General features: G+C 39.8%; 1 protein-coding gene across 1 annotated transcript; it reads right to left on the bottom strand.

The window, feature by feature from the left end:
* Positions 1-26,911: 26,911 nt before the first annotated feature.
* SYT15 (synaptotagmin 15) lies at positions 26,912-60,726 on the bottom strand. The gene is made up of 8 exons (XM_075215246.1): positions 60,483-60,726; positions 56,874-57,078; positions 55,403-55,545; positions 54,863-55,158; positions 51,462-51,632; positions 46,659-46,779; positions 33,260-33,442; positions 26,912-28,986 (listed from the first exon to the last, which is right to left on the bottom strand). Exons 1-8 carry the CDS (start codon positions 60,487-60,489, stop codon positions 28,850-28,852), a joined length of 1,263 nt encoding a protein of 420 aa, XP_075071347.1. The 5' UTR covers positions 60,490-60,726; the 3' UTR covers positions 26,912-28,849.
* Positions 60,727-72,089: the final 11,363 nt, after the last annotated feature.

Genomic DNA, 72,089 nt, shown 5'->3' with positions numbered 1-72,089 from the left:
CTTGTTTTTACTCCACCCCATTTCTTGTATACCCTACTTAGTACATTGCCTTCACAAATATTCTTCTGATTTGTGGAATCTGAAAGGTAGAGGGCTTACAGAGAAGCAGGTGGGATTCATCTGAAAAGGGTTTGATGGGGATAAGAGTGAATTTTGGGTGAATTAGGAGTGCATTTTTCACAAATCGGATTTTGTCTGGCTAACATTGTGAAATATGCTTATGTCTTGTCTCTCTTTCTTTTGCTTGTCTGGAACCCCATGTTGTTTGCCTTCCCTTACTTGCCTTGTCTGTCCAATTTCTATTCTAAGTAAGTACCATCCTTATCTGCTTCTCACTGCTTGCCATCCCGCCTCATGTTTGCTAGCCCCACTCTCTTTTTGTGTTTGTGCTCCTCAAGTATTTTCCCTCCTGCAGACAGTGAGAGCCACTGGATTGATCCCCTAGGGTAGTAAAGAGATTCAGCAGGGTGCCTATTAATTAAGAAATAAATAGCTGCCAGGGTGCAGTGAGCATCCTATATGGTCTCCTAGATTGCCCATCAAAGGGTATAATTTCCCTTTATCACAATGCACATGTTATAATCAAGGTCAGAACTACAAGGGGTGCAGAGGGTGCGGTGGACCGGAGGTGAGGTGGGGGCCAGGTTGTTCCCCCTCTGAGGTACATGCTCCCCCCAAGGACCAATTCTGTTCTCAAAAGAGATCACTTCTGAGCCACATATGTTCAGAAGAGCTCCCCACTCTGCTCTTTTAACAGCAGAGTGATGTCAATGAAGGCTAGAGGGGCACTGTTCTTACCCTGAATATAGTACCCCATACTCTGTGGAATACAAACTTCACACATGTTCAGCCTGCTACCGCTATCACCCATGCATATAAGCTCAGGTAAAAGGCCATTGTTCCTGGTTAATCATAAAGTGTAAACATGCAGGAAAACTTTAGCAACTATTAATTAGATTGGACTTTCCTCTATCAAATGACCAACTTTGGCATATGTAACAGAACATTTTGAAAATATGCATATGTGAAACTATTAATAAATAATAATATTTGAGGGAAGAAATAACTTATAACACAATACAAAACAATAATATAGAAAAAAAGAAATGTGTATTATTTCTTGTCTGGACTGTAATGTGAAAAAGGCATGAAATTTCTTTGTGTACCCGCTGCCATGTGTATGGAGAAGAAATACTATAGGTTATATAGCTTTGAGCCATAATTAATTCAGGGCTCCACCTAGAGTCTCCAGTAAGAGTGACAGCAGTCAAAGGTTGTAATTATTGGCATAACATTCAGATAAATGTACAAAATAAGGAATAAAGTACACATTTCAATAAACCGCATTGGTTTTAATCACTTTCGATGTAAGCAAAAGTGTAATCCTAAATAACTGTGCCCCTTAATAAGATTTGAAGGGCAGAATAACTGCAAAGCAGGGACGAGCATCGCTGGGCAGCCCTCAATGCCGGGCCCCGTAGCTGATATATATATATATATATATATATATATATATATATATATATATATGATATTCAATGTTATATTTGATGTCAATTGGTGAGTGTTTGTGCTATGTGGGTGAGAGGCCTAACGTTGCCCAATTCTGTTTGACTTTAACCTGTCTTATATCAAATCAATGGAAAAAAGTGTATTGGTAAAATATTTAACATGGTTTCAAACTATCCCAATTTGTTTTATGTCACTTATCTAACAATGCTGATTTCTATTGTCTATTATCAATCATGAATAATATACTTGTATTCTAAACTGGCAGTTGTGACATTATCACTCCCTCTATCACATTCTCTTTACAGCTAGTAACATCCCTACTATTTCCAAGAAATACAATATATGTGATAAATGTGAAACATTCAGTCACTTGTCTTTTTGAGTCACTGAACTTTATTGTGTCTTGTCACAGATATGTGTAACCTGACTGTCTTTTCATGTAACACACAAATATCAACTTTAAATTTCAGTGTACAAATAAGCTATCAAGTATTTGTGTGCTGCATGAAAAAACAGCCAGTATTTAACTTATGTGCAAAATAGAATTCTAATTTGCACCCCTTGCATTGTAACATGGTTTTGTCCAGGAGACTTAAATTAGAAGTTTCTCAAGTTAAGATCCTTAATGAATCAGGCCCCAGATTCCCAGTGGGTTGACCTACATTGCAGTAATATTAGAAGCTCCGAGCGGTCTTTAATACAAGTCCAAAATTCCAATTGACGCCTTCTCTCTTTAGGGATGTATACATTTGCTTTGCATCCAAATACCCTAGGATTACTGACATTAGGTTTTTTTCCAGACCACACTTCAATTGGTGTCTTGCCTTTAACCGCAATAATGGGTGCACAGTATTTTAAATAAACCACTGTTCTGTTTTCCGACAAGTTCTTTTTCCGGTATTCTCCTCCATTATCATGTTAAAGTTGAATAATTGGATGAAGTCATTTCAATTATTAAATAACAATTGCAATGGTTTTTCCATGCGATTGTAACCGGTACATTTTGGTGTAAAATGGTTAATTATCAATCGCAATTACAAACAACACACACTTACATTTGTAAATAGTACACATTTATTAAGTTCCAATCCACATTTGTTTATTAGCAAATGTATTAGATATTATTTATATATGGATAATGCTACAGTAAAGGTAATTATGGTTCAGGTCCTCAGAAATGTGTGGAGTTTGGTCTCATATTAATCCATATTTTATCAGCAGAATTCCAGTGTCGATAGAATACGAATCAAACATAGAGATTGCAAGTTGTGAATGGTATGAGATTAATACTCAAAGGCACTTTGTTTTTGGGTCAGTTAAAACTTTTTTTTTCGGCAGAAAGACAAATATGCAACAGTTGAAGTAAGTTGCCCCCACCTTTGGAGAGAGATCAAATGAATTGACCCATGACCAGCAGTTTACTGGAATATCATAAACCCTGGACCAATGAAGAACTTTCTTAGTGTTATCTGTATATATTTGTGACATCATCACTGTTTATGTTAACTCAAACTGTGTAAAAGCAAGCCCCTAGCCCAGTATCAAAAATCTCCTTGACTGCAGACTTCAAGACTGAAGTTGTACCTGGATCCAAGGGGGCATGCGCAATGTATACAGTTATACTTTCTTGTATTTTGTTATACCTTTTTATACATCATCATGGTTTGCTGTAATTCTGCTATATTTTGTTATTAAATCTTTTTGTGCGTTGGAACCACATTAATCGTATCGAACAATATTTATTGGTAGTGGCAATACAAACATAACAATCAGATCTCAAGGCGTTTAGTTTATAACCCGTTTGAGTCTCCACCAGAGGTTTCTATTATTTTATCTTGAGTATGACTTCACTTTTCACTTTAAAAAAATATTCCATTAATGTCATGAAGTAACGGTAACCGATAATTGATTCAGTCTCCATAGGACCACATACATCCGTATGCACCAATGCTAATGGCCCCTCAGCTCTTGTTGCTTACTTTGTGAAGGGATGTCTGGTTTGTTTACCTTTGATGCAACTCTCACATATCAGTTTATCAGGATTATTTACAGCCTTTTTCGTGTTACCATTCCATTCAGAAAATTCTGCACATTATCGTACCCAATATTTCCTAAATACTTGTGCCACAGTCCCATAGTCGGCCTAGTTTCAGAAGTAGTCATCGCACAATACTCCTCAGTATCTAAGACATAAAGTCACTGTCAATGGGTTGCAGTCACTAATAAAATCCCTTTATTATTTTGCACAGTGCATCGGCCTTCTGTGAATGCTACTTTATAACCTTTGCTTTGTAAAATGGCAATCAGATTAGTTCCTTAATCTGGTACGAATATGTTATGAGCTGCGGCGGTGCCCAGCCGCCGCGACTCACTCACCTGCATCCCGGCCGTCGCTATGACGACTGGGATGTCACTTCCGGGTTCCGGGTAGTTGATAACGCCGCGTCCCGGCACTAGGTGCAGCCGGGCGCACGCGCTATTCCTCATGTGTTTTCAATTATGACAGCCCTTAGGGCTGATTAGTTCCTTGCCCCCATTGGCCAGTGCCTGTTTATAAGGCAGGGAGGGCTTATAGTTCTGTGTTTCAGGTTATAGCCTGCTCCTGTACCTTGCTGCCGTGTACCTTTGATTGGATTTTCCGTGTATGACCTATTTGCCTGTCCCTGGACCTGAACCTGTATGCTCGTGACCCTGATCTTCCTGCCTGAATCTGGACCTTGCTACCGTGCCTGTGACCCTTGACCTCGGCTTGTGTATTGGATTCCCTGTCTGCTGCCGGCCCTCGACCCTTGCCTGGACTTCACTCCGCTTTCCTGGGTTCTCCCTGGCCGGTACGCACTTCACGACCCTCTGCTAGTCTGCGGCCAAGTCTGTCCTCACCACTAGGGGCTCCAGTGAACACCTGACTGGCAGAGCAGACTCCGGGTTGTGCTGTACCGGCTAGAAGGGTTCCTAACAGAATAACACTTTTTCAATGTTTGTAATTACAGTTTTACCTTTTATTCTCAAGTGGACTGTAATTGTTTCAACGATCCCTCTGACTGTGATGGAATCACTTTCACTCAACAGAGTAACTCAGTGCTTATTACAACTGAAGAGTCTGGTGGTTTTTGAATCCATGTACCATCAGTCCTTTCTGTGATTGTCTGCCACATTCAAAGCTGACTCTTTGTTTTTGTCATGGAAGCTTTGTACGCCGCTCTGCATTTTCAGTCTGCACTACAAGGGCATATGTCCCATTATGTGACAAATAAAGCACTTGTACTTTGGTCTCTTAGGGCTAGATTTACTAAGCTACGGGTTTGAAAAAGTGGGGATGTTGCCTATAGTAACCAATCAGATTCTAGCTTTCATTTATTTAGTGCTTTCTCCAAAATGACAGCTAGAATCTGATTGGCTGCTATAGGCAACATCCCCAATTTTTCAAACCCGCAGTTTAGTAAATCTAGCCGTTAAACTTAGTGGGCCTGTTTCATCAATGCATGTATCTGCCGTTTTCGAACGTATCATGCGCAAAATCACTTTGCACATGCCCAGAACCAGACCATACATCAGAAAACGCAGCCCTGTCCGCTCTACCTTCGTACGTACAGGACACTAACTACAACCTATGTATTCGGGGAGGGAACGGGGCGGGGAAGGGGCGTTCAGTGGCAGTCAATTTAGAGAAGGGCGTGCCGAACTGAAATGCACGCAACCACGTAATAATCAAGCTCTGGTCATCGCAAAGTTATTTGTTTTTCTGACGTATCTCTTGCTTCAGCTGCAGGGCTAGTCTAAGTGCTGATCCGTAGTGATGACAGTCTCCTATGCATGCTCTAACATGTTTGCAATCAGGAGCAACTTTAAAAATTTATTTTATGTTTAGTAAACTTTAAAAACATCCTATTAAATCTATTAAATGGGGATTTTTTTTATTTACCATTTTATAATGCCTATATTATTAACAGGTGACATTAATTCAATATTTTTTTTTCTGTGGGTTCTTTTGCAAATGTATAATCCACATAGGTATTGGACGTATCCTGTAATGTCTTGTGTGGTAAAACACTGCAGACCTACACCGGAATTCATCGGTGCACGTATCTTCAGATCCGTTCCCTTTTGAATTCGGGAGTGTGCAGAGTCAATTTATGTGTATTTTAAAACAAATGCATATTGCTCTCAGAATGCATGCCTTGATGAATCAGGTTAGTGAACAAAGCAGTTTTTTCATCTTTAGTGTCCACAGATATCCACTCCTGGAACAGTTTCGTCCTTACGACATCTGTAAGTAAGTTGGTAGCACATGACTTCAATGCCGCTACAAGGAAATCAAATTCAGGGTTCAAGTTCTGTATTTGGGAAATGTATCCTACCACACCATCTTGAGGAGCACCCAAACAAGGGGAGACCATACATATCAGAGATGTGCCCTGAGCCACGTGTTTTGGTTTTGGGTGTGGTTTTGGTTCTAAACCATCTTAGTTTTCTGATTTTGTTCCAGGTTTTGCCCCAAAACCATAAAAGGTTTTAGTTGTGGATCTGGATTTAATTAAAAACTTATCTAATGATGTCTTCACAACTGTCTAAATCTTCAACGATTTTGGCGAAGGTATTGCTGCTGATCCTCTCCAATCTATTGCTGCGGACCCTCTCCAATGTGTCACACATGCTGCCAGCCATTACCTGCTGGGTGTATCTACCTTTTTTAAAATAAAAATGTAATTCATTTTGTAACTCTGCCTGTGCTGTTCTCTAAATCCATCCCTTAGCGTAAATCATCAGCCATCATATCTCCATCTATACATGTATTCTTTGCCAGGGCCAAATTTTGTCATCTTAATTTCTCAGAATATGGACTTTCAATTGCATTGTTTTGTCAAGACAGATATTTTTGGCAACCAAATCTGCATCATTGTCAGTTATACACACTTACTTGTGTGGGAAGGTCAATTATTGGCCTATCTAAGCGGTCTGTTTTACATATTTACACTCCACTAATATAGCATATATATTACACTGGCCAACAACTCATTTTATTGCCAATCATAATAGAGTGATTTTGGGCTAGCTTTGTGGTGCTGATTCCAAATATGACATCGGATTTGCTAGATTGGCTCTAACTTTTTAGATAATTGGTATCCCATTTAAAAACTTAAAAATGCCAAAAATTCAAATGTCAGACAGATCCTACAAAATTGCAATTGCCTCAAATCATACAAAAGTAAGCATATTAAATACATAATAGCATTTTATTCTGTTTAGTAACAAATAAACATAGTGGGCCTGATTCATTAAAGAAGCGAAAGTAAAAACAAAATTAGTTGCATTGAAGGGGAGGTACATTTAAAATGTGATGGCAGATTTATAGTTGGGGTACGGCAGGTCCTAGATAAACTTTAAATTTCAGTGTACAAATAAGTTCTCACGTATTTATGTGCTACATGAAAAAACAGCCAGTATTTAATGTATGTGCAAAATAATAAACTAATTTGCACTTCTTGCATTGTAACATGGTTTTGTCCAGGAGAAAACTGACTCATTTTTTTGCCTTACTTTCCTTAATGAATCAGGCCCAGTTGTTAGGAACTCCCAAGTCAGTACAGTGAAACTCGGGAACTACTCAGAAGGCCAGGTGTTCGCTGGAGCCCCTAGTGGTGGGGACAGACTGGGCTGCGGGCCGACTGAGGGTCGAGTAGCGTATACTGACTTAAAGGAGTTTCCCAAAGGTGGAGTGATTGGTGGACTGTAGTATAAGAGAAATCCAAGGTCAAAAGGTCACAGGCACAGAAGCAATATCCAAGGGCAAGCAATAGGGTCAAACTCACAGGCAGAGAAGCGAAATCCGAATTCCAGGCAAAAGGTCAAGGTCAGAAGAGAAGGGTCAAAGGTCCAATAACAAGCAGGGGTCAAACACGGGTGGTCAAATCTAAGGTAACAGGAACCTAAATGGATAGCACAAGCAGGCAGCAGGACTGAGGACAGAACGCTATAACCGGCAATGAGGCACCAACCCTCATTGCCTTAAATGCAGCCAAGAGCCAATCACAAACAGAGCCACAGTTGCAGACTAATTGCCAGATACTAAAAGGCCAATCAGGGCTAGCCCTGAATCTCACACCTGCAGGCTAAAGACTGCCCATTCAGCCACAGGCTGAATCTAACTATTAGCCCCTAATGCGCAGGCGCGCCTGGCTGCAGCGACGCTGCCCGGCCATTGCCTTGGCAACGGTCGGGAGCTGGAAGGAAGTGACGTCCCGGTCGTCATAGCGACGGCCGGGACGCTGGGACCGACAGGATGCGAGCCGCGGCGGCTGTGAGTACCGCCGCGGCTCGTGACAGTACCCCCCCCTTGAGGAGGGGTTAAGGAACCCCGACATCCAGGTTTCGTGCGAAACTTACTAAAAAACTCTTTGATGAGCCTCCCAGCGTGAAGGCGCCTCTGTGGTATCCAAGAACGCTCCTCAGGACCATAACCTTTCCAATGTACGAGGAATTGAACTTGGCCTTGAACCTTCCTTGAGTCAAGGATTTTTTCAATAACATATTCGTGGTCCCCGTTCACCATCAGGGGCCTGGGCCTGTTAGAGAGGGACCGATTAAACTTGCTGGGAGCAGCGACTTTCTTCAGAAGTGAACAATGAAAGGTCGCAGGTATTTTCAAGGAAGTGGGTAGTTTCAATCTAAATGCCACTGGATTAATTTTCCTCTCAATTGGAAACGGTCCGATGTATCGGGGCCCCAGCTTCCTACAAGGTTGCCGCAACTTGATGTTCCGTGTGGATAACCAAACATGATCCCCCACTTTCAATGAACAGGGTCTACGGTGACGGTCAGCGAAGATCTTGGATTTTCGGGAAGCTTGACCTAGTGCATCGTGCACCTTTTTCCAAATGGACCTTAGCCTGGCCGTAAAAGCGGGCGTTCCGGAATCTCCACAAGGAACAGTCGTAGAAAATTAATTGGATTTTGGGTGGAACCCGAAGTTGCAGAAAAACGGGGATGTGTGAATAGTAGAATGGCAAGAATTATTGTACGCAAATTCTGCCCAGGGCAGGAGAGGACCAATTGTCGTGAAATTTAGACACATAAATGCGCAAAAACTGTTCCAGAGCTTGGTTCGTCCTCTCTGTCTGTCCATTCGACTGAGGATGATATGCTGAAGACAGACTGATAGAGATCCCGATGGATTTACAAAAGGCTTTCCAAAACCGGGCAATAAACTGGGATCCTCGATCTGATACTATATCTTCAGGAATCCCATGAAGACGAAAAATATGCGTCAAAAACAAGGTGGCCAGGGTCCTGGCATCCGGTAACTTGGGCAAAGATATAAAATGTGCCATCTTACTGAACCGATCGACAACTACCAGGATGGTGTTATGTCCTGCGGATACTGGTAGGTCAACAATGAAATCCATCGACAGATGGGTCCAAGGTCTGCTCGGTGCCGGCAAAGGTAACAATAGCCCAGAAGGACGGTTCCTATCGGTCTTGTTTTTAGCACACTCAGGACAAGCCTGAACATAATTCTCCACATCGTTTGACAAGGTGGGCCACCACAACCAACGAGAAAGAACCTTAATAGTCCTACGGATTCCCGGATGGCCAGCAGAGCAGTTGTTGTGGCCTTCAATGAGAACAGATTTCCTTAAATGGACGGGGACAAATAATTTGTTGACCGGTGTCTGAGCTGGAGCGATTCTCTGGAAGCGCCGGATGGTTGCTCCTAGGTCCTGGGTGAGACCAAGATGAACAGCAGTTGTAGGAACAATAGACAATGGTTCCGGAGACTGAGGATGATGGGCCAAAAAACTTCGGGACAAGGAATCGGCCTTAGTATTTTTTGAACCTGGACGGTATGTAATAATGAATTTGAATCTGGTGAAAAATAGGGCCCAGCGGGCCTGCCTAGGATTCAGAGTTTTAGCGGTCTGAATGTATTGGAGGTTTTTATGGTCCGTGAAGATGGTGATGGTATGGGTAGCTCCCTCTAACCAATGCCGCCATTCCTCCAGTGCCAACTTAATGGCCAACAATTCACGATTGCCGACATCATAATTACATTCGGCCGCTAGAAAATTTTAGAAAAGAATGCACAAGGATGTAATGTTTTGCTCCTTGGGTCTTTTTGAGAAAGGATAGCGCCAGCACCGATGTCAGAAGCGTCCACCTCTACAATGAATGGAAGTTCCGGATCCGGATGTCTCAGCACTGGAGCAGAAATGAACGCGGCTTTGAGTGCCGAGAAACTCGCCAATGCCTCCGAAGGCCACTTCGCTGGGTTGGCTCCCTTCCGAGTGAGAGCAGTGATAGGAGCTACTAATGAGGAAAAAGAGTCAATAAACCTACGGTAATAATTCGCGAATCCGAGGAACCTCTGAATCGCCTTCAGATTAGTCGGGAGGACCCAATCCTGGATTGCTTGAACTTTGGCAGGGTCCATGGCGAATCCTGTAGAGGAGATGATATATCCCAGGAATGACACGGTGCCCACCTCAAATTCACATTTTTCCCTTTTTGCATAAAGGTGATGTTCCCGCAATTTCAGCAGAACTTGTCGAACATGCTGACGGTGCTGAAGTAAAGACTCCGAGTAGATTAAAATATCATCCAGATACACAACTACCGTTTTACCCAGGAACTCTCGTAAAACGTCGTTGATCAGGTCCTGGAAAACCGCCGGGGCGTTGCATAACCCGAATGGCATCACGAGATATTCATAATGTCCCGACTGGGTATTGAAGGCAGTCTTCCATTCATCCCCTTTCCTGATTCGAATAAGATTGTACGCCCCTCTGAGGTCAATCTTCCAGAATATAGTGGCAGATTTTAATTGATCAAACAACACCGAAATCAATGGTAACGGATACATATTCTTAATAGTGATGTTATTCAGTCCACGGAAATCGATGCACGGTCTAAGACTGCCGTCTTTTTTTGACACGAAGAAACAACCTGCGCCTACGGGAGATTTAGAAGGACGTATGAATCCTTTTTTCAGGTTTTCCTCCACATATAGCTCCATGGCCTGAGTCTCTGGAATGGACAAGGAGTATAACCGCCCTTTGGGCAACTTGGAACCCGGGACTAAATCAATGGCGCAGTCATACTCTCGATGAGGTGGAATGGACTCAGCTTTTCTTTTGCAGAACACATCAGAGAAGTCCTGGTAGGGTACCGGCAACAAGTCTGGACTAGGCTGTAAGATTCTAAGCGGCAGGGTCAAGCAAGACGTGGAACACTCGGGACTCCAACGAGTAATCTCTCCACTTTTACAGTTGATAAGGGGATTGTAACTGCGAAGCCAGGGATACCCCAATATCAAAGGAGCAGAGGGACAACTAATGAGATAGAAGGAGAGCTCCTCTGTATGGAGAACTCCTACAGTCAACCGAACCATTGGAGTCCTAGCGAGAATCCGTCCCCCAGGCAAGGGGTTACCATCCAAACCACACGTGGTGATGCTTGATCCTAACCTGATATGCGGAATATCAAGCGTCTGAGCCAAATGTATATCCAGGAAATTACCAGCCGCACCACTGTCAAGAAAAGCTTTCAGGTCCATGGATCTCCCACGGAAAGTTAAACGACCAGGGACTAATAAAGAATTTTCTGAAGAGGTCATCTGAAAACCCAAGCGCACCTCTTCACCTGCACTTAGGCTTTGGAGTTTCCCGGTTTATTGGGACATGAGCGAACTAAGTGGCCTGTCTGACCACAATACATACACAGGCCTAGTGAGCGTCTCCGGAGGCAGGCGGTAAGCGCCCAATTGCATGGGTTCAGAGGAATCGGGCAGAGTGTTGTTGGAGCTAGTGAAAATGTCCATTGGAACAGAGGACTCCCGTTCAGCCTTCCTCTCTCTGATCCGACGATCAATTTTTATGACAAGTTGCATCAAGTTCTCCAGCGTGTCGGATATCGGATACTGGACTAAGGAGTCCTTAATTTGCTCGGTAAGTCCTAAGCGGAATTGACTTCGCAATGCGTGGTCGTTCCAAGTGCTATCCGTGGACCATCGCCGAAACTCCGCACAATACTCTTCCGCTGAGCGACGTCCCTGCCTTAGCGTACAGAGATGAGCCTCAGCTGAGGCTACCCTGTCCGGGTCATCGTATAATAATCCCAACGCTTGAAAAAAGGCATCCACAGACTGTAACTGGACTTGTGGAAGGCAAGGAGAAGGCCCAAGACTGAGGGTCGCCCTGGAGTAATGAGATGATGATCCCTACCCTCTGTTGTTTGGAACCAGAGGAACGTGGTTTCAGACGAAAGTACAACTTGCAGCTCTCTTTGAAATTACGGAAAGCTGGCCTGCTTCCAGAGAATCGGTCAGGCAAATTCATCTTAGGCTCCGGTGTGTCACCAGCGGGAACTTGCTGGGGCTGCCGGCCTTTGGAAGCCTCTTCTTGGAGTGCCAGGCGCTGGGATAGAGCCTGCACCACTTGAGAAACCGCCTGTATCTGGTTAGCCAGAATCTGGGCTGGGGACAGATTCGACTCCTCTCCGTCCATGGCCGTACGATACCAATCTTCCTGGCCGGTTATAATGTTAGGAACTCCCAAGTCAGTACAGTGAAACTCGGGAACTACTCAGAAGGCCAGGTGTTCGCTGGAGCCCCTAGTGGTGGGGACAGACTGGGCTGCGGGCCGACTGAGGGTCGAGTAGCGTATACTGACTTAAAGGAGTTTTCCAAAGGTGGAGTGATTGGTGGACTGTAGTATAAGAGAAATCCAAGGTCAAAAGGTCACAGGCACAGAAGCAATATCCAAGGGCAAGCAAAAGGGTCAAACTCACAGGCAGAGAAGCGAAATCCGAATTCCAGGCAAAAGGTCAAGGTCAGAAGAGAAGGGTCAAAGGTCCAATAACAAGCAGGGGTCAAACACGGGTGGTCAAATCTAAGGTAACAGGAACCTAAATGGATAGCACAAGCAGGCAGCAGGACTGAGGACAGAACGCTATAACCGGCAATGAGGCACCAGCCCTCATTGCCTTAAATGCAGCCAAGAGCCAATCACAAACAGAGCCACAGTTGCAGACTAATTGCCAGATGCTAAAAGGCCAATCAGGGCTAGCCCTGAATCTCACACCTGCAGGCTAAAGACTGCCCATTCAGCCACAGGCTGAATCTAACTATTAGCCCCTAATGCGCAGGCGCGCCTGGCTGCAGCGACGCTGCCCGGCCGTTGCCTTGGCAATGGTCGGGAGCTGGAAGGAAGTGACGTCCCGGTCGTCATAGCGACGGCCGGGACGCTGGGACCGACAGGATGCGAGCCGCGGCGGCTGTGAGTACCGCCGCGGCTCGTGACACCAGTAAGTTGATTTGGATAATTACAATTAATGCATAGTAAAATGTTGTTTGTACGATTTTGTACCTTCCCTCCATCACCTTTATATCTTGATGAAACCTCTCCCTTTGTTCCTCAATAAAATCACCAAGATTATCTGGAAATCTGTGTAATTGGCTACGGAGAAAGTGTACCTTTATGCTCATATTTGTACCCACATTTTAAAAGCTTGTGAGCAATTTTTCCACCAGTTCTTCATAGTGGTCTGCTTTGTGGTTACCCAAGAAGCTCTTGACGACTGAGACATAATTGCACCAGGGAGAAGCTTCAACACCATACATACATTTTTTGAAATTTGAATCCTTGATAACTTAACGAATTTGAGAGCCATCAAAGATTCCAGCTTTTAGTTTTCCCACACTTAGTGCAGGGAACGATCTACAAATGTATTTGAAGCAATCGCTATCTTTGTCCAAGGCCTTAACAAATTGTTTTATTAGTTGATATGGAATTCTGGGAGAATGATATCTTCACTGACTGCTGGGTGATAGACCGATCACTTATATATGGAGGGGAAATGTTCTAGAATGATTGCAGAGTGAATACCTAGAATATTCGCATGTCTCAACTTCTAGAATGTTCTGGTAGATTCTCACATGCACATGGCTAAGTTCCCTATTAATTGAGGGTATCCATTATCTCAAAAACTAGAGCCAATTTGAAAAAACTACTTTCTTTTTTGAATTCAGCAACCACAAAATACCCTAAATTCGTTAAAATATCCTTAGCTACTAAACAATTTTTTTTTGTTGAGCTGTGTTATTTATACATTCCATATTAATATACATGGGTCTCAGGCAGTCCCCTTTGCCCCGAGGTTGTGCAAGGTGACGGTTCCAGTCCCACCACCACTGCATTCTCAGGTCACCTATGGGCCCTGTCTCCCGGAGGCACAGGCACCTCGGGCTCCAAACACCACAGGCCTTCTGGCATCAGACCAAGGAGAACCAGCCATTCAGGGCGTCCCGAACCAACAGCACTAGGTCAGATACTACACTTGAGCTTAGCCAAAAGGATGAATTGAGATTGACATTTTAAACTATACTGGACATTAGTATGTAGATACATGGTAACTGGATGTAGATATACATGGTAACTGGCATATATATCTCACAGTCCCCTTGCTTGATTCATAACGGCAGCATTACAGCCCACATCTACCGTAATCATAGCATAAACAAAACAAGGAATTTGAAAGCTCCACTCTTGGCTACAGATGAAAGCTCTGCCCATAGAGAAGGTATAGCACAGTGGCCTAGTGGTTAGCACTTCTGCCTCACAGCACTGGGGTCATGAGTTCGATTCCTGACCATGGCCTTATCTGTGTGGAGTTTGTATGTTCTCCCTGTGTTTGCGTGGGTTTCCTCCAGGTGCTCCGGTTTCCTCCCACACTCCAAAAACATACTGGTAGGTTAATTGGCTGCTATCAAAATTGACCCTAGTCTCTCCCTCTCTGTCTGTCTGTGTGTGAGTGTGTGTCTATATTAGGGAATTTAGACTGTATTGGGGCAGGGACTGATGTGAATGAGTTCTCTGTACAGCGCTGCAGAATTAGTGGCGCTATATAAATAAATGATGATGGTGATGATGATGATGATAGTCTTTGAAGTTTTTAGTATTAGTGCAGGCCATCTTTATCTATCATCATCAACATTGATTTATATAGCTACAGCAAATTACTTTGCGCTTTACAACTGGGTATCTACTTGTCTAAATATCTACTGATGCCTAAGTCCATATAATGACATCTGATTGTTACTCCCTCTTCACTCTCCATTATACATGCTGTCTAACATTCGAAATTTAGTGTTTGTGTAGCGTTTCAACATTTATTACTTCTTGTACCTTTACCCTCTATACACTAAAATTTTTTTGCTGTTTAATTTAGCTAATTAAATTAATTTCTTACCCTTACTTACCCCATATACTGCACCCCACCCTACAAGTCCCATTGTTAGATTCACAAGTGCAGCATTACAGCAGAGATCTATCTTACTTATAGTATATAAGTAAAACAAGGTATTTTAAAGTGCTGCTCTTGGCTACTGATGAAAGCTCTGCCCATTAAGAAGTGCATAGTACTAGTCTTTGAATTTCTTATTAGTATCGGTGTAGGCCATCTTCATCTACCATCATCAACATATATTTGTATAGCATCAGAAAATTACGTAGCGCTTTACAATTGGGTGTCTATTGATACCTCTGTCCATCTAATGACATCTGATTGTTACTGCCTCTTCATGATGCATGCTGCCAAACATTCCAAAGTTAGTGTGTGTGTGGTGTTTAAACATTGTTACCTCTTGTACCTTACACTAATTTTTTTGTTGGTTGTTATTTAATTTATCTAATGGGCAGATGACATTTTTTTTGTAGCCGCAGCAATGTTCTACATGCGGTCGCTGAATGTTGAAAATGCCCAGAAAAAACCCTCACCCTCTATTCCTTCTTAATACAGATGCCACTGCTCCACACAAGATTACTTTCATTAGAAAATCTTAACTTTTTAAAAGAAATAAATCTAATTTATTTTTAGGGGTTTGGTTGCAAATAGTCAAACAGCAAAAGCACACAGTTTTTCTCCACTAAAAATACTAGTTATTTCAGAATGATATCTAAGTCAGTCTATATACTAGTACTTTATATATGCATTAATAACAACCAATAGCCACTACTCCATCTAACCTCTCTGACAGAGTTGACCAATTGATCAGCAAAATATTGTAGCTGACTGATTCCTACAGAACTGCTTTACAATAATCAAAACTATTCTATTGTTTTTTATGTTCCTCTTTCAGGATGCAATTTTCAGAGCAGAGCACTGCAGCTATCATCCTCCCTACACACTGCCTGTTCTAAAATAACGAGTTTTGCATCAATATTTTCCCGGAAATTACATTTTACCTCGATTTGAGATTGGCACGAGAAACCGAGTCGTTACTCAGTTTCACTCAGAACCCCAAATCTCGGACCTATGGTATATCTCCAATTCAGAAATGCTCATCTCTAATACAAACACCATAAAAATAGTGCCCTGGTCAAATCAAACCCATGGCTCCAGTGCTGTGAGAGAGCTACTCCATCAAAGTCCTTTTAAACAGAACATGCCTATTCATGTAGCAGCAGTATTCTGTAAAATTAAACGTTCATGTTTAAATCAGGGAAAACAGTAGATACCCTAATCATACTTTATTTAATTATTTAAAAACAAGGTGAGAAAAAGGTTGTTAATGTGACAAAATATGCATTAAATAGCGAGACTTTTAGGTGTTTTATTTATTTAGTCTGCACACAGCCACAAATAACTGAAACGGTTCATTAGCATGATACAGATCCCTCACCTGTCAGGAAATTTGCCCAGTATAAACAAGGTCATTTTACTACATACACTTTTTACACAATTTACACCATGTTCATTAAAGTGTAATCACATTATGGAGGTAATTTAGAGTTGAAAGTAAAAGCTGCACAAATGCGTCTTCACAATTACATTTCTTAAGATGGATACAACCTTAAATCTAGCATATAGATACATCTGGAGCAAATAGCCGCTAATGATCATTTATAACTGCATCTGTATTGTGAAGACGCACAATTTCAAAGATTTGTGCAACCCAAAATAAGACGCATCAAAAAAAGGGGGCGTACTAAAATTGCGTACTGCACTTGCACGTGAGCGTCTGATAAGCACCTCTAAATGCATAACCAATACTGTTGTTTCTTTAAAGGGAATTATTGTTCCACATACTTGTGAACTTTCTGTTTTCATTTACTGATTGGCACTTAAATGAAGCTGAGGCACTTAACACATTTAGATATTGAATATACACTTTGTACTGCTATTGGTTTTATTTAAATTGAACACTATAGTGTGTTGTCATCTTCAGTTATTGATGCATGTATGCATTTTATTAAATTAATGTTTTTTTTCTCACGTACATGGGTTTGTATTATTTTTCATATAGAGATTGGTTACTCATTAGCACTGTCTAGTTATTTTTTTTAATTGTGCATTTTTTAGAGGGAGCAGTCTGTAGTGTTGACAGCTTCTTCTTTAAGCTTATAGTAACATTCTACTTATATTATCATTACATCGCTGTTCCTCGGAGTGCCTAAAGAAATTTGGTGACTTTTTGTGCACTCTCTAAACGCAAGTTTTAGATATGTACAGCTTAAAATACTAGTGCAAGCTGAGTACGTGAACAGTGTGGCAAATGTTATGTGATGCACAAAACTACGATGTGCAAATGCACTTGCATCCAACTCTAAATCAATAAATGCATATACATATGGCTGCAGTGACAAAGCTCATGCCTGCACATGTTGTGAAAGTTTTGAAAAGCATCATTGGGGTAATTTACAAAACATGATTGTTTTTGTATACACTTTCCATCTAAGCACTATGCACGAATAATCCTGCGTCTCAAAGTGCAATTTCAATGGACTGCCCCTTCATTAAATCGAATTTTCCTTTTCTTTCTCCCAATGTACTGTTTATTTGAAATTCATGTATGTATGTTATAACTGCAGAATATAAAATCCAACCCACAAAACAAAATCACACTTTACAGATTCCAATCAGGTGCATAATTGCCACATCAGCCAGAGCAGAAAGCAGCAAAAGGCGCCATCTTGTGGTGGAAATCCATGGGTGTTAATGTAGGAACAGGTGTGAAGTTCACAAAGGCAGCCTTCTGATGCCACCATTACCTTTTCAGGACTTTTCACTGCTTTTTCTGTTTGTAAATTACCTCCAATGATTTTGTCCTGCCTCCTGCCTCTGCTCAGTAGGTGTCAGTATTATAAAGCAGATGTAAGCTTTCTTAAGCAACAGTATTTAGTATACCTGCAAATATGTTTTAGTGTTTTCTGTTCCCCAATCCTTACATTACTGCAGCATTTGAATGTGATGTGTTAGTGTAATGGAAATTGTAGGACATCAGCAGGTTGAAATGTGTGTGCAATGCAGCACAAAAACAAACATTATGTAGTTTTACTAATTCCTTCCAATAAAGCAACAAGTCGATTGGTCCTCGGAGGTAGTAGACACCATGGGGTAAATGTATCAAGCTGAGAGTTTTCCGGCGGGTTTGAAAAACCAATCAGATTCTAGTTATCATTTATTTAGTACATTCCACAAAATGACAGCTAGAATCTGATTGGTTGCTATAGGCAACATCTCCACTTTTCAAACCTGCTGGAAAACTCTCAGCTTGATACATTTACCCCCAGGTCTTGGCTTATTTTGTCAATGGGACGACATTTGCACCACCTTTCAGGCTCACTTTTTAGGAGAATGTGCTTTTATTGGTTCATTTTGACCAATGTAAAATAAACAAAACACACAAAAGTGACAACTATCCTAATATCTCCTCACTCCCATTAATTGAAGCATACACCATGCTGTATTTTAGGGGGAAAAAACAGAAAAGTTTAAATAAATGACATCTTACTTCAGATGCAATTTCTGTAATTATTTCACCAATGATAGAAAGTCCCAATGAGCATGTCGATTCATGCGTACACACCTAGATAATGTACCTTCAGATCTGTGATCTTCATCACTTGTAGCCATCTGTTGAAAAGATCGTGACTCACATTTCCACATTTTCCCGACATTGTTACTTTGTTGATCGTGATTTTTAGAAAATTTAGAAAACTGAATAAACAGATGTGATGTGATGTGAGTTCGTACGATAAAACATGATCGTGGGAGTGTATACACACAGTATCTGAACAAATGGTTGTGAATCATGTGATCTGCACGGTAATGCCTTAGATGCTTTTAGTGAGCTCTGTGTGTAGCTGAGTGAAGAAGAGTATACACTAGCAAATATGTATGGGCTGATAGGGTGTCAAGACCGACACTGTCAGCTTGACTTGTCAAGAGAGTGTAGATGGTGTCTGAGTGTAGTGGCCAGAGCTTGGGTACCTGTGAACTGAGTTGAATACAGATGACAGAGAGATAGATATGAGACAGTGCAGGGGTCAAGAGTGTGTCAGAGGTCAATGGGTATATTTACTTAATTGCGGGTTTGAAAAAGTGGAGATGTTGCCTATAGCAACCATTCAGATTCTAGTTATCATTTATTTAGTACATTCTACAAAAAGACAGCTAGAATCTGATTGGTTGCTATAGGCAACATCTCTACTTTTTCAAACCCGCAGTTTAGTAAATATAACCATAAGAGTTAGTGTCAGTTCTGATATACATCTCAGTACCACTGTCTAATTTATTTATTGCATGTAACTATTAGTGAGGTGCTGAAGGAGTAAATAAAGGCGTGTAATTTCATCAAGGGATGGTCTGGCACTTATTCTTCTAACATCAATGTCTGTACTGTATGTTGTTACCTCAACTACTGAACTGATTATGAAACTTGCATGTGCAAAAGCCGTTTCACACCAAACCCCTTAGAGTCTGGGAAAGGGAAACAGGGCAGAGCTATGTAAAAAAAAAAACATCTGCACCACACCAGTGTTAAAGGGGCTACAAATGTTTATTGTTAGATGCAAATGTGTGTACTGTAAACTTTGTTCTTAAATAAAATGTGCAGGCGAGTTTGGTGCCAACTTCTGTCTGCTTTCTATTTAACCATTTCTTTAAGGCTATAAGCACAAGAGAGTACTGGGTGTCTAGGCTAAGAGCAGCTCCAGCTTACTGCAGGAAGACTGGTTTTCAGGAGTATAAGGATAATTATATATACTCTCTGATATGGCTTTCTATTAGATTGCAAACAAATTTGTTGAGGCTTGAAAATGACTGTGTGTAGATTCAACATGAAGAAAATTATTGGTCACAAGATAAAGTATACTTATCCACACAAGCAATGTCTTAAAAGGCACTCTATCTGGAACAGCCACTGGTGCCCAGGGCCTAATGTTTAACCAAATAAATTAATCTCGTCCCTATGGACAATAATACTTTAATAAGCTCTACACTTCTCTATTGACAACCCCTATGCTTTGTTTGTGTTCATTTAAACTTAAAGTTTAGTGACCATGGAACATTTAAAAAAAAATATTATGTAATAGTACTCTTTAACAAGGCAAAATCAAGATGTGGACACACATAAGGAATGTCTAATCTTATTCTGCTCATTTAACAAATAGATCTTTCTCAAGCGAGATAAGGAACCAAATAACCTAGTTCTATAAGCAAATGATTAACTAAAACATGTTTAGATAACCCTTCCATTAACTGGCTGCTGTATAACTGTAATTCATTCCCATTCCTCTGTGATGATAAGGGATGTGACCCAAATTGAGAGGAAACCAAATACCATTCATAACTCCTACTACCAAATGTCTTTAGATGGAAATATGTCACTTTACCTATACAGACCTGAGATGCATTTTTGCCAACAGTTCTTTCAAATATACATGAAAGAAGCAGATTTAGCCTAAATCTGTGTTTAATAAATACACATGAAGCCTGTGTGAATGTTTTGATGCACATATTTACAGCTATAGGCCCATTTTTTAAATCCAGAACGGTTGATGCCAAATTCCTACTTCTACAGAGAAGAATTTAAAAATAGCATTTTACATTACATTACACCGACAGATGCACATAAAACCTAAAGTGGGAATGTTTACGCTTTATAACAAATGCACATTTTACAATATGCAAATCTACAAATACACAATTTCCGCATGTGTGAAAGTGCTCATAGATGTCTATTTAAGTCAGCGACTAAAGAGGTGGGTTGGACTTTCAAAGAAATATATGCCAGAACACAGCAACTTCTGATTCATTTTCGGATTACCCAAAGGTAGAAGGAAAGTTAGGATGACACTCTCTATAACACATAATATATAGATTTTTTTTTTATTTGTCAACTTTAGTACAACTTTAAATGATAACCTATGAGATTTATCTCCCCCATAACTAGATACCGATATATATAAGGCTAACGCTGCTCCTCATCTTTATAAAGACACACACACAAAACACACAAATTTGGTAAAATGACTCTTTTGTGTACTTCATTTTCATGACTAGATTTTCCTAGTTTTTTGGGCTCATTTTGTTCTGTAGGCTTTTTGGGTGGCAGTTAGCATTTATAGCGACCTTTGCTATTCCAAATTGACTTGAATTTTTAGTCATTCGTTTTATTTGTACTTAGTGTTACATGAATAGGAATAATTTAAGCAACAAAGTGTAACAGCAAGGCAACCTAAAAGGCAGATGTCTGCTCTGGGAGTAACTGCACAGCAGGAAGCAGCAAAAAGACGAAGGGCAGAATGGGATAAAGCCCAACGACAAACTATAACTGATGACCAAAGAGAAGGTGAATGTGATCGTCATCACCATGCAAATCTGATTCCTCCACAAATTACCCGTCACAGAGAAAACAATCGAAGAGCGAACAGGACAGATGTAATATCACGTCAACGCCTACAAAGTCAGCGAACAAGAATCCACACCATTCTTGATGTTGGTAACTTTGATGAAACAAATATTAATGCTCATAACTGTGGTCCCATGAACAGTATTAGTGAATTTTGCCACGCTAAGCATTTGCGGCTGGGCAGTCATATCACAAACAATTCAATCAATGCTGCCACAACGGTAAAGTCGAATTAGATGCAGCATTATCTTACTTTTATTTTTTCCCACCATTATGATGGGCATATAACTAGTACTGATATAATAGGATATTGGTCTAACAATGGCTGGTAGAAGTGAATAGGGACCCACCAAAATTGGTCAGTCTGCAGGATCCTGCAAATACTTATGATTTTTTGGTAATAAATACAGAATGGGGACTAATGGATAATCATTAATCAAAAAATAATGTTGTGTCTTTGTATTAATCCCACCAAAATGGGCAGATTCAATGTATTCATCAACAACCTTTCATTATGTCTCAGTAGGATCCTGAGATAATTTACTATACCGTTTCTCAATACTGAGTTGTCTTTAAGCTCCCAAAAAAAAGGTATCCTTATCCATTGCTAGAGTGGCACTGTCCTTATCTGCAATGGTCAGACTTCAAGGGCTTAATGAGCATAAATGTAATATAAGAACATTTATTCCAGAAGAGAAAAAAAAAATTGATAGACATTTTATATGTTTAGACATAATGACAATGATAATCGCAATTACGTTGGCAGATACTAGAAGAATTGATTTTGCCACCCCGTTGAGGAAATTTAAAGACAACTTTGCTGAGAGGCTGTCTAGATAGATCACATTAGAAAGATGGTTGCGTTATACCCAAGGAGTTTATGATGACTTTAATCTTAGCTGGTTTTTCATAAGGATATGCCTATACAGTACATAATTTACGAAGCATATTTGCATCCCCTTGTGTATACATATGTTTTACTTATATTTTTGATACAGTTACTGTCCAATCTGTTGATTATATTTCCCCTTAAGGAAGTTGCTGAGCTGATACTTAGACCCTTAAACTCCTCCACCTGCGGAATTAGTGGCGCTATATAAATAGATGATGATGATGATGATGACCTGACACTTGTGGAGCTACTTGCGCCCTCAACCAGCAACAATAAACCATGTCCCGCACACTAGGAACCTCCCTCTAAGTCACCAGAAGAGGCAGATACACTACAGAAATTGCATCTTGCATACCGTGGTCAGAGCCACAAGCCAAGTACGTTTTGCATCCTGATTAAGCTCGAACTCCATGCATGGTTCACTAGAACCATGATGCTCTTCCAGGCCAACCGAGCAGCCCAACGAGGCATCTGAGAACTAGATGGACTCCGAGACCTCAAATCACACCAAATGTTCATTGGAACCTCCAAATGAAGAAGCCAAACACACATCCCAAACCCAGAGAACCTCATACCAATTTGCTAAGGGCTGGTGCAACAGGGGAGCAGGCACATCATGGGCACATGGGGCAACAGGGGCAGAGACCAATGACAAATTCAGTTGGGTCAGGCCCATATACTCCATGATACTCAAATGGCCATCGGGCCTGATCACTAAATAACTGGCCAATCATCATTCCGCCAGCCTATTGAACAGAACGGAGAAGCAGTCACATCAAGGGCACATGAGGCGACAGGGGCAGAAAACGGATGACCAATTTGGGGCAGGTCGAGGCACAAAAATGGTCCTCAGCCTGGTCTCTAAATAACAGACCAACCAACATACCATTAACCCATTTGACAAAACTTTGGTAGGCCTTCGCACTAATGCCTTCCATCCTGATCCAGAGGCCTCGGCATACCTCCTCCACTTAGTCATCCAGGACTTCATGTAAATGCACACAATCATGGAACTCAAACAGTGTGACTGGCATCCACATGTCAGGCCAGGTCTCCAACAAAACAGGCAACAACCAAGGGGCCATGCAACCACTAAAACTCACTGCTGTAGGACCTATCTACCTCCCCTCCAGTTCACACCCAGGAAAGCCACCGACTCTTACTCATAATGAAGAACACATGCACAAACCGTCAAGAATGCATCCCATCTTCCACACTGCAACCATGGATATACAAACGATGCTCCATATGCTATGAGCCTCAGTCCCCTCAAACAATTGGAGGTTGAGTCAATGAAAGAACATACTTCATAAATATCCCCGCAATGTGGAAGGTAAAAGTGGGGGTGACTGGGGTGCCGAGGTGGGAGAGTGGGGTCAAAACCAAACAGGTCTGAGGCAGGTAAGGTGGGGGCAACAGGGGTACCAAAGGCAGGAGTGGAGGGCAACCTGAGCAGGGCTGTGGGAAATGGGTATGAAGGGGGAAACATGCCCAGCAGGGGAAGTGAAGGTATGGGGCTGGTAGATGTGATGGGGCAGGCAAAGACATTCAGGGTGGAGGTGGGCACTGTTGTGGCCGGGGCTGGGCAACTGGGGGGTGGGGTGCTTGGATGGTGTGGAAGATGGCAGGGGAAAAACAACAGGGGTATGGATACGAATGGGACGTGACAAGGGTAGGGGGACAGAGGTGGCAAAGGGCAAAAACTGGGGTATGGGAACTTAGGAACTGTGACAGAGGGGGGCAGAGGGGGGACAACTGGGGCGAAGAAATGCATTGACTGTGATGGGGGTGGGCAACTGGGACATGGGTACATGGCGGTGTGACATAGAGGGGGCAACTGGGCTGTGGAACACATTCGCTGTGACAAGTGGGGGTGGGAACTGGGATACCTATCCTTAAAAAACATCTCCAGCTCAGAACATCCCGCAACACCCTTACTGATTGGCTGGCCAACTTTAACAAACAGACCCAGTAATTTTAACTCTTTTTTTTAACACAAGATTTGACTTGTATTTTGCCCCCAAATTTTGCATTTTTCAGAAGCGAAATTTGTCCTTAATTGTTCCCAGACCTATCCCAACCACACTACACAGCAGAATGAATTGATCTTTGTTTCCCCAGCTGTGAACTTCACACATCTCAGAAAATGATAGCAGCAAACAGTGTCGGACTGGGGCATGAAGGGCCCACCGGGGGACTGCAACACTAGGGACCCACCAGAGGGGGTGTGGCCAGCCATCATAGAGGCGGGACCTGACACTAGAGGGGGAGTGGTCAATTCACGAAGGACAGCTAGCACCTTAGTGTAGTATATAAAGCATACAGTGTGTGTATAAAGAATACACAGTCTTGACCTGCCCCTTAGATTGGGCAGAACAGTCACCAAAAATCAGGATTGTCCCACTAGACCAGGCTTGGCTAACCTGTGGTACTCCAGGTGTCGTGAAAATACAAGCCCCAGCATGCTTTGCCAATATATAGCAGCTTATTGCTGTAGGGTATGCTGGGACTTGTAGTTTCACAACACCTGGAGTACCACAGGTTAGCCAAGCCTGCACTAGACTCAGAACATTTGACAGACTGTCCTACCTGTTGTTGTCACTTTTACCACTTGTGGCTGCTGGTTTCTTTAGTTGCGGCTTGTCTGTTTCCTGGAATTTTGGGGGCCCTATTTGGAAAAAGTAATGGGTACATTGAGAAAATTCCAACCAGCCCCAGCGTTAAATCAATATGACCCACAATTAATACTTAGCCACCACCTACCACACACATTACATTGCCACAAGCCCGCTGTGCCATCACACACACTACTGTGCCCCTTAATCACCATGCTGTGCCTCCTTATGATCATAGAGATTGGGTAGCTCATATGTTAAAGGCTAATTAACACCAACACTGAAAACTGTTTTGGGTGGAACTTAAATAAGTTAAACATAAATAAAAAACCTGTGTTCCAGCAAATCTCCCCATTCGGGGGCCCCCCTATTCCATCACGGGGTGGCTGTCCTTGCTCCTGTCAGCAACATGATATTAATGGACAGCTAAGAGAGCATCGCTGGATTGCAGTGGACTTTTTCATGCAGACAGCGTGTGAATGGCCCACACACTGCTGGCAGGAGAGAGGACCGCATGGGTGGCAGCAACACCTTGCCTTTATGTTTAATGTATTTAATTCCACCATAAGAACTGTGTTTTTCAGCTTTTTTCTTAGAAAGTTTTTATTAGTTTTGAAGAATTTTTGAAGGGGTACAAAAATAAAAATGGGAGGAATGGAAGGACAATAAAACAAAATGGGGTAAGGGGGGTACATAGTGAGTGAGGAACACAACCATATATTAAAAGGTACATGTTATAGCCAAAAGTCACACATCAGAACCATTGCAATAAATTATTACTGGCACAGTAACAGACCTAGTAGCCCAACAGTATTCCCTCTCTTAGGACAGAGCTCTTACCCATACCAATCTCCCACCCCCTCTATAGGACTACATAGATCTACTAGAAGCTATAAGTTTGAGGGCGGGACCTTCGAGCTTTGTGTTTTTCAGTTTTAAGAGGAATAATACTGTTACCTGTGCTGCCCATATAACAATGACGTTGAGAGAGTTGCTGGAGATTTGTGTCCGCTTCTTTCAGCGTCACCAGCTTGTGACCTGGGTCAGGTTAATTTGTCTCCTTGTGTCTCCGGGAACAAACGACTTTATTTGGCCGGGAAACCGATGATTTTCTTTACAGAAGACAGCAACATTGTGCACAGTATCACCATCCTAGTAAAGGTGCCACCTGTAGACGATGGGCCGTCACCTGCTCCTCTGGCCAAGAGGCCGGTCGCTTGAAGTTCGTGGTACTATGTGCCCTCAGTGCTGCCCTAGCCGGGGATGCCCGGGAACGCACAAGGTGTTGGGATGTCGCCTTCTGCACTTTGCGCGAAACCACTTTCCCTTTGCCTTGGCCTTTTTGCCGGGGCACCTGCGCGGTAGTGTGTAGTCTCCCCGCAGCCGTCGCAGTGTTGTTCTGGGGTCACTTGTCACCTGTTCTGTAAGCTTCACCCTAACAACAGAGGGGGCGGAGCTTAATCGCGGCGGGGCCTACCTGTGGTTAGCCCGGCTGCCCGGCAGACCAGTCCGAGGCTGGCAGCAAAGATTTTATCTGCATGTCACACGTGTCCCAAATATATGTTTGGCATCTGTGCAAAAACTATAGTGAAGGATAAATCCAAACATAGTGTTAAACAGCTGCCCACCACTGTATATCATTTCTCTAGCCAGTTTGTTCCTAGGCCAAGGACATCACATATGCAACAAATAAACTATATAGCATTTTTTTTATTTAGATTTGTGTGTTTATATAAGTGGAGAGTGTATATTTAGGGTGGTATAACAGGTTTTGCATTTAGCTGCAGAGCCTCACCCGCTGCAAAACATCCTGATTTCCACAAAACTTACATTTCCATCTCGTACTGCAGTGATGCAGAAGGTCTAGCAAAATGCTTGCACAGAGGATGGTCCCAAAAGCAGGAAGTGATCGTGCACCTATGTATGTACACAGCAGTGAAATAAGCACATGTGTGCAAAATTAAATGTGCTGCATGATCGTTTGTGTTTAGTAAGTGACCTTGAGAGGGTTCTTTACACCCAGCAGGATGTGAGCAATGCATACAATTTGAAAGTAATTGTACTGTATTTCTAATGCTCGCCTTCAGCACATTTTACAGAAATCAGGATATAAACAAACATGGATAACTGTATTATTCACAAATAACAAGAGTTGTTATGTGCAGTGGGCTGATGTTAAACAACAGGGACATCCGGAAAAAAGAATTCTTCGAGAAATAGATATTTAATAAACAGAGGTGGATATAAAGAACAGTTGGCAATTGTTAGCAAATAGAGTATAGTAAATGTGCCCATGTCCAAGTATAGTTCCTACAATGTTCTCTAGAGCCATAAAGTGTCAAAATAAAAAAATTAAATATGCACAATACTGTATAAACAAAATTTATAGTTACATCAATTACCTTATTAATTAGTAGTACACATATAAAGCATAATTTTGCATCTCACACATGATCCCGAACATCAGCATAAGAATTCTGTCACAAAAATTGCGGACATACGTGTATGTGGCATAACATGTATCTCAAGAAACGTTAAAACACAGCAACAATAGTGCAGAAATAATTGTGAATGTCCATTACACTTTTTGTACACAATATACCGTAATTAAGTATCATATGCACAGGGGAGAATAGTCCTTGTAAGTGTTATTAATAAATGTCAAAGTCACATTTACCATACAAAATGTAATTAAATGCAAACACCACACATCCGTTGTTTACCCCTTTAGAAATCCAGTGAATCTTCTTTCCTGCAGTAGTCCACCTGGCCAATAAGAAATGTCAGTAGACGGCCTCAACTTAACATAAGATATCCACATCGTTAATGAATGAAGTACTGCTGGAGGTGTCAATAAGGAAACAGTCAATGAGACTCTACTGGTGTCATCATCATGAAAAGTATCTGCGAATGTGTCCAAGGGGGTATATTTACTATGCAGCGGTTCCGTAAAACTGCCTATTCCCGGCGCTTTGAAGGCATTTTCTTCAAACGCCAATTTTATTAAACACAAAACCGGATGAGCTTTTTCTTTAATAAAAGTGGCGTTTTAAAAAATACCTTGAAAACGCTGGGAATCAGCAGTTCTATGGAACCGCCACATAGTAAATACACCCCCAAGTCTTAATATGTTGTATCTCCAGGAGACACCCAACACTTATGTGTCTCCAGGGGGAGAGTGCCACACTTATATGTACATGCCTCACTGTAGTCAACTTACAACTGTCCACTGCTGTTTCCCGTCTCCAGGCCTTAATAACTGCAAGTCTAAAGTACGGTCAAATCTACTTACAGACACAATACTAAATATCACCCCCAACCTGTCAATGTCCCATAAACACAGGTAACACAGCAAAGTGGACTTCTAAATTATTCATTTATGAAACATCAGGGAATATTCTGTTCTACTGGCTGTAAATTGCACTGGTGTGTCTTAATTCTAGGTTGTTTTATTTATAAACATTAAACGGTTTGTAGGATGTTTTCTCCTTGCCTTACTTTACAAGCCTGAAATTTGGTTGCAGGGTCCACAATATAAATCAACACATAATCTGTGGCACTACGATTGGCGCTGGAAACAGACTGGAGACGAGGATAGTCTGAGAAAGTGCCCTACTGCACCACATTTCTAAATAAAATATAAAGAAATCCAAGCTTGTGAGAAAATGTCCTCCATCAATATATAATTTGATTGGTTTCTGATTAAATAGGCAAAAAATAAATCATATATTACAGTACCTATAATTATATTTCTACAATAAGTTGAATACATGCAACACTATTCAGAGGTTTGAATAGCAAATTGTTTTGTACTATATATTATTATTATTATCTTTATGCACAAAATGTGTAGTGGGTCTTTATTTTCAACAATGTTGTTTTATGCATTATGTTATGTTTACAGCTAATATGAATGAATTAACACTGAGGAAAAGATAGTCAAGCTATCATTAAATGGTCCATTCAAGTTAATGGATTTTCCTTGGAAAGCCCAATCTCTATAGTCAGTCAAACCAACCAGCTAAAACTAAGGTTTCATTCATAATTTTAAGAACAGAAACCCTTCTCTTCAGTTCCCATGTTTTTGCTGTCTTGCACAATATGCATCTTCCATTCAAGCGGAGTATATTTGGCTGTTATACTTCAGGTGCTAATGCTCAGGGAATGCCATCTTTTCACCAGTTCTTTGGGTTTATTGAGCATTTCATTCCAGTGTTCCAGCTCTCGACCTCTGGTGTACATGAATGGTCCAACCACAACGCGGCCTAGCAAGTTACACTCTAGATGTGAAAGAGATAGAATAATAAATCATTGGTTTCATTGCTTCAATTGTATTACTGTGCACTGTTATATACTATACTCTATATACCTGATACTGTTGTTTTTACACTATACATGAACTTATTTGTCAAGTTTTACTTATTGTTTGGATCAAAATCAGAAGCAAAGAGTGTCCAATATCCATTGACACTAGCTGCTAAAAGTGCAGTCAAAACATATGTTTCATTGCATCTATCAGGGTGGAAAAGAAATTCCCAAGCCTTTTATTGAAAACAAGTCAACTTGCAAACTGCTTAGCCCAGACATACTTTAGCTGATTGACTCCACTAAATCACTAACTTTTTTCCTCTGTCCCCTCATTTTTCCTCTGTTTCCACAATTCCAACATCCCTGTGTATATATCTTCCTTGAAGCATTTTGAGAATGCTGGCGTACAACAGCTCTTTGTTCAAGAAGTAGGTGTTTTATAAAGTGTATGCACTGCCGAAATGTAAAAGTGGTTTCACTTTAGTGCCATTAAGTCTGTGGCTCACAGATTAGGAACAAGTTCCCAAACAGTGTCATATGTTAATTTAAGAACATGTTTTGTAATTCAATGCACTAGACCCAACATACACACAAAAAGAAAGGACTTTTGTGAGATGTAGTTATATGTTGGTGCACAGGGGTGCACGCAGGGGGGGTTTCTGGGTCTCCAGAAACCCCTCCCCTCTGCTAAAAAAGTGCCCTACATAGCGGCACTGTACTATTGTATACAGCACCGCCGCGGATGCTTATTTGACAGCGCCGCGGCTGCTGTATAGTACAGTGCTGCCGAAACTGAGCTGTCTCGCTTTTTTTTTCTTGGGGTGGAGGGGAACCCCCCCTTAAAAATCCTCCGTGCGCCCCTGGTGCAGGGTGGCTTTGTTAAAAAAAGTAAACTACTATATGTTAGGTATGACTAGTTCAATAAAAACATTTATTGCTGGCGGAGTTCTACTTAATAGAAATCAGACCTTCCTCTTTCAGAAACAGAAATCTCTACACCTCTTGGACAATATTTTTTCTTTATTCATACTACTCCAGGATTAGAGTTCAATGAAATGATTACAGTAAAATATAACTCCGTTCAGTTTATAATAAGAAAGTCTTCTTGTAAAATAAATGTTTCAATTATATATATCCAAAAGGGGTAAAAATAGGTCTGTCACTAGGCGAGACGACATATGAGAGCCACAATCGTATTTAGCATTAACACTTCCCTTGCATTTGTGAGTAAATATAAATTAAATTAACAATTATTTGCAGATCTCCGATGAGAACAGAAGGATGACAGCACCACTGTGTGCCATCAGTGCGCCATTCATGCCTTTTAATTAAAAATGGCAATGTCCGGACCCTGTTCAAACAGTGTCCCTGTGGGGTCCCGACATTGCCGTTTTAAATTGAAAGGCATGAAGGGCACACTGACGTCACACAGTACTGCTGGAGACCTGGACAGTCGGAAGGAGGTGCTGTCATCCTTCTGCTGGCATCGGAGATCTGCACAGTCGTTTTTCAGGTAAGTCTGTCATTCTAGCTGTCGTTTTTTCATTCAATCGATTTTTTATTGTAGATGTCCTCTGTGTCAGTGTCATCAGCATCAGCAACCCGTACCCCACCCATCTAGAGACGGTGCAAGGAACCATCTCATTCACTTCCTAGTGCAAAGTGAATGCTATGCGCTGTTTTCTCATCTGAAGAGGATGTTCTGCGATAAATTTACAGCTATCAATCCTTCAAATTTAAAATGTATAACATACAACATTGTTAAAACTGGAAGAATTCATTGATAACATCTTTAGGTAAATTAATGAGCTTGTACTTACTGGGATTAATTCATGTTTGGACGTACATCCATTCACACAGCGTATCATGCCTGAATTAGTTCTGCGCATGCTCAGAAATGGACCTTACGGCAATGAACACAATAGCATGCAATTCAAGTCTGAATGCAAATGACACTTACGACTGCCTATGACTTTAGAGGCAGAACGGATAAGGGGCGAACTAACTTAGGCAATGTATAGCAAGGGTGTGCCAGGGTCGTTCTGACGCAGATGAGGCCAATTTATGTACTTTGTTTCTTAAGTAAATTTGGTTTCAGCCTTATCATTTGCACCAGCTACAGGACAGTTGTACGCGCCGAATGACAGTGATGACTGACACGGCATAGTATTTAGCTCCCATAGAACATCTGTTGAATACTGAAATAAATCTGAATTCTAAATATTTGGCTATGACCACTTAGGGCTGATACAGAGCGCCAGCTTGTGTAGTGTATCTTGCTTGCAATCGCTATGCACATGCACATATTCTCCTATGCAGAGTTGTTCGATTCTGACACTTACGCCCGCCTGAACCTGGAATGTCGGGATGGGGGAGGGAAGTAAAATGCCAAAACAAATCATAGCTTTTAAGCATTTATACTTAAAGCAAATCTAATGTATTTGAAATTCTTTTCTTTTGTACTAGTCAAAGCTCCAACTTACCAAAAATATAGCATTTGTTTGCATTTTTGTCAGTTCAAGTAGTTGCTACAATATGCCTTCCTATCTGTATGTAATCACTGGGATGAAAATTAATGCAAATACTTTATAAAATTATTGCAATGCTTACAACAGAGTCATTTCCGTTCTGCCTGCTCTCTCTCCCTCCCCCTCTTTCTCAAGCAACTGGCAGAGTCTCCAGATGTCTGTAAGTGGCATCTAATTGAGTTCGGAAACTTAAGTCTCTGCTCTGCTATATTCTATATAACTGTCTAGAAAAATGATTTAATGTATCAAACTTCTCAGCATAATAGAGCCTTTATTAATGTTGTTAATAGGACAATTTAAGGGATACACATCCTTGTCCTTTCTTAATAAGATGCAAACTATCTGTGCAAACCATAACCACTGTAATAGGGACTCGCTGTGCTCTGACAGGAAAATGGTTAATAACTGAACTAAAAATATGTTTGCTAGCGATATGGGACAGGTGAAGGTTGGATAAACACCTGAAGAGGCAATGGTACTTCCCACGTTGCAGTTTGTCATCTTTTCCACCCATGTTATATGAAATGGAACAAATTAACTCCCCATTGGCAAAAACAAATGTGTTTTTTTATGCTGAGCATCTTATTGGCATTCTGTCACAACTATGTCAAGAGACAGGTGTTTTAGGGGTCAGTAATGTTCAGCTAGGTACTGATAGCCTTTGGCAAATATGAAACACAGCACCCTACTGTCACTGTTGTTATTAAGCTAAGTACTCTAGAAATTATAATGTTAAAAGCTGATGCAATATACAAAGCTGATACATGGATACAATGAACAGCAGACTCTAAATGCAGCCCTTCAGTGCTTTCATTTTTTAGACCTTTCACTGCCAGAGGAGTGTGTTGATTGTGCACTTCAGATGCAAACACACATTTGTTCAGCTCTTTTTGCACAATAAAGGAATAAGTGATTGTTTTCTCTATCCAAGATAATTTTGAAATATTGTTTTTTTGTAGGATAGAAAGAACTTTGTACCATACATTGTACATAGAAAATATGTGTACTTTATTAGAGGTTGGATGGAGTATAATAGAGTTTATTGATCATTTTATATTGTATTAAGTATATCTTTTTTTACAGTTTTCGCTCTATGGCGGAAAAACTGTGTGTTTTATTTTATACAATAAGCTTGTTTGTCAGGGATTGTAGTTCTCATTCCTACAGAGAAATATTAGTGATGACTTTCATAATTATCGGCTTTTCACACCCTGGAAGTGCCTCCGGTTGCACAGGACAGAATGATTCTTATATTGGAACCACTGTGTTTTTGTGATCAGGAAATGATACCCACTTTCTGTTTGTGAGATGGGTCCCTCTCAACTCACAAACACTCTTAGTAATGATCACTGACCAAAGTGTTAAACAATTTCCGCACTATGCCGGTTTTTTTATTTAGCAGGGTCCCAGTACCTAGGGACTGGTCCACGTGTTAAAATCTCAGGATCGTAAGTGGAAGGAATTTGAAGAACTGTCTTAAAATTCTCCTGACTGGACAATATTAGGGCAGGGGAGTTAAAAAAAAAATATGAATGTGGAATAGCCCCTTTAATTGTTTAATTTACAGATTTCTGGATGCTTAGACAAAACATTGCCGGCAGAGCTTCTACAAACTTTTTTTATATAATGACTGGCACCTTTATTGATATAAATGCAATAACTCAAAGTATATTATAGAAAACATGATATAATTTGTTGGGCTATTTAAGCTACTTACTATCTCCATCAGAGTTCTGCAAAACGGAGAGACTCAGGCTTGCTGTGTCCAATTCGCTAGGCTCCAACTTAAAGCTGAAGGTCTCATTATAAACAGGGTTTGGGGTGCCAAGGACGACATTGGTCTTCTTACTCTTGATAAACCTGTTGTGATTCATTAGAGACACCTTAACAAGTGCTGAACCTACAACAAATGAGAGCCAATATAAGAACAATGCTACAAATTTTCACATTTTGTAAGTGATTCTTAGTGTATATATATATATATATATATATATATATATATATATATATATATATATATATGTCTAATGAAACATTTGCTATATATTAACAAGACACAATAAAGTTCAGTGACAAGTGAAAGACAAGTGAATGCTTCACATTTATCACATACACTGTATTTCTTGGAAATAGTAAGAATGTTACTAGCTGTAAAGGGAATGTGGAAGAGGGAGTGATTATGCCACAACTGTCGTCAGGTTAGGACATCAAGTATATTATTCATGATTTTATTATTATTATTATTATTAATATTTATTTATAAGGCGCCACAAGGCGTCCGCAGCACCGTACAGAGACAAACAAAATTACAATACAATGGGAGACAGCACAGTACAGTAAACACAGCAACTCAGTAAGCTCAATGCACAGCTAGAGAGGGCGGGGAAGGGAGAGGGAGGATCCGCAAACGACGGGGCCCAAGAAGGAGGGCGTGGAAAAGAGGGAGACCCCCAGGGGGGAGGAGGGAGCGAGAGTGGATGTGGGGTGGAGGAGGGACCCTCGAGGAGGAGGGCTAAGTAGCTGGAGAGCAGAGTTAGAAGTGGTGGAAACAGGAGGAGAGATGGCCCTGCTCAGAGGAGCGTACAATCTAAGAATTGTAATAGACAATAGAAATCAGCATTGTTAGATAAGTGACATAAACAAAAATTGGAATAGTTTGAAACCATGTTAAATATTTTGCCAATACACTTTTTTTCCATTGATTTGATATAAGACAGGTTAAAGTCAAACAGAATTGGGCAACATTAGGCCTCTCACCCACATAACACAAACACTCACCAATTGACATCAAAATCAAGAAGAATCCAGGCACAAAGAAGGCTCTTGGCTTTAAAATCATAAACCTGGCACCAAAAGTGTGTGCATGTGCAACAGGAAAGTGATAGCTTTCTCCAGAACAAGAACAGTAAGGAGGTTTGATGATGGCCGTCAACATCTATATTAACAAAACCCTGTTCCTGTTTATGTTCTGGAGAAAAACACAGCTGACTGTCTTAAGATTTTTACAGTGACTTGTTCATCTTTCATGCTTTCCCCTTCCACTCTCTCCTCATTCCTCATTCCACCTATACCCCATCTCTGATAGCTGCACAAAAATGACAGTCGGCAATGACTGTTTAATATTGGTGGCTGATAATGTGTCTGCTTCTATCTTACAGTAGCCACACACACCTTAAATTGTCATTCCAATACCCCAGGTGTCAAATGTTACCATCTGTTTCATGTAATTGTATGCAATTTATTTGCATCCACTCAATGTATAAGGCAGTGTAATATGTTGCAGCTTTATAAATAAAGGAAAATAATAGTAATTAAGCTTTTCGTAACATTAACACAAACACGAGTGAAAACACATGTCAGTTTGAGGTGACTGGAGATCACTGTAATCTTCCCCAATGCATTTAACTTGCAGTAAATGCATTTACCACTATACGATCTGAAATGCACAATGTACCCGAACACTAGTAAAAACGCACATGGGTATAGTGCCATTGGTTACAATGGGTTATATTTTCAGACCTGCTTACATACGTTGTACTAGTATTAAAAAATGTTAGTAAAACAAATGAAATTAATGCCAGTGGGTATGAGACCGTTTTCAGCAAACTTCAAAAGAATCTTTCTTTATGAAATATTCAAGGTACACATTCAGTACAGTAGCTACATGTGTAACACTATATCAAATAACCATGAGTATATAATTCAATGTATTACCTTGTTTATAGAATTATAGAACATTTAAAAGTCTATTATTTTGTATTATCTTGGTTTCATATACCTAATATAATGTAACATTTATAACATTTGTTATAATTATACTTAAAACAAGGAGGGGCTGTTAATATTGCTTCCTTCCTCTGGTCAATCTTTAATGTCTCTCTCTTCCATGTGTAATCGGATCTTGCTAAAACCAGACATCAGAATAAATGGACAATGAATATGCAAGAAGGAGGAAAACACACATTATGCAGGAAGAAAAGTTTTAAAAATGCACTTTTTATTTAAGGTAAATGGAAATGAGAGAACATTTAGTAGTGTATATGCTAGAGGATGAAAAGACGCCTATTATTGTACACTGTTATTAAGGTTTTTATTTTCTATGTTGTTTATATATTAAATAATGCACACTATTGTGCTATATTATATGCTTCATATTTGTATATTATTATACTGTAAATAGACATCTAGGGGTAAATGTATCAAGCTGCGAGTTTCCGGCGGGTTTGAAAAGTGGAGATGTTGCCTATTGCAACCAATCAGATTCTAGCTATCATTTTGTAGAATGTACTAAATAAATGAGAACTAGAATCTGATTGTTTGCTATAGGCAACATCTCCACTTTTCAAACCCGCCGGAAACTCACAGATTGATACATTTACCCCCTAGTATTTTGGGCTTGTCTGACACTTCACACTTTGTAATAACTATGCTCTAGCATTCGTTCACTATTCACTAAGTGTAGTCTCTATTACACATTTTTGGCGTGAGGGATCAACAGCCAATAGAACAAACCCTAAAAGGCAATATTGTGATGTTATTGTATAGATGCATCCAGTCTCACTGTAATATTTATGTTAGATTTCCAGGTAACCACCAATAAACCATACACCAGCTAATGAGAAGAAGGTAGTGCTTACTTTAAGTGCTAAATGCTTACTTTAAGTTTGAAAGTCACTAATCAATGGTATTGAAAATGGAAAGGGGTTCCCTGGCGCCAAGGTTAAAGAATATTGCAAACAAGAGTAATGTAAATGCTAATGTATTATACAAATATTAAAAAACAATCAGTACACTGATAATGAAACACAATTGCAAATAGCATATACATAAGGAGCTGAGTGAACAGTTCAAACAAGGTCACAAAAAACAGCAATTTCAGCTCCTTATGTATATGCTATTTGCAATTGTGTTTCATTATCAGTGTACTGATTGCTTTTTAATATTTGTATAATACATTACCATTTACATTACTCTTGTTTGCAATATTCTTTGACCTTGGCACCCAGGGAACCCCTTTCCATTTTCAATATCTTGGCATCCAGAAGGGTTGAAGCCCACCCCTTTACACATCCCTGCAGGCAGCCTACCTCTATTTTCTAAGGAAGCGCAGATTCTGAACTTCTATATAAATAGATCAATGGTAGTACTATAAAACTGCCAACTTAAAACCAGAATTTGACATAATAATCACAACATTTTATTTTATTCTATATGGCTATTTTTAAATGTTTTCTACCTGGACCCAACAGCAAGGTAAGAGCTGTGCTGAGTTGATTATTATTCTGAACATTTTGGCAATGTTGGATATCTTCTATTGCAATTAGAAAGATATTGTAAATTATGTTATATTTTCAATGTATGTGTGTGCGGTATATATGTGTGCATGTTTATACTATGTATATGTATAAGTATACATATATAAAAGGTAAAGTTGCCACTTTGCCGCATCTATTTGGATCTTAGGCTCCGACTGGTTGGCCACTCCTGATCTAAACTTATCTCTCATAAATTACTTTAATCAGGGTTATCATAAACCAAATTATATCCTTTCTTTCAGCTATGCAGTGGTCTAATGCCAAGCGAAATCTGACACACGAATTCGTAAGAATATAGAGACGTGAACTTAGCATTTTAGATGCATTTCATTTACACTTTCAAGGCTCTTCTAAAACACATGAAAAAGGTGCCTATGGATTGTATTTATAGTCATATTCAGATGATGGCTACAAACTCACAAATGGCCACGTGACGGTACAACCTCTGGTGCAGCCCATGTGGCTTCTATGTTGAACAGGAGTGACTTATTCCCCTGTGATGCTGATCCATCCACTACAGAGGCCCCAGCTCTGATCTTCTGAGCATGTACAGAGGCCGGTGTTTGTAGAGTGATGCTTCGTTTTGGCTTTAAATTTAAATTTCACTGCACATGCCCTGGCCTTTGCACATGCTCAGAAGAGCAGAATGAGGGCCTCTGGAGCAGATGTTACACCCCTGTGCTAGAGTATGGAGGACAGGACACCCACAGAAGCCTAGACATGGTCACGTAAGAAATGGTAGTGCTGATTTTCATAATAAATGTAGGGATTGCCTGGCATTCAATGGAATTAAATAATATTTTTTGTTTAATAATGTTATGATCATGCACAGCTTGTTTTTATGTCAACCATGATTTGTGATACTATTCCAAATCACTTTGTAAGCATCTGAATTTATGATTAAATAACAGCTGTTGTTATGAATTAGTAGCAGCTGCAACTGGCATGCTGTTGTCAGGAATAATTAAACAAATATTGTATCTGCTACAAAATACCATCTAGTTGGGGTATATTAAGAATTTATAGATAGATAGATAGATAGATAGATATTGATATATATATATATATATATATATATATATATATATATATATAATTATCCTTTATTTGTTTTATATATATATATATATATATATATATACACACATACATATAATCCTGGTTTTATATTGTGCTAAAAAAACACTTTCAGATGAAAAGATATTAAGCTATTTGTTTCCGCATTTCAATTTACTATTATGGATAGATTGAATTCATCTTTCTTAATTGCTCACCATCAATTTTCACGTACTTTGTGAAACAATAAGGTTGGAGCGAACATGTGGCAAATAGCACAAATGTGCTGTATAAATATCAACTGATATTTGCTTTAATTGGTTCATCAAAATTTATATCTGGTTTGGTGCAATATAATTTCTAGCAAGTGATTGCTATTGGCACAAAATGTTTCTGAAGTTTATCCTATTAAATTTGCTGTGCTCTGTCAGGTTTTTGTTGATGATCTACTTGAGAGAGTGCCCTCAAAACAGAGGAGTCCCCAATCAGAACAAGACTCCAAGGAAGTAGGAGACATATTTAAGAATGGCTTCATTGGGGCAAATATTGACAGTGTTTTGTAAAGGGAGAATGCTGGAAACTGATTATAATCACAGGAAGACAACAGTAATTTTAAATAACTCTACAGAGGTTAATATTTGTCACTGTGCAATCCTATTAAGTTACTGAGATCCCAGCAATTATTCAATCAATTAGTCTCAGTATTTTAAACAGAGATGTTTTCTAAAATTACCTTTTTTTCCCCTACATTATTATTAACCTCAATAACACTAATTTCAAGTCATTTGCAATCAATTTAAACCACCTCACAGGTCACAATATTATTTTCATACACATTCAAACAAAAGACTGCAGTGACCTGGCTGGATGCTAAGCGACAGAGCAATGACTCAAACACACAGCAGTTCATAGCACATCTAGGAAACATTGCACACAGCAGTGGCAAAAAAGAAAAATGGTTTAAGATGGAATTGTCCTTGGGCCCTCCCACCCATCCTTATGTAAGATATGGGCAGCATGATGGCTTAGTGGCTAGCAATTCTGCCTCACAACACTGGGGTCATGAGTTTGATTCCTGACCATGGTCTTATCTGTGTGCAGTTTGTATGTTCTAAAAGTGTCTGCGTGGGTTTCCTCCGGGTGCTCCAATTTCCTCCCACATTCCAATAACATAGTGGTAGGTTAATTGGCTGCTATCAAGTTGACCCTAGTCTCTCTCTGTCTGTCTGTGTGTGTGTATGCTAGGTGATTTAGACTGTAAGCTCCAATGGGGCAGGGACTGATGTGAGTTCTCTGTACAGCGCTGCAGAATTAGCAGCGCTATATAAATAGCTGTTCATGATAATGATATTGAAAATGACAAGTACAGTTTAACAAAGCAAGTACTCCAACGACAAGCAGTACCACTTTGTGGCTGAAGTGCTTGGTTTGTTTGGGCCCCCACAAAACAAGCTAACAATGGGCTAAAGGCATCTAAGCAAACAGTGCTGTTAATGAACTCTAATGTGGCAAGTAATACACCAGTGGAATCAGTTCTTGCCAGTGATAAGAAGAAGGCCATTGTCATGCCTGGGCATAAGACCAAAAAATCCACCTCTTATGTGTGGAATTATTTTTAAACAAATCCTGACAACAATTGTCTAGCCATTTGTAGCATTGTAAAGTCACAGTCAGTAGTGGTAGGGACCTTAACCATCTAGGATCCTCATCCATGTTACACCTTTGAAGCGAGTTCATGGCAAGCTTTTGTGAAAATCAGAAAGTTATGCTAAAAAATAACAACAAGCAGTCCAGCATCAGCTACTCCTCTTCTCTCAGCTAGATCACAGAACCTGCAATCTACACCCCCAACACCTTCATCATCAATATCCTCACAAGTTATCAGAGATAGTCCTGCATCCAAGTTTCTAAGGTGAGATGACTCCTCCCCTATTCAGGACTGCTCAGAAGAATCCTTGAGCGTTAGGCCAACTGCTGCTGCTTCTGCTGCTGGGTGTGGATCTTCAACCCAGAAGTAGACCAAGAAGAAGACTACTAGTAGTTTACAACAATTGACTGTTAAACAATTCTTTGCAAGAGGAAGCAAGTATGAAAGCTGTCACCCTGTCGCAAAGCGGATCACAGACCCCATGGCGACTATGCTAGTATTACATCTGCGCCCAATATCCACTAATAAAGCAGCTGGTTTAGACAGTTACTTAAGGTCTTCTGTCCCCTTTACCAAATTCCATCACAGCACCATTTTACTAGAAAAGTTATTCCTCACCTCTACCAGAAGGTTCGTAAAAATTTAATTATTGGGCTACAAAATGCCATTCTACCCACTGTACACTTAACCACAGATATGTGGAAAAGCGGAACTGAGCAAATTGAAGATTATATGATTGTGACAGCCCACTGGGTTCGTGATTCGCCTTCACCAGCAGGGACAGCAGCAGCATGTACCCAAGAGCGTCACATTTTTTAGAGGCAGGCTACTCTGTGTATCATCTGCTTAAAAAAGAGGCATATTATTATTATTATTATTATTATTATTATTATTATTATTATTATTATCGTAGATTTCTAGGGCACCAAAGTGCTCCACAGCACCGTACAGAAGGGAAGACAAGGACATACATAAAATAGAACATACATAAAACAAGAACAGACAAGGCAGACAAAATGAATGGAGACATGAAAACAAAGGGTATGGAGGACCCTGCTCATTAGAGATCTTACATTCTAAAGGGAAGAGGGCACAGCTGAAACAGGAGGAGCGAGTGTGGCTCAGAGTGGAGATTGGGATAGTTGCGAGGATGCATTAGTGTGAATAGTGTTATCGAGGATAAGGTCACCTCTAAAATAGAGATGTGTTTTCAAAGAGCATCTAATGATTTGAAGGCTGTGGGAAAGTCTGTTTGAGCGTGGTAGGAAATTCCATAAGTGGGGAGCAGCACAGGAGAAGTCTTGAAGGCGGGAGTTAGAGGTGGTTATCAGAGACGAGACAAGGCGCAGGTCAGAGGTAATACCGCTGACAACCAGTTTGAAAAACTAAGGGATGTCATTGCAACATGGCTTATACTGATTGGACTCTCCTGAGGATATGTGATTTCTAATAACGTCACCAATATTGTTAGAGCATTGCAGCGGGGGGGAATTCCATCACATTTTCTGTTTTGCTCACACAAGCAACTTGGTGGTACAGAACTTTTTAAAAAATGACAATAACATGCAGGAGATGCTGTCTGTGTTCCGAAATATTTAGAGTCATTTTCAGGATTCTGCAACAGCATGTAGGAGAATGCAGCAGCTGCAAGAAGAATAGAATTCAGGGGGAATGTACTTTAGTCCAGCGTAGTGAAGAATACTTTCCGCGTTGTGCAAAATGCTCAAACCACTCAAAGTAGTCACATGTGAAGAGAGTGCAGACACTGTTAGCTTGAGTCAAGTGATTCCCGTAATTAGACTTTTTGAAAAGCAGCAAAAGAAATTGATGGAGCAATTCCGCTAATTATGTTGTACTTGTAGATTAAGTACTTTATTCGCTTAGCCAGGATCCAAGAGTTATCAACATCTTGAAATTGGATCATTACATTTTGACAACTGTTCTCCCTCACCGTTAGACTCCAGAAGGTAATATCACGTGAGCCGGCTGCACAGGCAGTCCTCTAACCCTAACTCAGTGACAATGGATTTGTGAGGGATAGGTCATGTGAAACTATTCTTATTAGTTTCTACAGATAAGTTAGTGGGAACTTAGACCAGGGTAGCACAGTAGATGTGGTCTACTTAGATTTTGCAAAGGCCTTTGATACAGTGCCACACAAGAGGTTATTTTACAAAATAAGGGAACTGTGTCTAGGAAACAACATTTGTACTTGGATCGAAAACTGGTTAGAGACTAGGTAACAGAGAGTTGTGATAAATGAAACATTTTCTAATTGGTCAAAAGTTTTATATAGAGTACATCAAGGTTCCCAGCAGGGGCCACTACTTTTTAATATATTTATTAATCACCTTGGTGATGGTTTAGAGAGTAAAGTTTCCATTTTTGCAGATGATAATAAACTCTGTAAGGTAATAAAATCAGAGCAAGATGTAGCTTCTCTACAGAGGGACTTAAATAAACTGGAGGATTGGGCGGCCAAATGGAATATGAGGTTTAAATTAGATAAATGTAAGGTTATGTATTTAGGGATCAAAAACTAGCAGTCAAACTATAAATTAAATGGAATTAATTTAGGGGAATCTATAATGGAAAAGGATTTGGGAGTGCTTGTAGACAGTAGACTTAGCAATAGTGCTTAATGTCAAGCAGCAGCTGCAAGGGGAAATACAGTACTGGCATGCACAAAAAAGGCGATAGATACAAGGGAAGACAGTGTCATTTTGCCACTGTAAAATTCATTGGTAAAACCTCATCTTGAATATGGAGTACAGTTCTGGGCACCACTCTATAAAAAGGGCAACAAAATTGATAAAGGGTATGGAGTCATTAAGTTATGAGGAAAGGTTAGCCAGTTTAGGCATGTTTAATTTAGAAAAGAGGCGCCTAAGAGGAGATATGATTACTATGTACAAATACATTAAAGGTCAATACAGAGAACTTTCATGGAAACTTTTTACCCCAAGGACCATACACAGGACACGCGGTCACCCTCTAAGGTTAGCGGAGAGGAATTTTCACAACCAGCAAAGAAAGGAATTATTTTAGTAAGGGCAGAGAAGATATAGAATTCACTGCCAGGGAAGATTGTGATGGCAGATTTTATAGATATGTTTAAGGAAGGGTTAAACAAATTTTTAGCAGAAAAGTGTATCCAGGGATACGACCGTTAATTAAAATGAAGGATAGTAGTGGATATAGGGAAAAAATAGGAGTGTAATATTGGGTCTGGAGGGATTTATCCTGATTGAAACTGAGCCAATTTTAAATATAAGTAAGGGATCTCAGGAGATCCAAAATAGGTTTAACTTGATGGTGTCTTTTTTCAACCTCATCAATTATGTTACTATGTTACTTCTCTTAAATCCTTGACTTGTCTTTCTTGCTATAATCTGTCTTTTAAGTTACTCTAATAACAAGCACTCTCTTCTCTATCTCAATCTTCTTCAGTCAAGTCTCATTCTCTGTTACATTACTGCCTACTGTGTTTCTCTGACTAAATAATTTCACTTATTTTAATATTTTCCTTCAGTTCTTTACCAAATGCTACCATTTTACCTTTGTCTATTGCTACTGTATTGGACCACTTTATCCTCTCTTCTGTTCCATTTTACCAGCTCTCACTGTGTCTTCCCCTTCTGTCACCGCATCCTCTTTCACTGCCTGTCAGTCTCTCTCTATCTCTCTTTCCGGTGACTAATTTTATTTATCAGTCTACTATTTCACTGTACTTTCCCTTTATTACGCTCTGCCAGCCCTCACACTCGCTATTTCTCCCCTTCTCTCTCTGCATCCTTGTTTGCTGTCTATTGATATTTCCCTTGAATAACTGCTCCTCAGTCCTTACTCAGCAAACCTTGAGCGGGAAGCCCTATGGCGCACACACCCCTCGTGTGATTGGCCAGCTAAAGGAGTTGCTCAGTCCAGTCATGTGGGGTGAATGCAATTACACATTTGTGTGGAAACGTTATCCTCCTCACTCTTATTGATCCAATGCTGAATGAATTTGTTTTGAATTTTCTATTCACTTATAACACTATATTGCTTCTATTATAGTTAAACAAGTAGTGGGGGCACTTGGGGGCCTATTTATTAATGAACAGGTTATTGCCCCATTAATTATCACCCGTCAGTGCAATGATGACAGATGTTTTTTCTAATGAATTTATTAAAAAGTCATCCCGCGACAGCGCATCTGATAGGAGGCTGTTCCAGCGATGACTTCACTTATCTTAAAACTGCTGTAGTCTGTCTCTCCCCTCCGGTTACTATCGCAAAGTGGCTTGCGCATGCGCCACCTAAGGCCATAGCCAACGGGATCAAGCTCCGAAAAGCTATAGCTATAATCTGATTGGTTGCTATGAACAACACTTCCAGTTTTGCTTTATAGAATTTTTGCTAAATCTACCTCTAATTCCATGAAATCATTTTTAAGGACCTTCCTTCCACAACCCATTCACAACAATCTATCAACTCTATCCACAGTATACTGAACCCAAATAACCGGAGATAGCGAACTGTTTTGCAGTCACAGACCTACAACAGCTTACCTTATCTGTCCTCCTACTACAAGAAAAAGACTGGCCTTTACAATACTCTTGTTCCCATCTTTACTAGAGCAGTAAATACCAGTGAATGTGTCCTGTTGCAGCAATGCTACTCTTGAACTAATATTCGTAATTTCAGCCAATTTGGTACATATACCATTTTCCTTTGCACTCTTCCCTCTACTTCTTCTTATAGCTATGATCCAGACCCTAGGATCTTTCTATCTTATGTCTCTACTTTCTTCTACACTGTCCCTAATCAGTGCCTGCTCAATGAGCAGCAAATACCTGTTGTCACCTGACCTCATTGTTGCCAGTTGTTCATTTAGATGGATGCATCAAAGTGATGTTTTACTAAATGTGTGGTTTTTAAACCATGTGATTTATCAAAGAAAAAAAATGCACATCAAGTCACATCTGTCAATACTGGCAGATCACAATTTTCTATGTTGGTTTTGTGATGTGGGATCCATACAAACAGTGAAATGTGTCACGTGACATTTTGCAAAACTGCAAGGAAAACTGCAAATTTGATGCAATTTTTTTCGATGTGGTTCTCAAATCGCATGCTTTTTTAGCAGGATGACTATAGGTGGCTTTTATAGTTAACTGCTAAAATGCGGTCACAAACTAATTGCAAAATTATGTTTAGAAACAAATTTTATGACATGTACAACTTCAAATATAGCATACAGATTATGATTGCATTATGAGCACAAATGTGATAATTATTATCATCAAAGATACTGACACCTAAAAGATACATGTTAGTCAGAACTGTACCCATCTCATAAAATAAATAACTAAATAAATAGCTAACGGCTTTTCATGATGTTAAATGTGCAAACCAGTGGTTTGCTACAAACTGAGTGTGCACGCACACGCATCAGTACATTTTGCTATTTGTCTGTATAATAAACCACAGTCTTAGAAGTCAGAAAATAGATTTTTCCTCAACAAAATATTCCTTATTGTTTTCTTCACACTCTTTATGACACAAATAATTATTAGAACAAAATACTGTAAGTTTTATGCTATCTGCAACTTCCAGCTCAAATTACTGTTAATATTAACATAACTTAATTAGTAAAGAGAAAACATCAGAGCCATAATGAATATGAGGTCACTGGGCAAAAATTGTTTGCTGCAAGAGATGGGTAATTGCTCTTTGCTGACCTTCAAAGACAGGGAAATCAGATGACATTTCCAAGGTGTCCATGAAACAAGACCCGTAATCATGACTCAACTTCGTTGTGTTGTTGGTATCAAGGCAATGACTCACAGCCTTGATACGATAGCAATCTAAATCATATTGATGTACTATGTGTACTCTTTATGGTGGAAATAAAGAATCTTTAATCAGTCGTCCATCTGTTAGATTCAATTCAGCGAAAATGTAATCGTATATGTTTGTATGGTGATCACAGTATCCTATGAAACTGAATCTAATGCTGAAGATAAAAATGCCTCATATACTGCGCGATAAAAAGACAATATAATGGTTTAGAGAAGACAATGCGAATCGGGGCAGAGTAAATAGTCTAGCTCAAAATGTGTATTTTTGCATAAATATTTGTAGAAACAACAATTTATTTAAATAATGAATTTGATGCTGTCTTCGATAGTGACTAAAACACTAGAGCAGATAACACACCTGCCAACATAATCCATTTTATCAGAACATAGCAATCTGGTAATGTTTTACCAACTTACTATTCCATTGATTTAACATAGGCTGAATTAAGAAATTCATTTAAAAATACTTTTGCAATTATTTAAATCTGTCCAGGTTAATGCAACTGGGAGATCAGTGTGAAATAAAGGGAACAGAGTAATGTATACATGGTTAAATAGATAACGATAATAATAATAATAATAATGATAATAATACATACAAATCTCTTGTTTCTTCATTAAGCCCTTATTAAAAGTACAGTCAAAGCTAATGAAAAAAATAACTAGCTGCATGCTTTATTAAATAACTTGTGAACTTGTCTGTTCTATCAATGCATGAGGTCATTTAATTGGCAATTATTTAAGCACCTTGCTGTTAGTGGTTTTTTCATAGAGCAATACCTCTTTCGCCAGATTGCAGACGTATGAATCTAGGCTTCAGGTTAAATAGAAACATGAACTATGCTGGAAAACTTGATTTGAAAATATGATTCAGACATTTTACTTGAAGCAACAAGAAATATTGATAATATGCGGATACTTCTTTCAAACTGAAATTAAAATTAAAATAATTATATTTCCTGGTAAGGCACTTCTAATTCATTGTTAATTATAAAATGTTATTTTATATTATATTATTTTAGTTATTAAAAATGTAACATTTATAATTCAATAATGTGCTATAAATTATACTGCTGTTTTTCCAAGATTAAGCACAAGCCTTTAGACAGATATAGTTGGATAGTTGTGACATTTCCACATAAGTATTTAGTATTGAAAACGCTGTTATAACTCATGCAAAGCATCTTACACCTCACTCTAGATTGCAAGGGGTGAAAGGATATTATTACACAAAATAAAATAAAACTTCCTTACTGACAACAGCACGTTCCTCTTGATATTGTATACCCTTTGCTCGTAGCACCACCACTGTCAGACGTCCAAGGTAGTCATTGTAGCTAAGAGAGAACTGGATGTCTCCATACTCTGAGGGTGGCTTTAGGAAGAAATAGTAAATATTTAAAAATGTATTCTGAGATTTGCATTTTTTGAATAGGATTAAAATAGTCCAACTTAAAAACACTTTCTTTTATAAACCACTTTTAACACTTACCTGCTTTGCACGTTACCTGCATTGCTGTCGTCACCAGGGAATTATTAAAGGGTTGTGCCCATTAAGAAGAATATGTTATTGACTTTTACACTTTCTGGTGCATCTTTTACTATATACATTGCTTTATCGTTATAGTTTCCTCCTTTTCACTTACAGCCAAGTACTAATACAATTGTACCAAGAAAGCATCACTGTGTCATAGATTATGAGAATGGGCAAAAACCTACATGGTACTATAAAGACATAGATGTAAGACATACAGTAGAAATGTATTTAGTAAAAGTTGAAAGAAGGAATGTACAAGCTAGTACATTAAAGTCATATGAAGGTGAAAAACATTATTTTGTTTACATTGGTATTGCAGTAATATTATATATGTTTTATAAGATTATATGAATACTGACGTGAAGGAGCTCTTAAAATGGACCTATGACTAAGCTGGTAAATTATAGCATTAAATGATAAGGCCTTACTAACTGGGTTATACTGAAGAAACTTTTACGGTATGTCCACACAGACATTGTTTGAGCAAATTTGAAGCATTTTGATGCTTCAGACACACTTGAAAGATGGTCCTAAAAAGCCTCTTCGTTCACTTGAATGGGATTAAAATAATTCAAACAAAAATAATTAATTAAATAAATAAATAAGCAAAACACTCCTACATGCTTATGAACTTTTTTTATATACTTAAAAAGGTAATCAAGCAGAGAACAAGCCAGTACTGTACTCAGTTAATAATAATAGAATAAGCAAAGGTGAGATTTTAAAGAACAACTAACTCAGTGGCAGATCAGCAAAATAATGGGCTTGCAATACAAAATACAGAGTACAAGACCAGGCAGAAACAGTCCTTGACATTATTACACCTTTTCAAGGATGTTCTCTGGGCCACATTTTCTAAGTTCGGTAGGGTAACATTAGTGGACTTCTGAAACCAATCTTAAACAATGGACATTTTCTTCAGGCTCCCAAGATCTCTCTTCTGGGCCGCAACCCACCCACTGTTCAAGGTGATGTAACTTATTTAGGAAAATCAACAATGCTTTCTACCATATACTTATCTTCTCCACCAACAGTTTCTGGATCAGGTGCTGCAATTGAGAGCCCAAGAAATGCATTCTCCCAGAAGGGTTTCAATAGAGCTGAGTGAAAAACTGGATTTACAGTATTTTTATGGGATCAGTGATTTTTTTGTTGAAAAGTCATTGGGTTTATTTACGCTGAGATCTCTCTGATTATCATGTGGGAAATAAAGTTCAAAAGTTTATTGGACCCAATTATTCTTAACAGATCTGGCATCAGAAAATGATTCCAGTGTAGGCAGAAGTGGAGCATAGTTAAACAAGCTAAAGTCATAAGAGTTCTTACATTAGATGAAGGGACAACTGACAGTACTGCAACACCTCTTTTATTCTACAGCAGCACACTAGTCCATGTATCTCCTGTAATGCTCTAGGGATGGAAAACTGCTGGTACAGGTGATTTTAAACAGATGATCACAAACAGTGATGCTCCATTCGGACACTGAGATTTCAGCACCTGACCCCATTCAGAATAAAAGCTATTTCTGTTCTTCCATTTAATACAATTCCTCACTTTAAAAAAGCTATCCTTATACGCTACTCTGTATAAATACCCCATAAAATTGCATATATCAATTTATCTATCTATATATACGATTACACATTAATAAATTATTTGTCAGGTTTATTGATGTTAAATATTTGGTTCAGCAGTCCAGGTATTTAGGCTGAAAATTGACACCCTACTAGATCAGAGCACACCAAAGCTTTTAATGCCAAACTCGTTCCATAATAAAATAATAGAGAGAAGACACAGAAAATGTATCAGTGATTTTGTGCTTTTCAAACAGAGTCCCACTTATCCAAAATTCCAGGAGACTCCTTCTAATCAGTACCAAACAGATGTTTCTTCATCTGATTATGATTATTCTAAGGAGAAAAATATCTGGTCCTCGTAGAGATAAAGTAAGCAAGAGGGTTCATTTTCAATTGTTATTATATGGACAACAAAATGAATAAAGAACAGGAGACCTTTTGTCTATAGAAACAATTGCCTAATTCAAAGTTCCATTGTTTAAGCAAACCAGATTGTGAGATAATTTATCAGCCTGCCATCTTTCACTCATTGTACTATACATGTGATACATAGAATATATACATATATACAACATATATAACAGTTTCCTTTAGCTCTGGCGCATTCATACATCAAATTATTTACTTTTAACAGATTTTCCTTGTTATTTTGATAAGGTTCGAATAAAGGTTAAAGGTTATGTTTTAATATTTCATTTGAATACCCTTTTATTGTTGCTCGCGCTTTAAAAATGAATGCAATATATAGCTAGGCATGCTGGACCACCCCCAAGAAACACATCTGTCTGAAGGCAGCATATCGTAAGAAGCCCAATATTAGCAACAGAGGCTGCTATATCTATTATTACACCATTGAGTACATCATACCCTATGTAAGATTAAGTGCTGATCTTATGTGTTTATGGGAGAATGCCAGAATTTTAGTGTATGTTTAGTGTTTTATAAATAAATAATTTAATGTATCAGACGTAATTCCGTTTCAATATATGAGATGATGATTTGTTTTTGTAATCAATTTGCCTTACTGTAAACACCTGTAATACGAGGCAGCATTAACTTTCTGGGCATGTCTGCACAGACCTATTATACTGACATCATGGAGGCATCTTGAGTACTTTAAAACCTCAGAACTCCACAAACATGCCATATGCTAAAAAAGTTAGTTAGTAAGAGTGATTGTTTTTCACAGTATCTAAAAATAAAACATAAGTCTAGAGAAAACTGTTTTCAGATTTTGAAGATACATTGAATAAATATTTAAAAGTGGAATAAACACTCATCACCATAAAATGTATTTTATAATGCAAAACAGCATTTATAACAGTTACACATATTGGTATAGCTGTACTATTACAATAAATGGAGTACCGGTGATTCAACAGAAATGCAATTTCAAAACAATCTCAATCTTATTCTCAACAACCATCAAGAGACAAAGATCCAGACTTGGGGGTATATTGACTATGCGGCAGCTCCGTAGAACCGCTGATTCCCACGACTTTGAAGTCATTTTTTAAAACGGCACTTTTATTAAAGACAAAGCCCATCAGATTATTATATTGTGTTCATATTGAAAAATTTGTGATTTCAAAAAATAATTTTCAGTTTCAAGGTAGTATATAAGCTAATGGCATTTTATAATATGTGTCTTATAAAAATGCTAATAGTATACAAGCCTCAGTAGCCTGGGTACATCTTCAACTTTGCTCTCTATATATTTCAGAATTAAATCATGTTTTATCACTTTGACATAACAGACAGGTTTAGATAAATCATAAACTGTAGGAACTCCCTAATCCTAACCAATACACCCATCACCCATAGTAAAAAATAACAAGCTTGAAAAATACGCCATCATACCTTGCAAATTTGTGACTGGCTGCATAAAGCCAGTTACAGAGCATTCAAAACCCCTCCGGTGATGTCATGATAGAGGAAGAACAGCATTTGGACTACTGCTCTTCTATTTGATGCATCTTAAATGACACCAGTGTGACGCAATTTATATTCAGCTGCCGACAAATCACAGCGCTATATGAACTATTATGCTCTGCATGAATTATCCTTGTTTCCTACCGTAATCCTGCACCAGCTGCATGTTACATCAGGGCCGTCTTTCCCATTGGGCACAATGGGCAGGTGCCCGGGGGCCCTGCTGCCTAGGGGGGCCCGTCAGAGGCAGCAAAAAAAGCAAAAAAAAACCTGGAAAAAAAAAAAGACAATACTTACCTTGCGGTCAGCCGTCTCCCTCCATGGTCTCCTCCTCCGTGCGGCGCTCGCAGTGCATGTCGGGCGTGACATCATCACGCCCACCCGACATCCATTGCGGAGCGCGACGGAGGAGGAGACCATGGAGGGAGCCGGATCGCCAGCTAACCGCAAGGTAAGTATTGTCTTTTTTTTTTTTTTCCTCCAGGTTTTTGGTTTTTTTGCTGCCTCCGACGGGCCCCCCTGGGCTGCAGGGCCCATATATATTTATAATCATTTTTTATTTTTTTTTGTATATATAGGGGCCCCCAGAGCACTGCTGTGCCCAGGGGCCTAAGATGTTCTTAAGAGGGCCCTGCACCTTTTATGTCATTTTGTAGTTTAAAAACTCCTATAAATACGTAAAATTTGAGATATGTGCAAGTCACCAGATCTGCCAGGGGCCCTGTTAGTTTTAACAGTCCCACAATGCTCTGCTCTAAGTTCCTAACGCTCAGTCTATTTCACATATTTTAATCCCCCCTCCCTTAGGAACCTTCCATCCACCAGATCATTGAACAGCGCATACCCAGTAACTGAAATTCAGTTTTTATTTTAATCCAATTAACTCAATTTCCAAATTCAATCATTATATTGTTATATTATTTATTACTAATCTACTTTTTATTTTTGTTCCTAAAATTCAGCATGGCCAGGAAAGATTAAATTATGGATTTAAATACTAGAATGTCTTACCTCTAAGTTTTCTTGTTCTAGGTCCCGCCAAATAACAAGTTTGCCATCATCTGTTAAATTTTCATTTTTCATAGGGAAGAGAACTTGTCCCAAAATATGGTGTTTCTTTATTTTGTCCACATGGTAGATAGAAAATCTCAGAGTCCTCTGGTGTAATGTTTTCCCTGAAACCTGAGGAAATCATAAAACAAGGTCAGAGATGCACCCCAATGTAGAAAAGACCAAGACACAACTCAATAAATGTCTAATAAGAGATATTATTATTATTATTATTATTATTATTATTATTATTATTATTGCTAAGAATTTAAACAAATATGTTTTTGTGTAGGTATAGTAATTCATATTAGATATCTAACTATTTTTTGTGATGATTGTGGTTGCTATTCAGGTAGTATATTTTCTCTATAGTCTGAATGATGGGATCCAAGGTTGGTAGTATGTGATATTTCAACCTGAAACCTTTCTCGACAAGCTTGGTTGGTGCAGGTTGCTGAATAGTTTATCAGCAGAGTGAAATAGAAATGTATAAATGATAAATTACTAAATCTGTACTTGTTACGCAACCTAATGCTTTTTAACTATATTTGCTGGTTAGGTCACATTATAATGTGTAACTAAAATATTAAGAACATGACCAGATTAACCGAGATTGTTACCTTGGGCACTGTTGATGAGATATCCGACCTGTGCTCTGTACTGGTAAATTGGGCTGGCATGGCTACAGGTGAGATGGATTTGCCCTATACCCACAAGAAACAGTATGTCCACCTTTACACTTTCTAGTCATGTTACATCACACAGTGAATTCATCTCAGGACCTAAGTATCGTAAGATACCAAGAAACTCTTTGTTTTAAAGAAGCCTAGTACTCTTTAACCCAACCCCCTAACACTAGACAAGACCCTAAAGTTGGACCTACCCCAAGTTTCCACTAACATTATCCCAAGTCCTAGTTCCTTACAATATAAAACTAGCTCTAAAACTATCCCTATTGCTACTAAACTAACTTGACTCTAAAGTAAGCTTGTCCTTACGCAATAATATAGCCTAGGGGAAATGTTAAATGGTTTTCTTTTATTGTTTTCTGTACTCTTGAGAAACAAGACACATAATATAGGGGCCAACAAATCTGATCTTTGCACTGAGCCCAATAATGCCATATAGCATTTCTCAATGGCATAACTACATGGGGTGATGTTACTACAAGTCATGGAGATGAGTGGGCTAGGCAATGCCAGGTCACACACCCCTCCGAGACTCCCTCTCCCTCCAGGTCCCCACTCACCTTGAGGCCCCTGTTCTGCTCTCAATAGAGCAGTGTAGAACCCCTATTTTGAGCCGCTGCATGAGAGCAGAGTAAGGGGCCCGGGAGGGTAGTCCCTACCCAAATTTTGCTATGGGGCACGAGGATTGCATTGTTCCACCCTGCTGATCCTGATGATGTTTGTTGCAATGACTACAAAAAACAGTAGTTATACCCCTATCCGCATGCAACTTGAAAGAATAATAAAGATTAATAAAAAAATATATAAAACATAAATACACAAATTGAAGTAAGCAATCACAGAAAATCAAATATTGTGAGAAAAAAAATTAGCAGCTTTTGTTTCAAAAGCGTGTGAAGAAACCTTGTATCTTGTAAATGTATATTGATTATTATAAATCTGAGAAACTTCTAACCTACTTGTCATTTAAGCTAGACTACTAATTCATTTTGAACAAAGCAGATTTTTAGCTTATTGCTAAGAATGAGAAAGGATAAAATCTCTATTTTTGGCAACACGCAGAAGTATAGTACCTTGAAAAACCTGTTAAACATAATGCATTCCTCAAGTTTTGAAATACTTAGTCATAAGAACATGTTAGGTTTGGTTGTTCTTCTATGTGTATAGTGGAAGAGTATCTTCATTACTTTCCTTCCATCAAATCAGGCAACTAAAGGAAACTAAATCTAAAATGTTTTTTTACTTGAGCAAAACCATGTTATATTAGAGGGTAAATTTAAAATGTAGGGACAGATTTATAGTATTTACATGTCATAGATCAACTTTAATATCAGTGTAAAAATAAATTTATCAAGTATTTGTGTGCTACATGATAAAACAGTCAGTATTTATTTCCCTTACGTGCAAAAAACAAGTCTATTTGTACCCCTTCCATTGTAACATAGCTGGTCCACCTGGTCCAGGGGCAAAGTTGCTCTTATTCTTTGCTCTGCTACTAACTCAAAATCAGGCCAAAAATTGGCAGATATGTTCCTACTATTCTAATAGTATTCACACATTAGTTTTAAAAAAGTAGATGTTTAAAATTGGGGTTAGATTGAAGTGTCCACGCTTCACATATGAGAAGTTAACTTTTTCTCCTTTTCTTTGCTTTGGTCCTAACTCAAAATCAGGCCCTTTGTGCGTATCGTATACAAAATTACTCTGCGTCTGCCTGGAACCAGCTCATTTACTTATTACAGCCTACAATTTCTGGGAGGGAATGGGGTGGGGAAGGGGCACTCACCCGTAATCAATGTACAATAAGAGCGTGCCAAACTCCAGAGCACGCAGCCATGTCCGAATCAAGCTTTGGGCATCTCAAATGTACTTGTTTTTCTTGCTCTAGATACAGGGTTAGTCCTGATTACTAGTGATGACAGTTTTGTATACATGCTATAACGTGTTTTCAATCAGGAGCAACGGTAAAGCTGTATTTTATGTTCAGTAGACATTAAGATCATTCTAATAATTGTATTTCGGGGGGGGGGGGGGCATTTTATTTTGTAAGTGTTTTGTCAGTAATGCTTAGATTATTATCAGGTGACATTAATTGAACAGGTTATTTTTCTCTGTGCATTCTTTTGCGGATGTATATTGTGCAATGGATGTATCGTGCAGTGTCTTGTGTAGTAGAACAGAACAGACCTATACTAAATTAATCAGTGCATGTATCTTCTGTCCTTTCCTTGCTAAATTGAGGAGTACGCAGAGCCGATTTACATGAAGGAATGCATTGTGCTTAACAGTATATGTGACTTGACGAATCAGGCCCAAAAAGCTTAAGCAGAAAATAATAATGCGGTCAGTTCTTTGCCTGCCACGCTGTTTAAATTAATTTCAATAGCCAATGTTACTGAAATCCTATTAGTCATGCCTAGATAAATGTAAATTTCTCCCCCTTGATAGGCATCCAAAACAGAGATGCTATATCCACTTAACCAGCTCGTAGCAAAGGGATGGGACAGAATGCAAGTTGACCATTTATTTAATTTTATAAGTACCTTTTAAAATCATGTACATTGTTTTCAATTGTATAATAGAAAATGTTTGCCTTTAATTATTGTAGGTATTAAATTTGGATTTGCTAGTAGCCATAGATGTGTCAGCACCACCTGTGTTACATAAATGTACCTGGAACACAAAGACCTCATCAAAATGAGGATTTAAGGTTTTACGCTTTGTTTTTGACTGCAGATAGCGCCTCTCATCTGGCAGGAGATGCATCTTCACAAAAGGATTGCAGGAGTCTGAGCTGAAGTGCAGGTTCCCCACTTTGATAAGAGAAACCACAAGCCTCTCTGTCTCGTATTCATATTCCACTGCAAACCAGATGCGTCCGATGTTTCCCTCTGGAAAATCTGTTTCTTCACTGTCCTCTGGATATCTATACAAAGCTGGGTTGATGGAACCCACAATATAGGATCCCCCTAATTGCAAGAATAGATATGATTATATTTCCTGCAATGATTGTGATTTAAATTAAAATAATAGCTACAATATACAAAAATATAAAATATTTGATATTGTACAACCTAAACTTATAAACCAATTATGTGATACACAAGAATATTTTTTTTTTCATTTTCCTCAAACTTTGGTACAATTAATGATATATTATTAATATTAACAATATCTTCATATATGGCCAAAATATTAAATTTTTATTTTTACCCATAGAAGAGAAGGATGACCGTGGAAGGAAATCTGGGGCAATATAGGGCTCGCTGTCATCTTGAATACGTTCTCCATTTTGCAAACCAACCCAGTCTCGTCCGTGGAACTTAGGTGGAACAATGAAGGGCACGCTTTTATTTCTTAAATCAGTAGAAAAATTGATATGTGTAAAATGGAAATCCCATACCATTTGTTAGTGTAATTCATAATAACTTATGAAAACATTTTACACTTTTAAAAATAAAAATTCAATAACTAACCATAAATACATCAATGTTATTTATATTTGAGCTTCTTACATCAACAAGCAAGGATGGTCTTAACTCCCTGTATTTTATACATTGTATTACTTAGTTATTTAATGCCCCCAATTATTTATAATGGCAATATAATCAATGGATGAACATCAGGGATAAATATCATATCCTTTCGGTATATAATGGAACACAATCTCTGACTCTCTCCCAACTACTCCTGTCAACATTTGGGCAACGACAAGCATAAAACAATATACATATACAATAACATTATAACATAACAGTAATAAACAGGGCAAATAACAGATTAGTGGGCCATTATGTGGGCTAAGTTTTCTCAAGAGAGCAGTAAACAAACAAAATAATATATCATTTTTACTAGTACAAAATATTCTGCGAAGATAACAAGTTTTTAGAAGTTGCGGAGGCAAAGCTTGAGCTCTAACAAGATATATCAATATACTTTTGTAGCAATGGGGATAACTCTATAGAACTTGAAATAGATCTTTACTAAAGATTAATACCTGGGCCAATGTTAGTTAACACATTGGGTAGGACTAGACTTAGGGTTTTGTCTACTGTTAGAGCTTCTTAAGGGTTTAGTATTAAGATTAGTAGGTTAAGGCAGCTGTTTGTCTTCGTTTTTTTCCAAATGTTTACATTTATTTGGACCCAGGATATGTTAGGATTACCATGGCCAACTAACAGGAAAGATGAGACTTCTCTTTGAAAGAAATTGGCACTTGTTCTATGAAACCAGGCTGAGATCAATGCTTATCTAGGCAATGATGATTTCTCTTTCAGTGGTTGGTAGCTTTTGCCAGCTTGTTGTACAGCAAAGAAAATGCCATGAGAAACGTTTTTCACTGATTCTATATTATTATTGTAATGTCAGATTAAGTAACAAAAACTTAAAATAAGATAAACAAAAAAAAATAATATTTTGTTTTTGTTATTTAGAGATAATCCATTGAGCTCCACTATGTTTTGTAAAATAAAACCCAGTAAATAAAGAACATTAATAACAAATAAAATGTTTCCAAAAACGTTAAACGAACCAGAAGAAACTTCAATTGACTGTGATTTAAACATAGTTTGTTTTTTGGCTATTTCTACCTATCCTGCATTCACAGGAAGCAAAACTGTCTAGGCTATATTTTGTGTTATCCTCAAACAGCAATATTTTCATGTGACAAACCTCAGTGCCTCACCCCGAATCCTTAGCATGACCCAATGAGGGTGACTTCCCATGATCCACCCCGGTGATTTGTGAGTGCGTCGGTGTAGCTACATTACAAAGTTCCTCATACGAAGGGGCGATGCACCTCTTTCTCCATAACATGTAGACCCCAATGCCAATCAGAAGCAACAGCAGGGTCACCCCGACCACACCTCCAGCTACTGCTGCCACCTGTTCTAATGGCAGGAAAAAAAGCACAAAATAAATTACTTAAAGAACAAGTAAATTCACTATTAGCTTATTATGTTCAGAATGCCATCTTCCACTGCTCTGCAGCAGGCTGACATAATAGAAGAGATCTGCTTATCTAAGGTTGAGATATATATTTAAAACTTTAAAGAACTTTTCCATGTGTTTTCCATGGGTGCATGTTAAACTGTGCTGCTACATTTGCGATAGCCTTTATATACTTAACTTTGTGCTGTACTAACATGATCATACATCCTAATGGAAAAGTTGCTATGAGATCGACGCAAATCTACTATTTAGATTGTCAAAGAAATGTACCTACTGGGCACAACCTTTTATATTTGAATGGGAACAGAAAAAATTCTTCAGCTTTGGAAGTAGCATTTTGATTTCAAGGACATATGGACAAATGTAACATAAACTGAAGTTAAACCTTCTGGTTTAGTATTTCTGCACCTGCTGTCTGAAAATAATAACACCAAGCTAATTTCATTTATTTTATAATATTCTGCCTATTTGTTGCACTATTCTGTTGCTGTGTATTTATATTTAAAAAAAACAGCATAATAAAGAATATTATTTTAAAATAAATATATATCAAAATTACATAACAGAAATATTATACAGTATAAGCTAAATCTTTGATTCAAATAACTTAGTACTTCAATTTTATCAAATGCAAACAAACAGTTTGAATAGTTGCAAGGAAACTATTCTTAAGTTGCAATTTCTAGAGAAAAAGGCAAGGTGAGTTAATGTGTCCTTGTTTATGTTTTTGACGAGCTTTTAGTTATATTGTTCATAATGGTACAATAAGACAATTAGGCCAAAGACACATGGCTTATAGTCATATAAATGATCTGAAATAAGTAAAATTGTTACATTGTTTTTATGACATAATAGTTCAATATTTGTTTAACTATTTCCTTACATCTATAATTTTGGTTTAAACTGCTAGACCAGTGTTTCTCAATTCCAGTCCTCAGTGCATGTTTTCCAGGTCACAAGTGAAATAATTATATCACCTGAGGATCTTTCAAAATGTCAGTCAGTAATGAATACACCAGTGCTCCAGTAAAGAGATATGGAAAACATGCACTGTTAGGGATACTTGAGGACCAGTGGCGGATCCAGGGGGGGGCCCCCTAGCAGGGGCTTGCTGCCGACGGCTGCACACTGTGCAGGTCCGTTCGGCAGTGATAATGTGCTGCCCGGCTGCTCTGATTGTGTTTTAAACACAATCAGAGCAGCGGGACAGCACATTATCACTGCCGAACGGACCTGCACATACTGTGCAGCCGCCGGCAGCCTTAGAAGTTAGAAAGGGGGCGGGGCCTAAATCGCCCCCCCCCCCTATATCGCCCGGGGTAGAAAAAATTTCTAGATCCGCCCCTGTTGAGGACTGGGTTTTGGAAACACTGTGCTAGACCAATGAGATTTGAAACAAGCCTTTGAATTATTTACATTACTTCCCCCATGTTTGACAAAAGTTACAGGAACAAATATGATTAGGTTTGTACCCCACTCAAAATATTGTTACTGACAATTTTTTGTAAATATATTTAGAAACATTACTTTGGCAGACACGATATTTGTGTATCATGGTGATATCAAGTGATGTAACCATTTAAAAAAAAATAATAAAAAAATGGCAATAATAAAAAAATTACAGAAATAAAGGGGACCCATTATTTCAAATATAGTGTTCACAGAATAAAACTGCTCAGATGTAAACCATTTGGGTGGATGTGCGTAGTACTGTCAGTACAATGTCATATTTGTACTAATAAAAAAAAATGTGTTATTGAAAAGTGAAATTATGAATTATTACTTGAATTTTCCATCCTCGTTATGGCTACTGTGGTTTTGTAATTGGGATGAATAACTCCAGTGAGTGGACTAATAATAATATTATGTCAGTGTGGTTTCAGGAATTGTAGGATTGGTCAGTGACTGACAACAATCAATGCTCTTTAGCTTTTGGCATTTAAATGTGAGTTAGAACCATTCCATTTAAGATTAATTTCACCTAAACATCACCTAATTGTCTGAAAAGAACCCCCAAAGTGCTCCAAAATTAACAAATATAACAATCAAGTGAGCATTTCACTCATCTCAACTATGGCACAAAAACAAAAGAGTACTGGTATTTTACAGTGACACTGACTGGAATAACAGAAACCCGACATGCTGGAGTGATATCCTAGTGCTGTCACTGAAGATGGCTTGGGTGGATCCATTTGAACTGCAGACTTTTTCTCAGCATATTTCTCTCTGAAATGTAGTTGAGGGGTTTTTTTTTGTTTGTTTTTTTTAAACAATGCTTTCCAGTGTCTCAAATAACTTACTGCTGGGCTAATGTGCTACTATGACATGAATTCATGTGATGAATGATATGTATTTAGGGCTATTTACTGCTGATCAGATGCAACTAAGCACATCAAGCTTGGTACTGTCATTGCAGGCAATTGGGTACTATAATCCTCTAAATAAAGATATTATATTGACTTTGGTTATATCTTTTGAACTCTAAATACTCATAATCAACAAATAGTAATTTATAAAGCACTGACAATAAGATCAGATATTAAAAAACTTATTCAAGAAATAGACTTATTTATACTGCTCACTTGGACAAATCTGAAAAACAGGGACTATCTCTAGAAATTAGGAACAGCTGGAATCTATGTGTATTACAAGTCAGGGCTTCAAATCTATTGCTGCACAGCAATTCCCATTGCCCTGAGTTTGAATTAAAAACGTTGGAGTTCTAAGCCTCATATTATTGTCCCAATGTCCCATGATGTAAAAAAGTGCAAATTGAAACCACATTGTCATAATTTAAATTAACTCACTATTATGAATGTTAGTATATTCTGTCAAATGGGATTAAGTTTTTCTATAGACTTCATTTTTACAAGCCCAAAATAAATCTATCTTCCTGCACATAGATATATATTAGGTGACATGCTGAGTCATGAAATTACAGCTTGTGGTCAGTGTGGCACAGATGTTGAACCTTAATGCTCCACTACAGATGAACTGGATTTGCATCTGTTTTCAAGACTATACAGCTGCATTGTACACTGTCAAATACCAGCTCGGATTGGTAGTTAGACCTGCAATACATTTTCTCTGAAGGAAACTTTCTAAACGTAAATGTAAATAATTACTAAGTTCAGAAACAAATAGACCAACCCTCCTAGACAAGCAGCTCGTCTCTGCATGGGTCCCCACATTTTATTGTTATTATTAATCCCTTGGAAATTTGTTCACTTTTTTTCACAATTGCATCCCGTCTAATAGTGCAAATACTGTATTATTGCATTATACTGTAAACTCCACATTACAGGAGTTCAGACAGCGACAAGTGAACACTTATGTTACTTACCAGACATTGCTGCCTGTCCTTGTGTGCTGAGAAAAGCAGCAGCTTAAAAGTATATTCTGGGGTGTAAGGGATACCCTCCTTGGTGTCTTTCTGTGTCTCTCAATCCATGAAGTTAAGTTTGGTCAGACATATATAGACCTCAATTGAAGGGCCAGTTAAAGACAGTTCTGCCGGCACACTGCTGTCATGATTACCTCCCGATTGAGCTGTAACGCATTCACTGTGCTCTGAACAGTCTCCTTAGTCCTCCCCCTTCTGTACACACGCACAGATCTCCTCTCTCCTGTTGTGAAGATAGGTGACTGGCAGAGGCGGGGAGAAAATATAGAATTAAATTACGTCTCTACCACATTCATATGTTTCTGCACTGTCTGATAGAGAATATCTACAGCATTGTTTCGTCGGGCACATTAGGACCACTGGGATCATTTGCCTAGGAACATAGGAGTGTGTGTCAATTTCTGGAATTGAGATATTACAGCTATCTCCAGCTAGTAAATAACATTGTAGCTAATGTTGTAACTGTTCTATTACAAATTGAGAAGCAAAATATCGTTAGCCTGTAATCTCTGCTTTCTATTAATGCTTTGTTGATATGCCTAAATTGATCTTCGCAAGCGTGAGTTCATTTGTCAAAGTCAGCATTGACAGCTGCAAAGATCCTTACAAGAGACATACAATACAATCCGGGATATTTCTGAAAGCTGGTGCAAATGGAAAAAGGTGGTATAGCAACCAATCACATTGATTTCATCCTTTAAATTGAACTAAAAATGCCACAGCTAGCATGTGGATGCTGTGGGCAACTCCATTTTATTTTTTTAGTACCTGTTGTCATAAATATCCCATTCAGCTGTAGAAAAGGCTATTTAGTGTATATATATATATATATATATATATATATATATATATATATATATTCCTTAAATGCTGCAGCTATACATGGGTACTTAAATGCTGCAGGTATACTGAGAGGAAATTCGATGCCAGTGGTGGTGTGACCACATTGACCAATAGAATGCTAATGGTCTTTGCCCACGTTTTCTCCACACCCATAAGTAAGCTTGGATGTTGCTGTGGATGGGCAAATGGGGTCCCGGGTGGTTGTCACTGTCGGGCTCCCAAGGAATGGCTGTTCACAGATGCTCTGTGCCTGTCCCCCTTGTCCTTGTTTGCCTTTAGGGCTTATGTATGAATTTGAAATGTTTATCAGCAAGAAATACAGGATACTAGTCCTAAGAAAGAACAGGGATAAAGTAGGATCCAAGTTCAGAGAAGCAGGATGCTATGTTAATGTCTGTCCAGGTTCGACAATAGTTAGGCCGGTGCTGTAACTGCAGGAACAATAATTAATTTGTTTGCATTAAAATTATTGCTGCTGACAATTTTAAATGAAATATACTTAGAAACAGTATTTAAGTAACATGGAAATGTGTAAAAACTGAACAGAAGTCAAATTATTATTATTATTATTATTATTATTATTATTATTATCTTTTAAAAGGTCCACAGTGCTGTACATGACAAATACAGAAAGCTGTGATCCATTACTCATTACATGACACATTAATAGCCAAATACAAAGACCAGATAAACTGAATAAATAAATATACAGCTAAAACGTTAATGCAGATCAAATTATTTAAGGGGCAGTGAGTGAGAGTGATGGTAGTGACCAGCGTGAACTAGGCCTGAGCATAAGAAAACAGGGCTCGGGAAACAGGCCAAAAGGTACAGTGAGTGATGGAATAGTAGAAGGAGAACACACGGAAAGAGGGCCCTACTCGTGAGTTTTTACATCCTCAAGGAAACGGGAAGATACATATAGTGTGGAATTGATTAGGGGATGAAAGATCGATTTGGGTATCATCAGCATAGAGGTGGTACTGGAGGCCAAAGGAGCAGATGAGGTCACCAAGGGAGGAGGTTTAGACGGAGAATAGCAGGGGTCCATGAACGGAACCTTGAGGAATGCTGACAGGTAAGGGAAAGGGGGGAACTGGAGTCATTATGTAGAGACTGAAAAAAAAGGAGCATTTGGTGAGGTAAGAGGAAAACCTGGAGAAGGCAGTGTTACAAAGGCCTATGGATTTGAGAGTTAACAGAAGTAAGTCATCTGTATCATAGGTAGCGAAGAGGTTGAGATGGATAAGAAAAGAGAATTGTCCTTTAGATTTAGTGAAGAGAAGGTCATTAGTAAGAACAGTTTTGATGTAGTGGAGGGAGCGAAGACCGGATTGGAGTGGGTCAAGTAGTGAGAGAGAAGAGAGAAATGAGGTGAAACTGTTGTAGACTACGCGTTAGAAAAGCATGGAGGCAAAAGTAAGGAGGGAGATAATTAGAGGCAAATTCAAGGGATGTTTTTTTGTGTATAAGGGAGATGAGAGCATGTTTAAAGGAGGAGGGGAAGGAATAGGTTGAGAAGGTGGGCAAGTAGAAGAAGGCCTCAACAGAGAGGGAGTGGAGGAGGTGGGAGGGAATGGGGTCATGTGGGCAGGTGGAGGGGTGAAGAGGAGGTTTGAGTGTGGATTCCATCAGCAGATACCAAGTCCACAGTAGGATGAATTAATAGACTATCAGTAAATCCATATTGGGTCCTTATTAATTGCAATTCTCTACTTTTTAATCTTAATCTTATCTTTTTTTTATTCTTATTTATTGTCTACAGCTGTACCACCTTGAACAAACACAATTGCATCTGATCTTGGAAGCTATACAGGGTTGGGCCTGGTTAGCAGAGTCATAACTAGGCAAGTGCTAGTTGCCCAGGGCACAAGCCCAAGGGGGCGCAGCAGTCGCCCGCAACTAGCCTCTGTGACAACAGGCTGCAGATTGCCGGGGTGCCCTCTCACTCTCCTACCCTCCCCTGGGACAGTCTCTCTGCCCTCAAGCTCACCCCATCTCTGCGTGTGACAGACCATCCCTCTTGATTCACGGACTTCAAAGGGGTGAAGCTTGTCTGAAAGGGGGCCTAGCTTCGCCAAAATGTACTTCTGTCTTTTTAACAAATCACCCTGCTTGTGACAGCTTCTGTTTCCTCCCCTTTACTCTCTTGTGAGAGCCTTTGCCCCCTCCCTCTGTGGGTGTGTGTGTGTGTGTGTCAGCCTCTGCCCCCCTCCCTCTGTGTGAGTGTGTCAGACTCTGCCCCGCTCCCTCTGTGTGTGTCAGGGCCGGATTTACCGCTAGGCAACCTAGGCACCTGCCTAGGGCCCAGTGGTTCTCAGGGAGCCCACGGCAAAGCAGATGGGAGGGAAGGACAAGAAAAAAATAAATTGCGGCCCCTCCCCTGACTCAAGGCTAGCGGGAAGGGGGGATGCGAGTCGGAGGAGGGGCTGGTGTTTTAGCTAGGTGTCTGGACTCCTCCCTCCCTCCTCTCTGTGTGGCCTGCACTGTGTCACATGGGACGTGCACCACATGACAGTTGCCGTCCCATGTGTGAAGATAAAGAAGGCTGCACAGCTGGAAAAAGGTAAGTTGGGGGGGGTAGTATATTAATATGTGTGTGTGAGGGGCTAGTGTATGTATATTAAATGTAGAGATGGTCACTGACCCCCGTGTATTGGTTTTGGATTCGGTTTTGGATCTGGATTACCGTCGTGTTTTGGTTTTGCAAAACCGCCATTGCGTGTTTTGGTTTTGGTTTTGGTTTTGGTTGGTTTTGTTTTGCTATTTTGTTGGAAAATCAATGTTTTTGGGCCTAAAATAACCCAATTTAGTGCTCCAACTGTTTCATAGATAAGTAATCTAATTGTAGAGGTAATAAATCATCCAAAAAACAGTTTAATTTCTGGTAGGTAGGCCTTCATTTATTCTACACACTAAACAGATTGTCTTCCTCTTCATCTATGCATATTGGCAATGCAGCCATCGTCTTTGGATGTATATTACACCCTACACTTATAGTTCAATATGTAAAGAAATGGAAAAAGGCAGTTTGCTTTCTGTCTCTATAGGCCCCCCTCCACTTGTTTAAAAAAAACAAAAAATTCAGCCGTTATAGATTGTACAATATTAATTGAAATGGACAAAGCCAGTTTGGTTTCTGGCTCTCTAGGCCCCCCTCCACTTGTCGAAAAAAAACCAAAAAATTCAGCCATTATAGACTGTACAATATTAAGAGAAATGGACAAAGCCAGTTTGGGGTCACTCTGTCTATGACACCCTACCAATAAGGATAAATTGCCCAAACGGCAGCCTTCCAAGACGGTACGTGATATGGAAATGCCACAAGTCCCTATCCTCTTTGGGGGTAGATTGCACCCTACACTTACATAGAAAGTTTTAAAAAGATGTTATTGTCATCATCTTCAGCTTCATCCTCACCCTCATTAGTGTGTACGTCATCATCACAGACTATCAATTCATTGCCGCTTGAATCCGCCATTAGAGAACAGTCAGTGCTTGGATGTCTTGAATGGTGAAGGCCTTCCTCGTGGAAGATGTAGTTCATTTTTATAAACATCATTTTCTCCACATTTTTGGGAAGTAACCTTCTACGGCGATCACTGACTAAGTTCCCTGCTGTGCTGAACACTCGTTCAGAGTACACACTGGAGGGTGGGCAGCTTAAGTATTGCAAAGCAAGTTTGTACATGGGTTTCCAAATGGCCTGCTTTTCTTCCCAAAAGGAAAGGGACTGTCTGACATTTCCATATCAACTACCTCTTGAAAGTAATCCTCCACCATCCTTTGCATGTTTATACTCATATTGGATGGAGTTATGGGCAAAGTGACACATTTTTTTGAAAAATCCTTCAAACCAGCCCAGATGTTAAATTGTTCTGGTCTGCCCCCTGCGTCTTCCCTGCTTCTTTTTGGGAAATGTAATTTTTTACGAGCAGCAGCAGCTTGAGAAAGTGAAGGAGGACACGTCGTCAAGCAGAGGCCCAGTTCAGCGGCCAACTTGCTGAGCAATAGCTCCTTGCAAAAGTTCACATCTCGCTCATTTACAAGTAAAGACTCAATGTAGGTTTTAAACCTTGGATCAAGCACAGTGGCCAAAACGTACTGATCCGAGTTCAAGATCTTAATAACTCGAGGATCATTGTGAAGCGAATTAAGTACTTGATTGACAAGGCCAACATACTTTGCTGAATTGCTTGCTTTCAGCTCCTTCTTCATTTTCTCAAGCTGCTTTTCCAATAGTCTAATTAAAGGAATGACTTGGCTCAAACTAGCAGAGTCTGCATTCACCTCACACGTCACAACTTCAAATGGTTTCAGCACCTTGCACAGCACTGAAAGGATTCCCCACTGTGCAAGAGTGAAATACATCCCCCCTCCTTTCCCAATGTCATGGCTGTTCCTACTGTCACTCACCGTACCGTGAGTGCCTCTGCGCTGGTGCGTGGGTCCCTATCCTTCCTGCCGGCGCCTGTCCTGAGCCGCGGCCGTCCGCCATCTTGATGGACTGCGCATGCGCAGCATCCAAGAACTTATGACCTTTGCTTTTAACCTAATTGGTGGATCAGGCACCACTCCCTATTTAAGGCACCTGTGCTTATTACATCGTTGCCTGATCTAGAGTCTCATTCCCTGTGAGTCTCTGAAAGTGTCTCCTGTGTTCTGCTAGTGTCCTCAGCTTCCTGCTGATTACCTGCTCTACTCATCGGGGGTTCCCATACCCACTACAGATTCCTGTATCCTGCTCGTGTCCTCAGCTGTCTGCTGGATTACCTGCTCTGCTCACCTGTGGTTCCCATACCTGCTACAGCCGTTCAGCGCTCCTGCTGTACCTGCATATCCTCGTGGACAAGCTTCTCTACTCATCAGCGGTATGCTTGTTATTGACTTTCAACTGTTACTTTGCATATCCGCCTAGGACAAGCTTCTCTACTCAGGGGCGCACAGAGGATTGTCGGGGGGGGTTTCTCCCCGCCGACCTAAAAAAAAAAAAAAACACGAGAGAGAGCTGCTGTATACAATACAGCACCGCCGCGGACGCTTCTTTGACAGCGCCGCGGCTGCTGTGTAGGACAGTGGCCAATTAGTTAGCGCAGGGGGGGTTTTTAGAGACTCAGAAACCCCCCCTGCGTGCGCCACTGCTACTCAGCAGCGGTATCCATACCCGCTATAGACTATTTGTTGTTACGCTGCATATCTGTTTGGAACAAGCTTCTCTACTCAGCAGTGATATGCATACTTATGATTGACTATCAGTTATTATCCCGCATATCCACTTTGTGCTAGCCTCTCTAGTCAGCAGCGATATACATACCGTTATAGACTATTAGCTGTAAACGCTGCATATCTGTTTGGAAAAAGTTCCTCTGTGCTCTCATTGTCTTCATTCAATTATTGACTCTTTTCATGCCTCCACTCATCCGCACCTGAACAACTCCTCACTTACTAGCAGTGGTACAACTTGCTATACGCAGTCCACTGACTTCCCTGCTACCTACCTGCACCTGGACAAGTCCTCTCACCACAGCAGTGGTACAACTTGCTGTACGCAGACCACTGACTTCCCTGCTACCTACCTGCACCTGGACAAGTCTTCCCTTCACAGCAGTGGTACAACTTGCTATCCGCAGACCACTGACTCTCCTGTTACCTTCCTTCACCTGCTCACGTCGACCCTGGTCTCCGTGGTTCAAAACTGCCTTTCCACTATAGATGCTGACTCATCTACCAATATAGCTGCAAGTCGCTGACTCATTTACCAGTATAGCTGCAAGTCACTGACTATCATCAATCCCATTGGCATCCTCTCTCCATCTGCTGTTATATACGTTCCACTATTCACCCTGCTGCCAGAGGACCGCTGTGCAAACTCTGCTTCTCTGGTAAGCATAAGTCAACTGGTGAAATCCTGGGCAAGACTCCTAGTGCCCGTGACACGTCCATCCTCTGAAGCATGTACAGGGTGGAATTCCACCTAGTTACCACCTCTTGCTTAAATTGGTGGCAGAGCAAGTTAAACTGCTCTTGGAGCTGCTGTAATCTCCTACATGCTGTGGCTGAATGCCTGAAATGGCCTGAAATTTTACTGGCCACGGAAAGAATCTCCTGCACCTCAGGGTTATTTCGTAGGAATCTCTGCACCACCAAGTTGATGGTGTGAGCAAAACAGGGAATGTGTTGGAAATCACCCAGCTGTAATGCTCGCACTATATTGTTGGCATTATCAGAAATGACATACCCTGGGGAGAGTCCAAGTGGTATAAGCCATGCATCAATCACATCTCTCAGTTTGCGTAACAAATTGTCAGCTGTATGCCTGTTAGTGAAGCCGGTGATACAAAGAGTGGCCTGCCTGTGACAAATGTTATGTAGTGGTGTACATGCTGCTGCTGTTCCTGCTGGTGAAGGTGAATGACCAACCCAGTGGGCTGTCACAGTCATATAGTCTTTGGTTTGGCCACTTCCACTTGTCCACATATCTGTGGTTAAGTGGGCAATGGGCAGAATGGCATTTTTCAGCGCAATCTCTACATTTTTACATACTTTTTGGTATAGTTGTTGAATTGCTTTACGGGAGAAATGGTGTCACGATGGAATTCTGTAACGTGGACACAAAACCTCAATTAACTGTGAAAAACCAGCTGCGTTTATTGTGGAGATTGGATGCAGATCTAACATTAACATTGCAGCCATGGCGTCTGTGATTCGCTTGGCGACTGGGTGACTGCTGTCATATTTGCTTCCCATCGCAAATGATTGTTTCACAGTTAATTGCTGAAATGTAGGACTGCTTATTTTCTTAACCTGCCTCTGGGATGACGATTCACCCCCAGCAACAGCAGCAGCAGTGGGACTAATGCTTTCTTCAGAGGAATCAATAATAGTGCTGGAGTGATTCAGCCTTAAGTGGGATGCCGGGCTAACTCCGAGCGCTACTGAGTATATTGATGAGGATGGTGTGGTGGGTGTATTTTGTAGCCGTCGGGATGTCGGTGAGCGGAGGGTCTTAGTTGATGATGGAGTGCTTGTAATTTTTTGGGAAGAACTTTCAGCTTTTCCCAACACTTTGCCATGAACTCTCGTTAAATGGCGTAACATAGACGAGGTTCCAAGATGGTTAAGGTCCCTCCCTCAACTGACTGTGGCTTGACATACACTACAAATGGCTATACAATTGTTGTCTGGATTTGGGTAGAGATAATTCCACACATAAGAAGTGGATTTTTTTGGTCTATGCCCAGGCATGACAATGGCCTTTTTCTTGTCACGTGCCAGAACTGCTGCCACTGGTGCAGGACTTACACAAACAACCTCATCCTCATCAACATCCTCATTAGTGCCCTCGTCGCCTACACAAATCTCACCCTCATCCTCTTCTAATTCCAAAGTGGCATCCTCAATTTGTGTATCTCCAGCTACACTCGGGCTATTAAGGCACACATCAGCAGAATGCTCACGATTAGACATCCCACTGTTGGATGGACTCTCCACAGGGATTGGTGTAATTTGTGAATCAGAGCAAACATTATCCTCTAATGCCTTATTGTTATCTTGCTGCTCGGCTTTGACGCGTAACAGTAGTTGTGCACCAACTGTAGGCCCGGTAACTTTTTGGGATCTGCCACTAATAGCCAAAGGTGAAGGCCTCATTCTCTCTTTGCCACTGCGTGTGTAGAAGGGCATGTTGGCAATTTTTTTTTTTATCGGCACTTAACTTTTGCTCAGTAACACTTCTTTTTCGCTTTAACACAGTAAAATCCTTTTTTTATTTTGTTTTTTGGACTGATTTCGAAACACTCTGTAGTTTGACAACGCCTTGCCCAGATGACGTACTGGGAACACTAACATCAGGACTGGTGACAGAACCTGGTTGCTCATTCTGATCATATGTGGACTGCTTTGAATCCATTCTGAGCGCAAAGCACTTGTAGTGGTAAAAATTATTTGGTAAGATACTGCTGACAGATATGACTTTTGACAGCCAGAAATATTTATGCACAATTATGGGGGACACCCCAAAAGCACTGGGGAGTGTTAAAAATTATTTGGTAGATACTGCTGACAGATATGACTTTTGACGGCCAGAAATATTTATGCACAATTATGGGGGACACCCCAAAAGCACTGGGGAGTGCGAACAATTATTTGGTAGATGCTGCTGACAGATATGACTTTTGACAGCCATAAATATTTATGCACAATTATGGGGGACACCCCAAAAGCACTGGGAAGTGCTAAAAATTATTTGGTAGATACTGCTGACAGATATGACTTTTGACAGCCAGAAATATTTATGCACAATTATGGGGGACACCCCAAAAGCACTGGGGAGTGCTACAAATTAAAAAAATTAAATAAACTTCTATCCTCCTCTCTTCTCTAGCGATTTTTGTTACAGCAATTGGAATAAGAATATTGTATTCTCTGTCCCTGCTCTAATCAGCCTGTGACTACACCCTGCTCTCTCCCTCTGTCAATTGGCGATAAATTGCTGTGGAGGCGTGTATTTATCATCTTGAAGTATCGAGAGAACCGAGCCACGAGATCCGGCGATGTCACGATGACGTTCGGCCTCGATTTGGATTCGGAGCGGGCGGGAGACTACTGAGCTACTCAGCTCGGTACTCGGATACCCAAAGTTCGGGTGGGTTCGGTTCTCGGGGAACCGGACCCGCCCTTCTCTTATTATATGTGTGTGTGTGTGTGAGGGATCAGTGTATGTATATTATGTGTGTGTGTGTGAGGGGCCAGTGTATTTATATTATGTGTGTGTGAGGGCCCAGTGAATGTATATTATTTGTGTGTGAGGGGCTATGTATGTATATTATGTGTGTGTGAGGGGCCAGTGTATGTATATTATGTGTGTGTGTGAGGAGCCAGTGTATTTATATTATGTGTGTGTGAGGGGCCAGTGTATGTATATTATGTGTGTGTGTGTGAGGGGCCAGTGTATTTATATTATGTGTGTGTGAGGGGCCAGTGTATGTATATTATGTGTGTGTGTGTGAGGGGCCAGTGTATTTATATTATGTGTGTGTGAGGGACCAGTGAATGTATATTATTTGTGTGTGAGGGGCTATGTATGTATATTATGTGTGTGTGAGGGGCCAGTGTATGTATATTATGTGTGTGTGTGAGGAGCCAGTGTATTTATATTATGTGTGTGTGAGGGGCCAGTGTATGTATATTATGTGTGTGTGTGTGAGGGACCAGTGTATTTATATTATGTGTGTGTGAGAGGCCAGTGTATGTATATTATTTGTGTGTGAGGAGCCAGTGTATGTATTTTATGTGTGTGTGAAGGGCCAATGTATGTGTATTATGAGTGTGAGGGGCCAGTATATTTATATTATGTGTGTGTGATAGGCCAGTGTATATATATTATGTGTGTGTGTGTGAGGGGCCAGTGTATATATATTATGTGTGTGTGTGTGTGAGGGGCCAGTATATATATATATATATATATATATATATATATATATTATGTGTGTGTGAGGGGCCAGTGTATGTATATTATGTGTATGTGTGAGGGGCCAGTGTATGTACATTATGTGTGTATGTATGTGTGTGTGTGTGTGTGTGTGTGTGAAGGGCCAGTGTATGTACATTATGTGTCTGTATGTGTGTGTGTGTGTGTGTGTGTGAGTGTGTGTGTGTGTGTGTGTGTGTGTGTTTAGGGCCAGTGTATGTACATTATGTGTGTGTGTAAGGGGCTGTTTGTGGGAGGGAAATAGGTTTATTTTTTTAAATGGTAACTCTATTAATTTAATGTTGGAGCTGGTTGGGAGGAAATAGGTCTTTTTATTAAATGTGTATGTTATTGATTTAATGTTTTGGTTTGAGGGAGGCCTGCTTATAAAATGTTGGTGTTATTGTTTTAACACTGGGGCTGGTTGGAGTTTACTAAATTTAATGTACCCATTTTTTTTCCAAATTGGGCCTCCAACATTCCAGGATCCAGACAAGCAGCATCTGATCTAAAGACATAGCAGCCACAAGCGGTGACAGTGACGAGAACAGGTAGGAGAGAGCAGGACAGTCTGCCAACTATCCTGAATCTGGTGGGATTTATATTATGAGGAGGCCTGACTTGTTTAAATGTTGCACTATGGCATTACATTCCATTTCATGTTTGTAGTGGCGGACGGTCTGTGACCTAGTGATAGGAGACTGCTGTTTTTTTATTTCTTGGCTTGCTAACCCTGAACTGCAGTTTCTTGACATGTTAATTATGATTAATACCTAAATTTAGTTAAAAATAAAATACAATTTGTGTAAATTGAAAGGTAAGCAGTGGTGGAAGTGTGATGCAGGGCTGCCTTCAGAAATTATGGGGCCCAGTACGGCCCCCCCCTCCTCCCGATGAGCACCCCCGGGCCTCCCCCTTGATGAGCGCCCCCTGTGACAGCCAGGCACCAGGATGCGATCGCAGGGGTGGAGGAATCATTCCCCCTGCGATCATGTGATCTGACACAGGCAGAGCACATGATCGCAGGGGGAATGATTCCTCCGCCCCTGCGATCATGGTGACAGCCAGACTGAAGACAGAGTAGTGGAGAGCAGACTGCAAGACAGCGGGCCCCCAGGTAAGTGTACTGTTGTACCGGGCTCCCTGGTGATCCCGGGCCCGGTACAACAGTACCCCCTGTACCCCCCTGATGACGGCCCTGGTGGGATGTATATGATAGTATGCCATACCGCTAC

Source organism: Mixophyes fleayi, chromosome 6, assembly GCF_038048845.1.
Source record: "Mixophyes fleayi isolate aMixFle1 chromosome 6, aMixFle1.hap1, whole genome shotgun sequence".
In the NCBI taxonomy this organism is placed as follows: domain Eukaryota; kingdom Metazoa; phylum Chordata; class Amphibia; order Anura; family Limnodynastidae; genus Mixophyes; species Mixophyes fleayi.
Note: the sequence above shows the minus strand (reverse complement) of the source record. Positions and strands in the feature narration are given on the sequence as shown.

Coding starts and splice junctions, on each gene's coding strand:
- SYT15 (XM_075215246.1), bottom strand. Junction 33,443..46,658: donor AGAGGAACGTGCTGTTGTCA/GTAAGGAAGTTT, acceptor CATTTGTTGTAG/GTTCAGCACTTGTTAAGGTG. Junction 28,987..33,259: donor GCAGAACTCTGATGGAGATA/GTAAGTAGCTTA, acceptor TTTCACATCTAG/AGTGTAACTTGCTAGGCCGC.